Here is a 72,089-nt window from a genome sequence, read left to right as displayed (position 1 = left end):
CTCTTGGCCGAGGAGAAGGAAGTTCCACATATATCCGAGCCCACGGAGATGAAGTTGATGACTTGTGCGTCTGGTGGGGGTGGAGTTGCTTTTTGTGGTACATCTTCAAGATCCTGGATCCTTAACTTTTTTCTTCCTAGGAGCTCCTTGAAGTGGCCTTTGCTTAGAAGATACCCAATTTCTCTTCTCAAATCAATGCAGTCATTAGTCAAATGGCCAAAATCTTCATGGAATGCACACCACTTTGATTTATCTTTGAAGGATGTTGACTTCTCATTTTTCCGAGGCCACCTTGCTTTCTCTCCAAGACCCTTCATGGAAAAAATTAAGCCGTGAGTATCCACAGAGAAGCAATACTCGGAAATACTTGGGTAATCCTCATTATCATCATCTCATTCATCAACTGCCCGGACATTTTGATTGTTGAATTTGGAGTACGGCTTTGAGTTGTTGTTCTTGAATGAGGATCCTTGTTTCTTGTCAGGAGACTCCTGTTTCATTGGAACCCCTAACCGTTCTTGGATCTTCTTGTCATCCTCTAGCCTTATAAATCTGAGTTCCCTGTTTCTCACTTAATCTAACGTCCTGCATTGAGTCATCACAAGATCGTCATAAAATGGGGAGTCTCTTTGAAGTCCCATCTTGAATGCTTCAACAGCCGTAGCCATATCAAGATTAGGGATCTCTAGGGTCTCCCTGCGAAACCTTTTAACAAAATCCCTTAGGGATTCATCATAAAGTTGGACAACTCTATACAAATCACAATTTAATTTTTCAGATTTTCTACTACAAGAAAATTGGCTATTGAATAAATTAACTAAGTGTGAAAAAGAAGTAACAGAATAATGAGGAAGACTTAGCAGCCATTTAAGTGCAGATCCTGTTAACGTGGATCCGAAGCCCTTGCATAGATAGGCCTGCATGAGTCTTTCAGGAATTGGATTGATCTCCATCCTCTCCTTATACTGAGCCACATGCTCTTCTGGATCGGTGGTTCCATCGTATACTTTCATATTGGGGGTTTGAAAGCGTTTTGGGATCTCAGCATCACATATTGGTGGAGTGAATCTGGATAGCTTTTGGCTCCCGTATGTTATTTCAGGAATTGGTTGGACCACTCCTGGCACGCTGGATATCATATCCTTAAGCTTCTTAAGTTCCTTGGCCATAGCCTGGTTGATACATGTATCCTGCATGGAACCAAGGTTAGTATCTAAGGATATGTTATTATATGTGTTACCTCTCGGTTGAATGAACGTTGGCATCCCAGAAGTGTAGACAAGATAAGAGGCATCTGCTATGGTAGTAGGTCCACTAGAGGCAATGGTATGCATGGGGATGATGTCTCATTCATGGACCTCTGAAGACGTCTGATGGCGAATTCCTGAGGATTGTTGACTCTTCCAGAAGGATCCTTGAGGTTAGGAGTTGAAGGATCCTTGAATATACAACCCAAAGTATCATGGTTGAAGGAACGAGGATCCTTGAGTTTGTTGCCCTATGGATCCTGGTTGAAGGATGGATGATCCTTGCTGTAGGAAAGAGGATCCTTGAGGTTGCTGACCCATGGACCCCACTTGAAGGATAGGTGATCCTAGATGAAGGAACGAGGATCCTTTAGTTTGCTGACCCGTGGACCCCTCTTGAAGGATTGAAGATCCTGGATGAAAGAACGAGGATCCTTGAGTTTGTTCAGCCACAGATACTGGAGTAGTGAAATACAACATCCCTTGCATCAAAAGAGTCTAATCCTCTAGTGGCCTCTTATTCTTCTTGAGATCTTCTATCTCATGAAGGATCTCCTGGTTGGTCATGCTTTGCTTCTCCATATATGCTTTAACTTGCGAAAACATAGCATAAACATCATTGTTAGAGTTAACCACCGAAGTGACAGCAGTGGTTTTTGAGCTCTGGAACACTGGAATTTGTGTCTTGTTTCCAGCCGCGGTGGTCCTTGGAGCTCCTGCTAGCGGAGGAGGCATCGGTGGTAAGGTTCTTGGTGGGTGAGAAACCGATGAAGGAATGGTGGATGAAGCAGAAGATTGTTGAGAGGCAATTGATAGTAGTATATGTAATAAGGTTGAGAACTGATACGGAATAATCTGGCTTATAGCACCAATAGCCCCATGGTGGGCTTGTTTTGGTCAAAAATCGATTAAGGATCAAGTAACCAAATTTTGTAATGTGAGGTATAGTGCTAGATTGATAATAACGATTATGAAACAGTTGCAAACACAAACACAAAGATTTGTTGCAAGGAAAAGCCCTAGATCTTTGTCGGATCGTCGGCACAAAAACCCCGAGTTATGACAATTGTCTATCACCACTTTATTAATGAAAAAATTGGGTTACAATAATGGAGATTATGATCATTGATACAATATTTTCTAAGTGTGTGTGTTCTGCTAGAGAGAGTTCTCAAAGTTGCTAAAGTGTGTGAGAGTACTAGTGTTTTTCCTAGCTGATCAATAATCTCATTATAAACGAAAATAACAACTAACTAATCTTCCTATTATTACGCCACTCTTCCCACTAGCCATTCTCATCTCTTTGACTACGTGCATTATGAGTCCAGTAGCGATAAAATAGGGTGACTAAGTCGTCCAGCCGTTATACCTATTGATCACAACACCACTCAAGTACAATCGTTAGTAAATAAATAATACTGAGGATCCTTGATCCTTCGCAACCTGGAACATATCTCAAGGATAAGTGATCCACAAAGTTACATAAGGATAGAGTATCCTCAGCATAAATTCTATACCCTAACACTATTTATTATGTATGTAAAAGTCTTCTAGATGCTGAACCCAAGTACTCTCATTTAGAAAAATTAATTCTTGCTCGTATTATGGCTTCTACTAAGTTAAGGCATTACTTTGAAACTCATACTATAATTATAAAAACTAACTATCCTATCAAGAATGTTCTTAGAAAACCAAAGATGTCAGGTAGGATGGCTAAGTGGGTTGTAAAGCTAAGTGCATACGACATCCAATATGAGCCAAGGACTGCTATAAAGTCTCAAGCATTGGCTGACTTTGTGGCTAATTTCAGTAGTGATTTACAAAAGGAAGCTGACTTGGAGCTCCAAAAATTAGAGGAAACCAAGGATCCTTGGATCTTATTCATAGATGGGGCATCCAACCGTAGAGGAACAGGTCTAGGTATTCTACTGAAATCGCCACAGGGGGACATAATACCCCAGTCTATAGCATGTGAGTTTCAAGCCAGAAATAATGAAGCGGAATACGAAGCTTTAATTGTAGGTTTGCAACTAGCTAAACACATGAGGCTCATATGTTGTTAAAGGAGAAAAATTAATCAAATATCTAGACATTGTGAAAGAACTGTCAAAGTTCTTCGATTCTTTTAGTATTACACAGGTACCAAGGGAAGAGAATGCTGGGGCAGATGCCTTAGAAAATTTAGCCTTATCCTTGAAGATTCCAGAAGCTACGATGATCCCGATCATCCGTGTACTCTCACCAGCAACAGGAGAACAAAAGGTTGTGAAGATAACAACTAACAAAGAGACTGTGCTTTGGGATCCATTATCCTCAAATAATCAAGGATCCTACATCCTCCCGATCAAAAAGTTCATTCAAGATGGAGAGATTCCCGCCATAGAAAATCCTAAAACCTTAAAACATAAGGTATCACCATACATCTTATTACATGATATTATATATAGGAAATCTCTTGCAGGTCCATACTTGAGGTGTATTGAAGAACCTGAAATCCAAAAGGTGCTCAAAGACTTTCACGAAGGTGATTGTGGTAATCACATTGTAGGTAGAGTCATATTCTCAAGGATTCTTAGAACAAGATACTTCTGGCAAACCATGAAGAGAGATGCCATGGAGTACTCAAATAAGTGCGATGCTTGTTAAAGACGTGACAACATTCTGCACCAACCAGCGGAGCCTATGTATCTTATATCCTCATCATGGCCTTTCATGAAGTGGGGCATGGATATTGTGGGTAAGCTGCCTAAAGCACCAGGAGGAAAAGTGTTCATGTTTGCCATGACTGATTACTTCTCGAATTGGATAGAAGCATAAGGTTTTGTACAGGTCCGCAAAAAAAAGGTGATATCCTTCATTAAAAGAAACATTATTACTAGATTTGATATTCCTTCAAAAATTATTTGTGACAATGGTTCCCAGTTTATCAGGAAAAGAACCACTAACTTTTGTGACAGTTAGGGAATAAAGATGATCACGTCTACTCCAGTGCACCCTCAAGCTAATGGCCAGGCAGAATCAAGTAACAAGATCATTATCAAAAATTTGAAGAAAAAGTTGGGATACAATAAGGGTAAATGGGCTGAAGAGCTACTATACGTTCTTTGGGCTGACAGGACAACACCCAAGAATGCAACAGGTCAAACACCCTTTTCATTGGTGTTTGGCTCAGAAGTTGTAATCCCTACGAAAATGGTGGTTCCCACTGCCTTAACAAGTATCCGTGATCCTCAGGCCAACAATGAAATTCTTCTCCAAGATATTGTTGATATTGTTGATGAGCTCAGAGACCTAGCTAAGAAAAGGCCTGAGCTCAGAGATATTGTTGATGAGCTTAGAGACCTAGCTAAGATCAGAATGGCAGCATATCAGCAAAGGGTAGCTGGGGTATACAACAAAAATATCAGGATTCGAAGATTTCAAGAAGGAGATCTAGTTTTGAGGAAAGCTTTCCAAAATACAACTAATCCAGCATATGGAAAGCTAGAATCTAAGTGGGAAGGCCCCTACTTGATCGAGTCTGAAGCTGGAAAGGGGGCATATCACCTGCTGATTATGGAAGGCAACAGGTTACCAAGAGCATGGAATGCTACCCATCTCAAGAAGTACTTTTTCTAATCAGGATCAAGTATCCTCAGAGGATCAAGTATCCTTAAAGGGTCAAGGATCCTAAAATTGGTAATGTTTATCTAATCACTTATTCATTTCAAATTCTTATTATTGATTATAGGATAATATATTCTTAACATTTATCGTTTCCAATTTTTAAGTAACACTGCAAATTTCAATAAGAGGATCAATGACTAAGAGGCTGGCCACCTCTCCCTCACACTCAAGGTACATTGCTATTTCCTTGGCCTAGCCCACGATTAAGGTATGACCCCCGATGGTCATATCTTCCCAGGTTTAAAGGTTTTCACCTTTCTTACGAATTAGAGTTTCTACACTCTCGCCTGTAGCGCGCATTATCCAAAGTATAGTTCGGGGCAGTGGGAACAGTAAACGCTTAGTGGCTAACAATTTCATTTCTTTCGGATATATGGAGGATCCTATGATTTATGGTAGACGTACCATACCTAAGGTTTTGGCGTTTTCACGTCACTCACGTTTGGGCTAAATACTGGTTTGGGTGAGTCCCCCGTTAACATCCGTATCTTTGGGCCAGTCCCCAATTTGGGCTTGTCCCTAGTTTTTGGGCTTGTCCCCAGTTTTCGAGCTTGTCCCCAGTTCATGGGCTTGTCCCAAGATACACGGGCTTGTCCCCAGTTTATTTTTGGGCTTGTCCCCAGTGTGTTGGGTTTAATCCCAGTTAATATCATAAGTAAGAATATGCATCAGTATCCTAAGTAAGACTACAAGGATCATGGAGATATCAACACTTGTGGTAATTTAGGTCTAATTAGATCTTACGGTATGATCTTTATTTATCAATTTATATTTATTCGATATTTATCTTTAAGGATTCAGGATCCTTAATTTGTTTTTACAAGGATATTCTATCCTAAAAGCTTTTTCTTAAGAATCTTTCTTACAACTATTTATGGACTTAAACTAAAACAAATATGATTTCAGAATAATAAACAACACGTGAATAGCTAAAAGATTAAATTATTATTATTAATAAGTCACATGGACTTACTAAAATTCTTAACCCGGATTTCACCATTCAAAAGATAGACCATCCACCCGGGTTAAGCAGGCGCTGCTAATTGTTCACAAAGTGTAGGAAAAATAAAGATAGAGGGGCATCAAATGCTTCATCCCCACGAAAGGAGGACCCATCCACCTTTGTCACCCCTCAATATTGTCTTAGGATCCAGGATCCTATACCCTACTTAGTTATTGTTTATTACAGACCATTATCAAATATCCATAAAACATCAACAAAATAAAACAAAGAAACATGAGCTCAGGCCTTTTCTTTGCATCCTTCATTGCCCACACCTGCACCTTCCTCTTTTGCTGCCGCATCCACTCCTTCCTTGCTTGTTCCAGCTCCACTCCCTTCAGCCACCTCAGCCTCTTCTTCGTCATCTCCACCACCAAGCGCAACCAGAACTTGCCTCCACTTCTTCACATCCCAGGTTGACCTGTCAAAGGCAGGATCACCAGCTTCTACAGCCATCTTGATCCTAGCCTGCAACACTGACTTGGCCGCCTATATCTTGGCCTCTTCAGTAGCCTTCTTCACTTCTTCCTGATGTTGGGATTTCGTTGTGGATAGCAGATCCTCCAGGCGTTTCTTCACCTTAGTCAGCTTGGTTTGCACTTTTTCCTTCGCTGCAGCCATGGTTCGTATCCCGGTAAGACTCTCTTCCAGTGCGCTCACAGTCTTCTCGTGATAACCTTTGGAAGAATTCACGGCCTAGACAAGAAAATTAGACAAAGTTCGAAGGATACTTGATTCTTAAGTAAGGTTTATTAGGATTAAGGATACTTACTGCAGTAAGAACGTCGAAAGGACTCTTTGGTTCTGAAGGTCTCTTCCTCTTGGATGCTCCCGATTTGGCCCGGGTGGTGGCGGTTCTAGGTTCGGAGATGACAGTCGCCTTAAGAGCTTCCTTCTTAACAACTTGAGGAATTATGAGGTTGTCGATGTCCTCCAAGGAAAACTTGCTAACCGAGTTGCTGGATTTCTGGGCGCCTGCAGATCATAATAAACAGATAAGTCTCCTATTAATTTACTTTCCTATGTAACTTTAAATCTTACTTGACATGCTGCTGGTAGATTCTGAATGGTCTTCACAAAAAGCCTCTATGAACTTGGCTTGGAATGTATGAACTTTAGGATCCAGAGCAAGAAATTTCTTTGCTTTTTCTCTTGTTCCAGGTAGGTTAGCCAACGAAGCGAAGTTATCCACTGAAAGAAGAAACAACAGAGAATAATGATTAAGAGAATGATCAGTTATCCTAAACGATTTTTTGAAGGATCCATGATCCTACCCTTTTAACCCATTTCATTGGTAAATCAACCCCACCGGGAATGGAGCTTCAATTAACAAAAAAGAATTTGTTCTTCCAAAAGGAACCATTTTGAGTAACTTTGGAAATCGGAGTTGGTTTTCGGGGTTGGGATTTTAAAACGAATCGGTTTGACCCATGAGTGGTTAAGATGTAAAGATGTGATAGCTCCGGGACACTAAACTCAATGTTCTCTTCCTCTATTATCCTCCCAATGGTGCGCAAGACCCTCCAGATCATCGGCATGGCCTGAATATAACGCATTCCGGTCGCGTCGAAAAAGCTTTTGGTAAAAGAAAGGAAAGGATATGAGTAACCAAGGAGAAAAGGGCATACCGAAAAGCAAACCCAGGTTTTTGAGTATGCATCACATCGGACTGAAGAATCAAAAGGTCGGAAGATGGTCTCCAGTGGGGTCAGTTCGTAGATTTCGGGATCTGTGAACTTACAGATTTCTGAAGAAAGATTAGAAAGAAGGTTTTTGGGACTGCATTTCTGGTAGTTTGATTCATCGGAGGAAGAAGATGAAGTGGTGGACATATTTTTGAAAGAAAATATTATTTATGAAAGAGAAAGGATAGAATAAGAATACCTGATTGCCGACGATATGAGGATATAAAGGGTTAAACTATCACATATATAGGCGGAGTGGCGGTTCCCAAGATGTATAGTAACCGCGTAATTATAACTCCTAACCTTTCCTATCATGTTTAATTATTTTTTGCAAGTATTTGAAATTCAAAATGCCAATTATCATCCACTTGCAACCGTCATTTTGGTGGAAATTGTTAGGTCACGAATAATATGTACTAAGGATGTGTTATCCTGAGACGCGCCTGGATATTGAGTCAGGATCAAGGATCTTCGGTATTTGTTATTACTAACGGTTGTTTTCTATGTGTAGGTTTAAGTTTGATAGGTATAACGGCTATAGGACCTGGTCCACCTATTATCTCGCTACTGGAATCATTCAGCACGTGGTCAAAAGGGATAGGCACAACTAGTGGAAGTGTGGCGCAAATATAGGAGTAGTTGTTATTTCTATTTTATGTATATAATTGAGATGATGATCAACTAGTTAGACACATCACGTTTGTTTTGGACAAAAAACTGCTAAGGATCAAGTATCCAAATTTGTAAATGTGAGGTAAGGTGCTAACTCGATAATAACTAATGTATAAGTGAAATCTTGTTGAACTCAGCGATGTGATTACGAGGGAAAAGCCCTTAACCAAGATAGTCTTACTTCGGTCAAAACTTATCAAGGTAATCTTTGGTCGAATCTCTTCAATCAAGGATTAACTAAGTAATCGTTGGTTGAATCTTTTCGATCAAGGATCAACAAGGTAACCTTTGGTCGGTGAGTATGGATTATCGTGATCTCCGGCACAAAAAACCCCCGGACGGTGAAAACCATCACCGTCGTTTATATTAGATAAAAAGGGTGTTACAATCGCTATGGAGTAAATGATCGAGATTACAATATAAGCTAGTGAATAGAGAGAATGTTTGTTTCTGCTCTAGTGTGTGTGATAATACATGTGTTCTTCCTACTCGATCATAGCTCAATTAAATAAGAAAATATCACTAACAATATTCCCTAACTATCCGGAAGTATTCCACTAGCCGCTCCACGACCTTTGACCACGTGCCAATAGCCGTCCAGTAGCGAAACAGCTGTCATTTTGAATTTCAATTCCCTGCAAAAAAGAAGGTGATTAGACGTGTGTCAGGCGGTTTAATATCTACAAACCATAATTACACGCCGCCTATATATGCGATAATTATAATCTTCTTATAATCATAGATCCAGGCGTCTCTCAGGTATCCTTCTTTCTCTTTGTTTATTTTCTTTTAACATGTCGACCACTCCTGTACCCTCTTCGTCTTCTTCTTTCAATCATATCGACCCGGATGATCTTTATCCATAAGATATGCTCCAAGCCCCCTCATCCGAGATCTGTAAATTCACAGACCCGGAAATCGATGAAATCCGATCACACATCCCAGCCGATACTGTTTTCCGACCCTTTAATTCTACAGCCCTTAGCGATAGTATCTCGAAAAACTGGGTCTGCTTTCCGGCCTAACCGTTTCTGATAGGTTATAAGTATCCTTTTCCCAATTTCACCCAAAGGTTCTTCACCCTTACGGGAATCGGTTATATACAGACCATGCCGATGTTATGGAGAACCCTTCATACCATAGAGAGGGTAACCAAAGAGGAAGGAGTCGAGTTCGACCTAGCAGAACTAGCATACCTGTACAATCTTGTTACCCATGGTTCCAAACGATTCGTCTTCAAATCGAAACCTCACCAGGAAATTCCCATTTTCAAAGTCACCCTTAACGGTACCCTCTGGATAAACCAATTTTTCTTCGTAAGGCGAGATTCCATTCCAGGTGGAACTAACCTTCCCAAAAACTGGATACCAAAGGGTAGGATCTAGGATCCTTAGGTAATCTAGATATGATACTTTATTCTTATGCTAATAATTTTTATTGCCTGTGTAGTTGAAAATTTCGATTTGCTCGCTGATCTACCGGGAGTTGAAGACAGAGTGAAGAAGTTTTTATCACTGGATCCTGCAATCAGGACTTTTCAAGCAAAGTTTATTGAAGCTTTTCAAGGATCAAATTCAGAATCAATCATGTCAAGTAAGAATAATAATTTTCACTACTGAAAAGTGTTAAGAGTTGAAAACTTATCTGTCATTTGCTGTTTACAGGTGCTCCGAAATCAGGAAAGTCTGATTCCAAGTTCTCACTCAAGGATATCGATTGCATGTTTACCAAGAAAGAGACCCCGAAATCAACCCCGACGTCCGAGCCTCGTCCGATCACAACTCGAGCAAAGTCAGGATCTAAGAGAAAGAAAAGTTCAGATCCAGAGAACCCCTTTGATGCCGAAAAGCAGATTCTGGAAATGCTTTCTACTGTAAGGATCCTTTATTCTTGTCAATTTTTATTATTCAAGTATCTTCCCAAGCTTATCTTGCTTTCACTTATAGGCCATCAATTCTGCCCGAAGCCACTATGAGAAGACTGTCGCAGAGAATGAAGAGACTCTTGCCGCGATGAGATCAATGGCTGCTGCTAAGGATAAGGCCCTCTCGAAGATGACCAAAGAGAAGAGACAGATAGAGGAGCATGTTGCTGCCTTGGCCGTCCAGATGCAGGACGAAATCAATCGGGCTACTGAAGAGGCGAAAGTCTGGGCAACCAAGTCGGTCCTTGAGGCTAGGATCAAATTGGAGATTGAGACCAATGATCCATCCTTTGATAAGTTTTCATGGGAAATCAAAGAATGGAAGCAAGCCTTGATCGACTTGGGTGGAGGCGAGGATGAGGCTGAAGCTATGATGGCTGAAGCGGGTGAAGCAAGGACAAGCGGTGTGAAGGGTCTGGATGAAGCTGAGGTGGGAATGAGGCAACGGTGGAGGTGGAAGCAAACGTATAAACGGGCGATGAAGGATACAAAGGACATGGACCAAGCACGTTTTATTTTGCTTTTATGATGTTTTTATGAACAATTACTATGGTCTGTAATAAACAATAGTACTTAGGATAAAGGATCCATGATCCTTAAGACAATTGGCGGGGGTGACAAAGGTGGAGGGATCCTCTGTTTGTGGGGATGAAGCCTTTGTTGCCCCTGTTTTTAAATTTCCTGCACTTATGAATCGTTAGTAACTCCCACTTAACCCGGATGGATGGTCCATCTTTCGTATGGTGAAGTCCGGGTTAAGAATTTTGGATAAGTCCTTGTGGCTTATCTTAATTAATATATAAATCTTTTGACTATTTACTTGTTGTTTATTTTCAAATATTTGTTAGATATAACTTTAGCATTTTTACTAGTTTTGAAAAATAATATTAAGTAAAAGATTTGCAGGATAAAAGATCCTTAAGAAAATAACTCAGGATAAGATATCCTTAAATAATAAATATTATGATAAAACATCTTTTATAGTTGATAAAATTTATATAAGAGAATTCCCTTAAAGGGAAAATTTTAGAATAAAGTACCCTTAAAATAGATAAAAATTTTAGTAATCAAATAACTTTAAGAGAATAGTTTTTTAAACTGAAATATCCAAAATTATTGCAACAAATATCATACATAAGTTAACTAACAGAGATCATACCAGAAGGTCTTAAATAGACATAAGTTCCCAAAAGTATTGAACTCTTAATGATCCTTAAAGGAATAGCTTAAGGATCTGGGATCATTAATTTCTTGATCTTCATAAAGAACTTAGAAAATCTGCTGCAAATAATTCATAATATTAACTGGGATCAAACCCATTAAGCTGGGGACAAGCCCAAATAATCTGGGGATAAGCCCGTGCAACTTGGGACAAGCCCGTGTAATCTGGGGACAAGCCCGTGTAACAGGGGACAAGCCCGTGCAACTGGGGACAAGCTCGTGTAACTGGGGACAAGCCCGTGCAACTGGGGACAAGCCCAAATACGGATGTTAACTGGGGACTCACCCAAACCGGGATTTAGCCCAAACGTGAGATAACGTGAAAACGTTATAAACCGGTGGTATGGTATGTCTACCATAAATCGTAGGATCCTCTATATAGCCGAAGACAACGAAATTGTCAGCCACTACGCGTGTACTGGTCCCTCTGCCCCAGACTATATGTTGGTTAGCGTGGGCTACAGGCGATCGTGAGAAAGGTGAAAACCTTTAAACCGTAGGGGATATTGTTTTGGATAAAAATCAGCTAAGGATCAAGTATCCAAATCTGTAAAGTGAGGTATAGTGCTATGTTGATAATAACGAATATGTAATCTAAATCTTGATGTACACAATGATTTGATCACGAGGGAAAAAGCCCTTGAATACGATAGTCTTACTTCGGTCAAAACTTATCAAGGTAATCTTTGTTAAATAACTTCGGTCAAGGATTAATAAGATAATCTTTGGTCGAATTACTTTAGTCAATGATCAACAAGGTAACCTTTGGTCGATAAGTATATGATTATCGTGGTCTTCGGCACAAAAAACCCCCCGGATGGTGAAAACTATCACCGTCGATTATATTGATAATAAAAGGTGGTTACAAGTGTTGTGGAGTATATGATCGAGATTACAAAGTAAGCTAGTGTGTAGAGAGAATGTTTGCTTCTGCTCTAGTGTGTGTGTTCGTACATGTGTTTTACCTAGCTAATCATATCTTCATTATATACAAGAAAAGAATAACAAATATCCCTAATTTAAGCCGCCAATCAAGCCATTCCTTAATTGTGATTGTTTCCTTCATTATCCACACGGTATATTAATTAGATTGCGAGATTATAGCTTTGACTTGGTCATTAGCCGTTATACCTGCCAAAAGTATCAACATAACAAAGGAAAATCGTTAATAAGCAATAAGTACTGAGGATCACTGATCCTGACGTAGCTCTGGAACTCTTCAGAAGGATAATTGATCCAGACACGTCAATATCTTCTTGACTGCAAGTTAGTGGATAGACTGAGTCTTCTAACCGTTATACCTGCTAAATATAAGACTACACATGAGAACAACCGTTAATAAATAATAAGTACTGTGGATCCTTGATCCTGACGGGATCTGGAACACACGCTAAGGATAACTAATCCAAAACATATGCCAGGATAACATATCCACAGTGTCAAATTTCTGTGCACTAACAATTGCCCCCAAAATGACAATGGCGGCTGTGATAAGATCACAGTTGTCATTTTGCCTTTGAATTCAAACTTTCTGCAAAAACATATGAGATTTGACAAGCTGGATATAATTGTCACATATCAATGGAGTTTCCATGGAAACTTCACTTCCGGTTGTATATCCTTCTCCCATAAGTATTGATCCTTTTGCAATCCTTATAAAACTGAATTAAAGGATTTTGAATCCATAAGTATTGATCCTTTGGTGATCCTCAGAATCTAATTTATGATACCTGATGCAAATAATTTATGATATTATCTGGGATTAAACCCAATAAACCGAGGACAAGCCCATAAAATAAACTGGGGACAAGCCCGTGCAACTGGGGACAAGCCCGTGTAATCTGGGGACAAGCCCGTGAACTGGTGTTAAACTGGGGACTAGCCCAAAAACTGGGGACAAGCCCAAACTGGGGACTGGCCCAAGGATACGGATGTTAACTGGGGACTCGCCCAAACGTGAGATAACGTGAAAACGTTATAAACCTTAGCTAACATGAAAATGTTAGAAACCTTTGTCTTGAGATAACGTGAAAACGTTATAAACCGGTGGTATGGTACGGCTACCATAAATCGTAGGATCCTCCATATAGCCGAAGACAGCGAAATTGTCAGCCACTAAGCGTGTATTGGTCCCGCTGCCCCGGACTATACGTTGGATAGCGTGCGCTCCAGGCGAGAGTGTAGAAAGTCTAATTTATAAGAAAGGTGAAAACCTTTAAACCTTGGGGGATATGACCATCGGGGGTCATATCCAATCGTGGGCTAGGACAAGGAAAATAGTTAAGTACCTTAAATGTAAAGGAGAGGTGGTTAACCTCTTAGACATTGAACCTCTTGTTTGAAATCTGCATTGTTATTTAAAACTTGGAAAAAGACAAACGTTAAAAATATATTATCCTTAAATTAATAAGAATCTGAAATGAATAAGTGATCGGATAGATATTACCAATTTCAGGATCCCTGATCCTTCTGAGGATACTTGATCATGATTAGAAAAAGTATTTCTTGAGATGAATAGCATTCCATGCTCTAGGTAACCTGTTGCCTTCCATAGTCAACAGGTGATATGCCCCCTTTCCGGCTTCTGATTCGATCAAGTAGGGACCTTCCCACTTAGGCGCTAGCTTTCCATCTGCTGGATTAGTTGTGTTTTGGAAGGTTGTCCTCAAAACTAGATCTCCTTCTTGAAATCTTTAAATCCTGATATTTTTGTTGTATGCCCCAGCTACCCTTTGTTGATATGCTGCCATTCTGATTTTAGCTAGGTCTCTGAGCTCATCAACAATATCCAGGTTTTGGAGAAGGATTTCATTGTAGGCTTGAGGATCACGGATGCTTGTTCTGGCAGTAGGAACCACCATCTCCGTAGGGATTACAACTTCTGAGCCAAACACCAATGAGAAGGGTGTTTGACCTGTTGCATTCTTTGGTGTTGTTCTATCAGCCCAAAGAACATATGGTAGCTCTTCGGCCCACTTGCCTTTCTTGGATCCTAGTTTCTTCTTCAAGTTGTTGATAATAATCTTGTTACTTGATTTATGCTTGACCATTAGCTTGAGGATGAATTGGTGTGGAGGTAATCATCGTAATGCCCCAACTGTCACAAAAGTTAGTGGTTCTTTTCCCGATAAACTGGGAACCATTGTCACAAATAATTTCTAAAGGGATATCAAATCTAGTAATAATATTTCTTTTAATGAAGGATATCACCTCTTTTTCGCGGACTTGAACGAAAGCTTCTGCTTCTATCCACTTTGAAAAGTAATCAGTCATTGCAAGCATGAATACTTTTCCTCCTGGCGCTTTAGGTAGCTTACCCACGATATCCATGCCCCACTTCATGAAAGGCCATGATGAGGATATAGGATACATAGGCTCTGCTGGCTGATGCAGAATATTGCCATATCTTTGACATGAATCACACTTCTTTGAGTACTCTATGGCGTCTCTCTTTATGGTAGGCCAGAAGTATCCTATTCTCAGAATTCTTGAGAATAGGGCTCTACCTCCAGTGTGATTACCGAAATCTCCTTCGTGAAAGTCTTTGAGCACCTCTTGAATTTCAAGATCTTCGATACATCTCAAGTATGGGCCTGCAAGAGATTTCCTATACAGAATATTATTCAATAAAATGTATTGTGATACCTTAAGTTTGAAGGACTTAGGATTTTCTGTGGCTGGAATCTCTCCATTTTGAATGAACTTCTTGATCGGGAGGATCCAAGATCCTTGATTACTTGAGGATAATAGATCCAAAGACACAATATTTTAGTCAGTTGTTATCTCCCTAACTTCCTGTTCTCCTATTGCTGGTGAGAGTACATGGATGATTGGGATCTTCGTATCTTCTGGATTCTTCAATGATGAAGCTAAATTTGCTAAAACATCTGCCCCAGCATTCTCTTCTCTTGGTACCTGTATAATACTTAAAGAATCGAAGAACTTTGATAGTTCCTTCACAACATCTAAATACTTGATTAGTCTTTTACCTTTAACAGCATATGAGCCATTAAAGTGGTTAGTCATCAATAATGAATCTACATATACTTGAAGATACCTAATCCCCATGTGTTTAGCTAATTGCAAACCTGCGATTAGAGCTTCGTTTTCCGCTTCATTATTGGTGGCTTGGAATGCACATGCAATGGACTGGGGTATTATGTCCCCCTGTGGCGGTTTTAGTAGTATGCCCAAACCTGTTCCTCTTACATTGGACGCTCCATCTGTGAAGAGGATCCAAGGATCCTTGGTTTCTTCAAGTTGTTGGACCTCTAGATCAGCTTCATTTTGCATGTCACTACTGAAATCAGCCACAAAGTCTGCAAGCGCTTTTGATTTAATGGCTGTTCTAGGCTCATACTGAATATCATATGCACTCAGCTTCACAGCTCACTTGGCCATTCGACCTGATAATTCTGTCTTTCTAAGAACATTCTTAACAGGATAGTTAGTTCTCAAAACAATAGTATGTGTTTCAAAGTAATGTCTCAATTTAGTAGAGCCATAATAATTGCAAGAATTAATTTTTGTAAATGAGAATACCTGGCTTCTGCATTTAAAAGACTTTTACTTACATAATAAACGGGATGTTGTTCACCTTCATGATCCTTCACAAGGACAGCACTTACAGTGTTTCCTGAGACAGCTAGGTACAGGTATAAGGATTCTCCATCCACAGGCTTCATCAGAGTTGGAGCTGAGGATAAGTAATCTTTCAAGGCTTTGAGTGCAGCCTCATGCTTTTCCGTCCACTCGAACTTCTTATTCTTTCTCAGAATGTCATAGAAGTCTTTGCACTTCTCGGAGGACCTTGAGATGAACCTGTTGAGAGCGGCTATTCTTCCCGTGAGCCTTTGGACATCCTTGGCATTTGCAGGAGATTTCAAGTTAATGATGGCTTCAATCTGCTCGGGGCTTGCTTCAATTCCTCTTTTAGTCACCATATATCTCAGAAACTTTCTAGCCTTAACACCAAAGTGGCATTTTGACGGATTCAATTTCATGTTATATTGGTCGAGGATATTGAATGCTTCTTTGAGGTCTTTAAGGTGATCCTCAGCTTTCTTTGACTTTACCACCATGTCATCGATGTATACTTCCATAGTCTTGCCCAACTGATCCTTGAACATCATGTTGACTAGTCTTTGGTATGTTTCCCCTGCATTTCTTAGTCCAAACGGCATAGCAGTATAACAGTATATGCCGGTAGGAGTCATGAATGTTGTATCCTCTTGATCAGATGGTTCCATCTGAATTTGTTGAAATCCAGAGGAAGCATCCATAAAGGTAAGCATTTCATGTCCTGCCGTTGCATCCACCATGGAATCTATATGTGGTAACGGGAAAGGATCCTTGGGGCATTCCTTGTTTAAATCAGTAAAGTCGACACACACCCTCCACTTTCCATTCTTTTTAGAAACAACAACCACATTAGCTAACCATCGAGGATACTTAACCTCTCTGATCATACCGGCCTTAAGAAGTTTTTCAACTTCTTCTTGTATTATCTTGTTCCTTTTAGGAGAGAATTTTCTTCGCTTCTGATGGACGGGTTTAACAGATAAATCAAGGCCGAGTTTATGAGTGATTACCTCTTTTGAAATACAAGTCATGTCAGAATGCTTGAAGGCAAAGTTATATCTTCTTCGCCCTAAGAAGGATATGAGATCCTCCTCGATCTTGCTAGGGATACTGGATCCTAGGAACACCTTTATCTCTGGATTCTCGGGGTCCAAAGATACTTCTTTAAGGTCTTTCTCCCGAATTTCCAGCACGTCCCTAGGATGTTGCTGTAATTGCTATGCTATAGTTTGCTTAGTCGTTGGCTTCATCGATGAAGAATAATAGTTCTTGGCCTCTGCCTGATCACCAACTATCTTCACAACTCCCCACGGAGTAGGTAATTTGATGCATTGGTGGTATGTTGAGGCCACCTCCTTCATTCCATGCAGCCAGGGCCTGCCTAAGATAACATTGCAACAAGAAAGGTTATCAATAACACAAAATTTTTTATATGAATTTAACCCTTCAATATAGATTGGGAGGTTGATGTCCCCCAATGTCTTCTTAGTTTCACCACTGAAACCGACTAGCACTGATGTTCTAGAAATGATCTCCGAATCCGGTATATTCATCTTCTTGAGGACATCATGCTGGATAATGTTGACCGAGCTGCCACCGTCCACTAGGATCATGCGTACATAATGGTTAGAAATAAATAAAGTAATAATCAAACCATCGTGATGAGGATCCTGAATGTTTAGCTTGTCTTCCTCATCGAAGAAGATTCTATTGTCTGTTGTCAAGGTGGTCGATACTATTGGTCGATCTCCTTTATCCATCTTGATTTCTTTGGCAAGTCTTTTTGCTGCAGAGAAAGAAGTTCCACATATGTCCGATCCTCCGGAGATGAAATTGACCGTTTGCATATCCATCTTATCCTGGTGAGGATCCTGGATCCTTGAAATGAAAAAGATTCTCTGATCAGTCACTCGATTAGTGGGGATGAGTGGTCTTCTTTCATCGTCCAACTTAAATTCTTCTGCAAGCTCTACTTTTGCAGGACAAGAGGTTCGAAACATGTCGTAATCTCTGGCGACGAAGTTGATTACATGAGCATCTGATGGTGGTGGCATTGCTTTTTGTGGAAGGTCTTCAGGATCGTGGATCTTGGATTTTTTTTCCTTCCCATGAGTTCTTTAAAGTGACCCTTGCTCAGGAGGTATCCAATTTCCCTCCTTAAGCCGATACACTCGTCTGTCATGTGGCCAAAATCTTCGTGGAAGGCGCACCACTTAGACTTGTCTTTGAAGCCGGTCGTCTTCTCATTCTTTAGGGGCCACCTTGCTTTTTCTCCCAGATCCTTCATGGCACAGATCAATCCATGAGTGTCCACAAAGAAGAAATAGTCGGAAATGCAGGGATAGTCTTCATCGTCGTCTCCTTCTTCAACTGCTCGTACGTTCTGATTGTTTAACTTGGTATACGGCTTCGAATTGTTGTTCCTGTTCCAGGATCCTTTATTCTTTTCGGGAGTTTCTTGTTTCGTTTGTCCCCCAAGACGATCCTAGATCCTCTTGTCGTCTTCTAACCGTATAAATCTGAGAGCCCTATTCCTTACTTCATCTAGGGACCTGCAATGAGTCATCACAAGATCATCATAAAAGGGGGAGCCCCTCTTAAGTCCCATCTTGAAGGCTTCAACAGCCGTAGCCATATCAAGATTAGGGATTTCCAAGGCTTCCCTTCCAAACTTCGTAACATAATCCCTAAGGGATTCATCACTTGGTTGGATAGCTCGGTATAAGTCACTGGTTATGTAGGTTCCCTGGACGGATCACACGAGATATCCCGATATACACAGGTGCGGAATCCCTGTGTAGATCGTTACAGACGTAGAACACAAACACACGAACACACGAATACGATACGAAAAAAACTCACGTTATATTAATAACTCAACACGTGATACTTACAGACTCTCGACCTCACGTCACTTGACTCACTGAATTACACGTAACTTAACTAATTACATAATCCGTAACCTATATAAATACACGACAACTTCGCCTCAGGCGAAGTTGTCCATAACTTCGCTTGTTCAACAAGTTCGCCTAGGCGAACTTGTCAACAACTTCGCTTTAAACAAACAAATACATAAACAATATTACAGACTCGATTACAGACATTAGACATATGAACTACTGACATTTATGCACCAACAGACTCCCCCTTGGCAGTAGCTTCATATCTTGATCTTTCAGCTCTTGTCTCGTAATCCTGTATCTTCACGCGTGCACTCCTTCTCTAACACACACCGACACAACTCGTTGATACTTTCTTGCTTCATCCTTCCAAGCTGGAATATAAAAGATCTTTTTCTCGTTAAGTATCTTCAGATCATCTTGCGATAAGTTAACAAGATGCATCGGATCGTAAACTCTAAGGATCTCTTGTTCATCCTCATCTTCCATCACTGCCTCCGCTGTCTCACAATCAACGAACCACCACTTTAGGTCTTTGAGCACATCCTTGGGCATAAGCTTCATCGGTACTTCTTTAAGGCACCGGATTGGTTTATACTTCATAACCATCCAAGGCTTTCCATCAGCTCTCAAACCTCTATCCTTGTCTTCAACAAGTTTCCCTTTCTGTGGTTTCAACAGCTCAAACTTCTTTTCCTTTATGCTCTCTTTCCATACGATTTTCCCGATGACTCTAGCCATATTATCATCACTTCGATTGATCAACCCCAATCTAGCTAAGTCTTTAACCTCACATTCAGGCAGTGTGTTTAACGATCTCAACATTCTTCTAAGGTACTGAATTCCATCATATCGTTTAATCACGAAGAGCCGCAACTGCTCATCATAAATCCAGCATATAATCCCTTTCTTTGCTTCAGCATAGCCCTTAATATTGTAACTCTTTTTGAACATTGTAGGGACTGCCGGTTTCTTTGTTTTGACGAACCATTGAGCGTATCCTTCCTTCCACCTCGGCTGCTCTTCCCATTCAGTATCTTCAACTGCCGTCTGATCACCCATATCGGCCTTCTCAACCTCTGGAATGTCATGTTCGACGTTTTCCTCTACTATCTCTCCTTCCTCAATCTCATTTTCCTCAATCTCAATCTGCTCACCGATCTTCTCAATCACATCACTCGGCAGCACATCTTCATCAAATAACACATCATCGCTGAACATATCATCGTCAAGTTCCTTCAACGCATCAATCACGTCATCATCAACCAACACCACATCATCACCACCAGAACCACCAGCCGCGTCGGCAGACTCCCCCTCAGCTGTGGAAGTACCAAGAGCTTGAGAAGTTCTTGGCAGCTCACCACCTGCATCTTTCGATGCATTGGGATCATCGTCTCGGTCATTTCTTCTTTTCGTCCTGAGCTCGTCGCCCTTACAGCTCATCTCCCCCTGAGATGCCAAGAACTCCTTCAAGGCATCTATAATTTTCCCATGCTTAACCAGGAGGGATGACTGTAGTTGATTTGCTTCTACTAGGCGTTGAATAGTCTTCGATTGCTCTGCCACGATCCGCTCTAGTGAAGCTATTCTCTCTGAGTCTGACATAGGCGTAGGCGAGACATCAGAAGCAGGCGTAACCGCAGGTGGTACCATACCTGATAACCCTGCAGCAGTGACGACCATTGACTCTACAAATCGTGCAGCTACCACCGACTGAGTAAGCGTTTGAGGTGGTAGAGACACAATCTCCGGAGTCGACCTCTGGATGGTAGTGGTAGATGGAATGCTAGAAGATGATGTAGCCACCACGGGAACATCCGCAGCGCTTATACTTGTAACCTGTACAGAAGTAGGAACGATAGACATACCAGACAGTGCAGCCGGAGCGAAACGTACCATCCTTGAAGTCTCTCCAGCTCCCATGCCAGCACATGTCCTTTCCCGTCTTGATCGTCTTATCAGCTTATGTATATCTTCTTCCTCTTCTGACTCATCATCATCCTCCGTTCTCTTCCTCTTCCCAAAAGTTCTCTCTCGAGACACCATCAACCGTCTCCCCTCACCCATGATCTCATCCAAATCTGAGTCAAGCCATCGACGTAGCTGCTCTAGTAACACTCACACCCGAACCCTGTGCAGCAGAGACCTGCACCTCTTCAACTTGATCCATATCAAAATAACCTTGACCTCCAAAGACAGCATCAAGATCTATATCCTCTGCAGCCGACACAACAGGCACAGCAGATGCAGCTTGAGTTGCTCTTGCCTGTCGCGGTTGAGGATCTCTGAACTCGTCCCCACCAGCAGGAACATACTCTGGGTTGATTAAAAACCCAAACAGTGGAGTATGCCTTGGACGACGTTCAGGGTTGCTCCTCGCACTCGAAGTGCGGCATTGAGCAAAGATACGTTTGCTCACAGATTCCACGTATCTTATCGATCGTCTCTGAGGTAGATTCGGAGCCACATGGTTCAATATCATCTGGATGAAACGTGGGTACATAATGAACCGCTCCCGAGACATCGCCCTTCTCTGTCTGTCAATCTCGTAAAAGACCATCTGACTAAAACTGTAGATTTTATTGTAAGTCAGTGCAGTCATTGCGGACTGCATGGTCGCACCCATACCGTCAGTGCCCGCCTTCCTTCCTGACATGCAAACTATCATGACGTGCATAAGGAAGCGCCACTGATCAAGCAGAAAACCCTTCCGTCTCTGTGTATCGCCTAATGGACCAGAATAGCCCATTCGGAGAAACGCTCCATCACGAAACGGAGCCACAAACTCAGTTGGGTCGTCCCTCGTCTCTTCTCCAAACCGTAATGCCACCCGAATCTGTTCAGAATTGAACTGAACTTGTTGATTGTTCACAGTCGCTCGCATGACCGGGGGCTCAACACGACAGTCGTATTCTACCGTCTGCCAAAAGTCTTCGATATTCGGTAAGGATATCGGCAGAGTGTTTGTGATGGCATGAAAAATCCTCGAGCGTATGAGGAAAGTAATAATCTCGCGGTAATCCTCAACGCCGCTCGCTTCCGGGTCAAGGGTGATGTACATATTGTGACCCGGGAAAAATTGACGTTGGTTATCACCATCGTCTCCTCCTGCACCTCCAGCACCAGCTACCGCAGCCATATCTGCAACAAACTAACCAAGTTAGATAAACGTTAATGAATAACACAAGTTCGCTGGTTACCATGAGCGAAGTTGTGATAAACTCTGTATAGGCGAAGTTAAAGTTGAGGCGAAGTTGGGAACAACTTCGCTTCAGCTTTAAGTTCGTCTAATTAATATTAAGTAAAAATGATCTAGGCGAAGTGAATGTTAACTTCGCCTCATCACAACATCGCCTCAGGCGAATTTAAGTTTCAGGCGAAGTTACGGATAACTTCGCCTCAGGCGAACTTAAGCTTCAGGCGAAGTTACGGATAACTCCGCCTCAGGCGAACTTAAGCTTCAGGCGAAGTTACGGATAACTTCGCCTAAACCCTAACTTCGCCTGAATCTGAAACGGCGACAGAAGGATAATTCAAAATTCAAAATCGGAGATTTTATGATAATTTTGAAGATTAAGGACTCCGAATAACATGGTTTTAAGGTTATCTAGACGATCAGAATAGTTCTTAACACGTAAAAACACAAGTTATGAAACTCGGTTTCAAAATCCGATGGTCCGAGGGTTCGAAACCAGTCGAAACAAACATTTAGAAGCTTGAATGAACATTGATTATGTGATATAATGGCATTTCGAACCTTGAATCTTAATGAAATCTGGGAAAATAAATCGGAATCGAAATAAATGATAAGTTCGCCGGAAAGGTGTCGGATAAGTTCGCTGATTTGAAAAGTGATGAACAGTGTGACTGTTGAACATCCTTATATAGGGTCTGGGTTATACAGGCGAAGTTACGGATAACTTCGCCTAGGCGAAGTTATTCACAACTTCGCCTGTTTAACAACATCGCCTATATTTACCAAATCAAACCTTATAATTTGAACATTTTTCAATTAACTCTTTAAAACTTCCCTTTAAGAAATAAATGACATGATCAATTCTAAGTAACCAGTTAAAAAATCATAAAACTATCTAAGTACAAAAACTTTAAAGTTTAAAGTATAAGGGATCAAATTTCAGTCTAGTTAGGGACTACCACGTTTTAGAAAAGATCCGAACAGGAATCATACTAATTTCGTGACTGTCACATAGATCCGTGTTTAGCTGTATTATGACATATAGAGACAGGTTGTAAGCAGGTATAACTTAAAGTGGTTTTCATCGTTTCTGTGATACGAGTTAGGTTCGATTAAGTCTCAAAATTTAAGTGGGCAACAACTCAGAAATATTGATGCCTCCTATCTCTCCTCAAAGCGTATTTGGCTTTCCCCAAGTCACCCCGAATTGACTTCGACCCATAGTGTCTGATTAAGTTGTAAGTATTCTTGATCTGCTTCCCGTTCTTCTCTCTTACTCAATGATTGTGAAGTCTTGATGTTGTCATCTCTAATATGTTTCAATAACTCCAAATATTCTTTTTTTTTTTCGATAAACATAGACTTCAAGGTAGAAATTAACTGCAAGTCCCGAATCTGGATCACTGCAGTATCTTGAGACGCTATCTTCACGGGAATCAGAACACACATGGGCTCGTGTATGACTGGGTAATCGCTTTTCTGCCTATCATTCGGAAAGATATATATGAAGACATGCAAAACTCTTAAGGAGTTTCCACGTAAAATCAAGTAGATTTAGTTTGTATCACGTCTACTTTTACGCACCATAAAAAGTTACCATGACATACAATGACTGTCCTAAAGCCTTTTAAGCCTAATAACTTCACTAGTTAAGCACACAGAATTAGTATATCTATCATTTTCCAAGGTTGGATCAATTTTCTGTTAAACATAGCTAACGAACTTCTTACGAAGTAACAGACTTGAAAAATAATTTCATTTCCCATTTTCTTTCAAAATTTTAACATTAATCGCCCCGACCAAAACAAAGTCTTCAGGTAAACGGCTATCCCGAAGATCCAATGGATCAGCTGGACCGACCACATACTAGTATGTGTCCTTCTAACTAAGTATGAGCGACTAATTTTAAGCGAAAGAATGAAAAACTCATCATAAACCGCCCCGGTCACTATCAGTAATCTGGTTAATGGCTATCCTCAAAATCTACAAGTAGAAAATGAGGACCAAAACATATCCGAAGACAAGTCCTTCAAACTGATGTAACCGACATATTTTTAAGCGATTAGTGACGTTTTTTTTTTTTTTTTTTAAATATCACAAGAAAAGCATGGTTACTCGGGATTGATCATCCCATTCAGTTCAATAAGGTTTTAAATCTGGATTTGTCAAACGCTTTAGTATATAAATCAGCGAAATTATCAAGCGTATCCACCTTTTCAAGCATTATCAGTTTCTTCTCAGCACAAACCCGTATGAAATGATGACGTATGTCAATGTGTTTAGTTTTACTATGTTTCACGGGATTGTTAGTTACTGAGATAGCAGCTGTGTTATCAATGCAAATAGGAGTAAGTAGGAAATTCAGACCATAGTCGCGCAACTGTTGTTGAATCCAAAGAACCTGAGAGCAGCAGTTGGATGCTGCAATGTATTCTGCCTCACAGGTTGAAATTGCGACTGAAGTCTGCTTCTTGCATTGCCACGACACCAATCTGCCACCAAGAAACTGACATCCTCCTGTTGTTGACTTCCGACTCTGATTGCACCCTCCATAATCAGAATCTGTGTAAGCGACCAGCTCCAAGTCTCCTCCTCTCGGGTACCACAACCCCAGCTTCGGCTTGCCCTTGAGATACCGCAGTATCCTCTTTGCACCTTTCAAATGAGATTCTTTTGGATTTGCCTGAAAACGTGCACAAAGACAAACAGCAACCATTATATCAGGCCTAGATGCAGTTAAGTACATTAAAGAACCTATTATTTCCCGATATTGAGTTGGGTCCACATCTGCATCACCGTCTACTTCAGCACCCAATTTGTGATTGACGCAGATTGGAGTATCATATGGAGAACTGTCCTCCATCTTGAAGCGCTTGAGCACATCATGAACATACTTCGTCTGATGAATGAACATCCCGTCCTTCTTCTGATCAACCTGCAATCCTAAAAAGAAAGTTAGTTCACCCATAGCACTCATTTCAAACCTTTTCTTCATGACGGCTTCAAACTCCTGACACATGGAGACTTTTGACGCAGCAAATATAATGTCATCCACGTAGACTTGTACCAGCAGGAAGTCGCTTCCATCTCTTTTGAAGAACAACGTGCTATCAATTTTCCCTCTTTCAAAACCATTCTCGAGCAAGTAATCCGATAAAGTTGAATACCAGGCACGAGGTGCCTGATGTAATCCATACAACGCCTTGCTCAACCTGTACACGTGATCTGGAAAGTCTGGGTCAGGAAAACCCGGAGGTTGCTCAACATACACAACCTCATCAACTTTCCCATTCAAAAACGCACTCTTCACATCTAGCTAAAACACCTTCATCTTTTCATAAGCAGCAAACGCTAAAAACAATCTTATGGCTTCCAATCTGGCGACAGGAGCGAACACTTCGTTATAATCAATCCCCTCTTGTTGATTAAAACCTTTAACGACTAGCCTCGCCTTGTTTCTTATAATAATCCCTTTATCATCTCTCTTGCACTTAAACACCCATTTTGTGCCTATCGCATGCACATTCTTTGGTTTTTCAACCAAAGTCCAAACTTCCATCTTCTCGAATTGAGCCAACTCTTCTTGCATGGCTTCGACCCACGAGCTGTCCTTTAAAGCCATTTGATAATTCTTCGGTTCAATCTGGCTTATAAAGCAGGTATACAGGCATTCATTGATTATTCCTGTCTCCTTAATGCTTGTATAAACACAGGTGTGTTCATTCAAGCTACTTCTTGTTTGTACACCTGAGGACACATCACCAATCACATTATCCAAAGGGTGATCTTTATGAATTCTCGTGGTCGGAACAGAACCGACATGCAAATTATCTTCCAAATTAGAAGAGATCTCATCAATGGTTGTTTCATGCTGAGAGTGAAAAGGATTGATAAATTCTTCTTCAGCAGAGGCAGCAGGGGTACCGATAGTGTTTGATGAGGAAGGTTGACATTTATCAATCAGCTGTCTTTGCAATAGATTTTCTTCCTCATCAAGTATCATCTTCGTCGCAGCTCTTTCTTCTTCTTCAGAAATTTCCAAATCCGGTATGTTAAACGACTTAAAAAGCTTAACATAGTCGAAAAGCTCAGCAGGTCCATTGCTAGGTTTTGGCGGTAGGTAACTTGTGATGTCGGTGTTACACACCACCTCCACCTTGCAGGTCGAAGTATTGAAGACACGTCTGTTGGGAGTACCAACAACATAACCGACTAAGATTCCTTCATCGGCTACTTCGCCAAATTTAGAATTTGTCTTCAAGATCGAACAAGGGGACCGAATGGTTCAAGACCACTCAAGTTGGGCTTCCTTCCATGCATAAGCTCGTAACACGTTTTACCAAGTCTCTTAACAGTTAACACTCTATTCAGAACATAGCAGGCTGTAGCAACTGCTTCAGCCCAGAACATCACAGGAAGCTTCGAATCTGGCAGCATAGTTCTGGCTCCTTCAATTAAAGTTCGGTTCTTCCTTTCAGCCACTCCATTTTGTTGCGGAGTATACGGAGCGCTGTATTGGTGTTCAATTCCTTTCTGAAGACAGAAGATCTCCATCTCAAAATTCTTGAACTCCGTTCTATTGTCACTCCTGATGAACTTAACTGTTTTACCCATGACGTTCTCAACTTTGGTAATCAAGTTCTTCACCATTTGAGCCGTCTCATCTTTCGATTTCAGAAAATATACCCACGAATATCGCGAGTAGTCATCAGTGATCACCAAGCAGTAAGAAGTACCTCCTAGACTTTTTGTATTCACGGGACCGAAGAGATCCATGTGAAGCAGTTCTAGAGTACTGGCAATAGAGTTGACCTTCTTGGTGAGATGGGATTTCTTGTGTTGCTTTCCCTTCTTGCATGCTATACATTTGTCTTCAAAATTAAAACTTTTCAAGGGAACGCCCATCACAAGTCCATTCTTGACAATGTGGTTCATCTTCCGAAGATGAATGTGCCCCATCCTCCTGTGCCACAATTCGGATTCCGATTCGCTTGCTTTTGTCATTAAACATGATTCATCCGTGGCCATTTCAGTAGACCTCATATCCATCACATAAGTATTTGTATCGCGTGGAGCTTTCATCACTATCCACTCGTCTGGTATCTGAAAACCAGGCTTCAACACGATCGCCTCATTCTTCGTGAAATGAACAGTGTACTCCTTATCACAAATCTGCGACACACTCAGCAGATTGTGCTTCAACTCTTCTACAAAGTTCACATTCTCAAGAGTCATTTTTCCATTGGACACCGTTCCTCTTCCAGTAATTCTGCCTCCACTTTCACCTACAAAACTAACTCTCGCTCCTTGAACAGGTTTTAAGTCGTGCAACAAGTATTTGTTACCCGTCATGTGCCGGGAACAGCCGCTATCTACAATCCAAACACTGTGGGCAGCCCTGTTCAACTGTTCCTGCACAATAAAGCAAAGGATTAGAATCTAGGGACCCAAGACCAATTGGTCTTGGATCTATACATCCCGTACTTCTGCTTTCCAAAGTTAGCATCTGGATAATTCTTGTCAGTCCTATTAGGAAATCTCCTTGGAAATTGAGTGTGAGGCCTTCCAAACCTATGTATATTGAAAGTATTATATCTTGTGGTTTGGTTATTAGCATTGTTAAACTGAGTTTTGTTTCTGTGAAAACCTGAATTAGTTACATTTCGAAACTTTGAAGGGTTTTCATTTTTAGCAGTATTAAAATTACCATTAGGCTTATGCTCAGTTTTAATAGGCCTCACACCTCTGAATTTCGGCGTCAAAGGGCAATCTGCAACAAGATGTCCTAACTTATTACACCTAAAACAACACCTATGCTCCATTTTCTTTTCAAATGTTGTTTTGGATGTCGAGGCTGTGTTACCTGCCGTTCGTCTCACATAAGGTGGGACGTACGGGTTGAGTGGAGTACTCTTTTTATAAGTTTTATCTTTTTCTCCACCAGTGGGTAACACTACCTTCTCTTTTGTCTTTCCCGATTCGGACAACTTATCCGAATCTGATGAGACTGGACTCGTAACAGAAATTTTCTCACTTGTATCAGGCGAACTCGTTTCGCCACTACTAACACTTGGTTCTTTACTCGTAACCTTGATTGGAACTGTCTGAGGAACATCAAAATCAACAGATTTCTGAACACTAGGGTTAAAAGTGTAATTGTGGTTATAAGGTGGTGGAACCTCGTGATAACCAATTCCTCCCCTCTTCGCAGAGGAATCTTGACCACTAACAAGGTGATCAAGAATAACTGAGGAATTTCTGAACTGCTCAAGTTTTCGGTTCAGTTCCACCACTTTTACCTGGTGGTCAGCAATCTGCTTTTCTCGTTCAGCAATCAGTTTAGTCTTTTCTTCTAAAACCTCATAACTTAGATCAATTACTTCAATTTTTTCAGCAAGTTTTGTTTTTAAGCTTTTAACATCTTTTTCACACGCTTTTATTTTAACTTTGTAATTGTTTTCTCTTGCTTTCATAAAGTGATGATCTTCTTTAAGAGTTTTAAATTCAGCATCTAAACGAACATACTGATCAGTTATGGTAGCAAGTTGCTCAGACAAATTCTAACATTTAGTACAAATAGGTTTAGAACTTACCTCGGAGAGTTGATCCTTGTTATCTGCCATGAAAGCTTTTTCCTTACCATTAGCTTTCTCTTCTCCGGTAATCTTCTCACATTCTTCATTCTCAACCTTAGCCATATTTGCCTGTTCACTAGTTTCATTCGAATGCAGGTTCCAGTTGTATTCACCTGCTTCTCTGGACATCATGGCATTGACTTCTTTACTACTCCTAGTGTGCTGTGCAGACCGGCCATGACCACGTTCAACTCGCTCGTTTCTGCACTCTTTGGCAAAGTGCCCGTTTTGTTGACAGTTATAGCACCTCACCTTAGACTTGTCGAACCCTGGCCTGCCACCAACAAACTTTCTCCCTGTCTTTCTCATAAACTTCTTCACTCTCCTCACTATCATGGCCATCTGCCATTGTAAATCCATTTCCTCCAGATCATTAGCATCGATCTGGTCATAGTCTTCATCCAGGATCGCTGGATCAACAACCTTTCCTTGAATATAGTTTTCATATGAAGCAATAAACGAAGCATAGAGGCCAAACTGCTCTTCAGCAGATTTGACGCTCATTGGCATCTTAGAGTAATTATTGCTTGAGGAACTTGAAGATCCACTACTCTTGCTTGCTGTCTGTTGAGTACCACTTGATCCACCCGCAACAAAGCAAACATCCCCATTTGAGTTTACTGACACATGCCCCTCCTGTGAAGACTTGGCACCCGACTCGCCCTTCGAGTAGTAGGCGGCAGAATCAGTCTTTGAACTTGAATTGGAGTTTACTTTAGCACCGTACATGCCAGGATCTTGAACCTGATCCATAGATGTTTCTTTTCTTACCATATTAAGCTCAAAAGTTCTGAGCTTGTTGACAGTGGTTTCAAGATCATAAGTAGGAAAGTCCTTGTCTTCCCTCATCAGTACAGTATACATCTCCCATTTTGGTGGGAGGGCATCGAGAAGCTTTTCCACAATCTCTTCTTCTCGGTAGGAAATGGAGTAGTTACTCAATTCAGTCATTAGATGATAATATCGAGTGATAATATCATCAAGAGATTCGTTCTTTAAGTACTTAAAGACTGAAAATTGAGTTTTGAGCAACTTTATCTTTGAAGACCGAATACCTACATTCCCCTCAAATCTGTTCTCAAGAGCTTCCCAAAGCTCTCTAGCTGATGTATACTTTCTGAACGTATGGAGGATCTCCTGTGGAAGAGCCATTGTGATTGCAGCATGAGCCTTGCTTTCGGCTTCATACATCTTTTTCTCCTCCTCTTCCATTTTACTGTATTTCTTGATTTGGTCTCGACCCTCATACTCCATGACTGGTGGAATATATCCATCTTGGATGCATACCCACATTTTCGCATCCTGGTACTTAACGTATTGTATGAACCGATCCTTCCACGCGACAAAGTCGGTTCCCTTCAGCAACCTTGGGGCCTTTGTAGCTTACCCCGCTTCAACTTCCATCTTTACAAGCTCCGAAATGTTGATCGACGACATCCTTCTTGAAGACTAAGAAACCCGAAAAATTCTGAGTAGGCGAAGTTAAAAAAATTTCCTCTGAACAGTACTGTAGGCGAAGTTAAGGATAACTTCGCTTAAGTAATAACTTCGCTGGATCTTTCTTAAATTCGCGTGACTGGGCGAAGTTGAGAATAACTTCGCTTAGGTTAAGCGAACTTAGAAAGTAGGCGAACTTGAAGAGAACTTCGCTGAGCTAGGCGAAGTTGAGGAGGTAGGCGAAGTTGTAAATAACTTCGCTTCTCCTTATATCTTCGCTGAAACCCTATGTATCCTGACGGCAACTTCGCCTGATGAACAGCAACTTCGCCTGACGAACTCAAACTTTCTGCAGATCTGAAAATCGGATTTTAACGACGATTTTGACAGTTTAAAGGCTTGAACACACTGGTAGGAGGCTAGAATGAGCAAATACACCAAAAACTCGTCCCGTGAATAGTCGAAACGGGACAAATTCTACACCCGCGTGAATATCTCGAACCACACAATCGAGCAAAAGCTCTGATACCAATTGTAGGTTCCCTGGACGGATCACACGAGATATCCCGATATACACAGGTGCGGAATCCCTGTGTAGATCGTTACGGACGTAGAACACAAACACACGAACACACGAATACGATACGAACAAAACTCACGTTATATTAATAACTCAACAAGTGATACTTACAGACTCTCGACCTCACGTCACTTGACTCACTGAATTACACGTAACTTAACTAATTACATAATCCGTAACCTATATAAATACACGACAACTTCGCCTCAGGCGAAGTTGTCCATAACTTCGCTTGTTCAACAAGTTCGCCTAGGCGAACTTGTCAACAACTTCGCTTGGTTAACAAGTTCGCCTAAGCGAACTTGTCAACAACTTCGCTTTAAACAAACAAATACATAAACAATATTACAGACTCGATTACAGACATTAGACATATGAACTACTAACATTTATGCACCAACAGGTTAACTTTTCAAATTTCCTGCTACTGGAAAATTGGCTGTTGAACAAGTTAACTAAGTGAGAAAAAGAAGTAATTGAAAAGGGAGGAAGACTTAGCAGCCATTTTAATGCTGATCCTGTCAGTGTGGATCCAAAGCCTTTGCATAGTCAAGCTTCTTTGAGTTTCTCTGGAATAGGATTGATCTCCATCCTTTCTCTATATTGTGCCACATGTTCTTCAGGATCAGTGGTCCCGTCGTAAGTCTTCATATCGGAGTCTGGAACCGCTTCGGGATTTCAGCATCACAGATAGGTGGAGCAAATCTGGATAACTTGTGGCTCCCTTCTGGTATTTCAGGAATTGGACGGACCACTCCTGGCACACTGGATATCATATCCTTAAGCTTCTGAAGTTCCCTAGCCATAGCCTGATTGATACTTGTATCCTGCATAGAGCCAAGGTTAGTGTCTGAGGATATATGATTATAGGCGTTACCTCTTGGTTGGTTGAACGTTGGCATCCCAGAAGTGTAGTTAAGATAAGAGGTATCTGCTACAGTAGCAGGTCCATTAGAGGCAATGGTCTGCATGGGGATTATATCTCCTTCATGGACCTCAGATGATCGTTGATGTTGAATTCTTGAGGATCCTTGATACTGCCAGAAGGATCCTTGAGGTTGGGAGCCGAAGGATCCTTGAGGATACAACCCAGAGGATCCTGGTTGAAGGATGGATGATCCTTATTGAAGGAACGAGGATCCTTGAGTTTGCTGACCCATGGACCCTTGTTGAAGGATAAATGATCCTGGCTGAACGAACGAGGATCCTTGAGTTTGTTGACCCATGGACCCCTGTTAAAGGATAGATGATCCTTGCTGAAGGATCGAGGATCCTTGAGTATGTTGAGCCACGGATCCTGGAGTAGTGAAATCCAGCACCCTAGGCATCAAGGGAGTCTGATCCTCCGCTGGCCTCTTTCTTTTATTGAGATCTTCAATTTCACGTAGGATCATCTGGTTGGTTTTGTTCTGCTGCTCCATGTATGCCTTAACCTGTGAAAACATTGCAGAAACATCATTGTTAGATTTGACCACCGTAGTGGCAGCAGTGTTTTTTTAACTCTGGAAGACTGGAATTGGTGTCTTGTTTCCAACCGCGATGGTCCTTGGTGCTCCCGTAATTTGAGGAGGCATCGGCGGCAAAGTTCTTGATGAGAAAGAAACCGAGGATGGCATGGTTGATGAAGCAGAGGTTGATTGAGAGGCCATTGATGGGGATATGGGTATGAAAAGTTGAAAATTGAAAATTGAAAATTGATGGTGACATAGCACCAATTGCCCCACGGTGGGCGCCAAATTGTTTTGGATAAAAATTAGCTAAGGATCAAGTATCCAAATCTGTAAAGTAAGGTATAGTTCTATGTTGATAATAACGAATATGTAATCGAAATCTTGATGTAAACAATGATTTGATCACGAGGGAAAAAGCCCTTGAATACGATAGTCTTACTTCGGTCAAAACTTATCAAGGTAATCTTTGGTAAATTAACTTCGGTCAAGGATTAATAAGATAATCTTTGGTCGAATTACTTTAGTCAATGATCAACAAGGTAACCTTTGGTCGATAAGTATATGATTATCATGGTCTCCGGCACAAAAAACCCCCGGACGGTGAAAACTATCACCGTCGATTATATTGATAGGTGGTTACAAGTGTTGTAGAGTATATGATCGAGATTACAAAGTAAGCTAGTGTGTAGAGAGAATGTTTGCTTCTGCTCTAGTGTGTGTGTGTGTTCGTACATGTGTTTTACCTAGCTGATCATATCTTCATTATATACAAGAAAATAATAACAAATATCCCTAATTTAAGCCGCCAATCAAGCCATTCTTTAATTGTGATTGTTTCCTTCATTATCCACGCGATATATTAATTAGATTGCGAGATTATAGCTTTGACTTGGTCATTAGCCGTTATACCTGCCAAAAATATCAACATAACAAAGGAAAATCATTAATAAGCAATAAGTACTGAGGATCACTGATCCTGACGTAGCTCTGGAACTCTTCAGAAGGATAATTGATCCAGACACGTCAATATCTTCTTGACTGCAAGTTAGTGGATAGACTGAGTCTTCTAACCGTTATACCTGCTAAATATAAGACTACACATGAGAAAAACCGTTAATAAATAATAAGTAATGTGGATCCTTGATCCTAACGGGATCTGGAACACACGCTAAGGATAACTGATCCTAAACATATGCCAGGATAACATATCCATAGTGTCAAATTTCTGTGCACTAACAGATATGACCATCGGGGGTCATATTCAAACGTGGGCTAGGCCAAGAGAAATAAGATAATACCTCAAATGCAAAGGAGAGGTGGCCAACCTCTTGAACATCAAATGAATCATTATAATCTTGCATTGTTATTCAAAACTTGGAAAAGATAAAGTGTTAAGAATATATTATCCTTAAATTAACAGTAATAATTCAAAAAAGAATAACTGATCAGAAAGATGTTACCGATTTAAGGATCCTAGATCCTTTTTTGGATAATATGTCCTCTCAGGATAGTGGATCCTGATCAGAAAAAATATTTCTTGAGGTGGATGGCATTCCATGCTCTTGGTAACATGTTGCCTTCCATTGTGAGCAAATGATATGCCCCCTTTCCTGCTTCTGACTCAATCTGATAAGGTTCTTCCCATTTGGGCGCTAGCTTCCCATCAGCCGGATTTGTTATGTTTTGGAAGGCTTTCCTCAATACTAGATCTCCTTCTTGAAATCTTCTGATCCTTATATTTTTGTTGTATGCTCCAGCTATCCTCTGTTGATAGGCTGCCATCCTGATCTTGGCCAAGTCTCTGAGTTCTTCTACAGTATCCAAGTCTTCAAGAAGAATTTCTTCGTTGGCTTCAGGATCACGGATGCTTGTTCTTACCGTAGGAACCACCATTTCTGTGGGAATTACTGCTTCTGATCCAAACACCAATGAGAAGGGTGTTTGACCTGTTGCATTTTTAGGCGTAGTCCTGTCTGCCGTTCTTCAGCCCATTTTCCTTTCTTGGATCCTAGCTTCTTCTTTAGATTGTTGATGATGATCTTGTTGCTAGACTATGCTTAACCATTGGCTTGAGGATGAAACGGAGTGGAAGTAATCATTTTGATGCCCCAACTATCACAAAAGTTAGTGGTTCTATTCCCAATAAACTGGGAACCATTGTCACAAACAATTTCAGCGGGAATACCAAATCTAGTTATAATATTTCGTTTAATAAAAGATATTACTTCCCTTTCTCGGACTTGTACAAATGCTTCTGCCTCAATCCATTTGGAGAAGTAGTCAGTCATAGCAAGCATAAAGACCTTCCACCTGGTGCTTTTGGTAGCTTGCCTACAATATCCATACCCCATTTCATGAAAGGCCATGAGGAGGATATAGGATATAGAGGCTCCGCTGGCTGATGAAGGATGTCCGCGTGTCTTTGACAAGCATCACATTTCCTTGAATACTCCACTGCATCCTTCTTCATTGTTGGCCAGAAGAATCCAGTTCTAAGTATTCTGGAAAATAATGTTCTTCCACCTGTGTGATTGCCGCAATCTCCTTCATGAAAATCCTTGGGTACTTCTTGGATCTCAGGATCCTCAATGCATCTCAAATATGGACCTGCAAGAGATTTGCTATATACCATATCATTTAACAAAATATATTGGGATACCTTGAGTTTGAAGGACTTGGGATTTTCTGTGGCTGGAATTTCTCCAGTCTGAATATAGTTCTTGATAGGATGGATCCATGATCCTTTGTTATTTGAGGATAAAGGATCCCAGATCACGATTTCTTTATCATTCGTTATCTCTCCAACTTCCTGTTCTCCTATTGCTGGAGAGAGAATGTGGATTATTGGGATTTTCAAATCCTCAGGAATCTTCAGAGATGAGGCTAAGTTTGCCAAGGCGTCTGCCCCAGCGTTTTCTTCCCACGGTACCTGTGTAATACTAAATATTTCGAAGGATTTCGATAACTCCTTCACAACATCTAAATATTTCATTAGTTTCTCACCTTTAACAGCATACGAGCCATTAAAGTGGTTAGTTATCAATAAAGAATCTACATAAACTTGAAGATACATGATCCTCATTCATTTGGCTAATTGCAAACCTGCGATTAAAGCCTCGTACTCTGCTTCATTGTTTGTTGCTTGGAATTCGCAAGCTATGGACTGGGGTAATATGCCCCCTTGTGTCGATTTCAGTAGGATCTCCAATCCTGTTCCTCTTACATTGGAAGCACCATCGGTGAATAGTATCCAAGGATCCTTGGTCTTTTCTAGTTGTTGGACCTCCAAGTCAGCTTCTTTTTGTAGATCACTAGTGAAATCAGCGACAAAGTCCGCTAATGCTTGAGACTTGATTGCTGTTCTTTGCTCGTATTGGATATCATACGCACTCAGCTTTACAGCCCATTTGGCCATCCTACCTGACAATTCCGGTTTTCTAAGCACATTCTTCACGGGATAGTTAGTTCTCAAAATAATAGGGTGAGTTTCAAAATAATGTCGTAACTTAGTTGAAGCCATAATAAGTTCAAGAATTAACTTCTCTAAATGAGAGTACCTGGCTTTTGCATCTAACAGACTCTTACTTACATAGTAGACGGGGTGTTGCTCACCTTCATGATCCTTTACAAGGACAGCACTTACAGTATTACCTGAGACGGCTAGGTAAAGATATAGGGATTCTCCATCCATGGGCTTCATCAAGGCCGATGCTGAGGATCAGTAATCCTTCAAGGCCTTAAGGGCAGCCTCATGCCTTTCCGTCCATTCGAACTTCTTATTTTTTCTAAGGATATCATAGAAGTCTTTGCACTTCTCGGAGGATCTTGAAATGAATCTATTCAAAGCCGCTATTCTTCCAGTGAGTCTCTAGACATCTTTGGCATTTGTAGGAGATTTCATATTGATAATGGCTTCGATCTGTTCCGGGCTTGCTTCAATTCCTCTCTTTGTGACCATATATCCCAGAAACTTTCCAGTCTTAACACAGAAGTGGCATTTGGATGGATTCAGTTTCATGTTATATTGATCAAGGATATTGAATGCTTCCTCGAGATCTTTGAGGTGATCCTCATATTTCTTCGACTTTACCACCATATCATCTATGTATACCTCCATTGTCTTGCCCAATTATTCTTTGAACATCGTGTTGACTAGTCTTTGGTATGTTGCCCCTGCATTTCTTAGTCCAAAAGGCATAACAACATAACAATATATGCCGGTAGGTGTCATGAATGTTGTATCCTCTTGGTCAGATGGTTCCATCTGAATTTGTTGAAATCCAGAAGAAGCATCCATAAAGGTAAGCATCTCATGCCCTGCCGTGGCATCCACCATGGAGTCTATATGTGGTAATGGGAAAGGATCCTTGGGGCATGCCTTATTTAAATCCGTAAAGTCGACACACACCCTCCACTTTCCATTCTTTTTTGAAACAACAACCACATTAGCCAACCATCGAGGATATTTAACCTCTCTGATTATACCGGCCTTAAGAAGTTTTTCAACTTCTTATTGTATGATCACATTCCTCTCAGGAGCGAATTTTCTTCGCTTCTGATGGACGGGTTTAATTGACAAGTCAAGGCCTAATTTATGAGTGATTACCTCCTTTGAAATACCTATCATATCCGAGTGCTTGAAGGAAAAGGTAGATTTTCTTCGTTGTAAGAAGGATATTATATCCTCCTCGATCTTGTTGGGGATACTGGATCCTAAGAACACCTTTATCTCTGGATCCTCAGGGTCCAATGATACTTCTTTGAGGTCTTTCTCCCGAGCTTCCAACACGTCCCTAGGATGTTGCTGTAGTTGCTATGCTATAGTTTGCTTGGTTGTTGGTTTCATTGATTAAGAATAATAATTCTTGGCCTCCGCTTGGTCACTAACTATCTTTACCACTCCCCAAGGAATAGGTTGCTTGATGCATTGGTGATAAGTTGAAGCTAGATGGTCCTTGCTAGAAATCCGAGTATCCTTGGATCTGATGACCTATGGATCCTTGTTGAAGGATAGATGATCTTTGCTGAAAGGCTGAGGATCCTTGAGTCTGAGGACCCATGGATCCTAGTTGAAGGATGGATGATCCTTGCTGAAAGGCTGAGGATCCTTGAGTTTGTTGACCCATGGATCCTTGTTGAAGGATGGATGATCCTTGCTGAAGCTGAGCCAAGGATCCTGGACTGGTGAAATCCAGCATCCTAGGCATCAGGGGGGGTGATATCCTCTGTTGGCCTCTTGGACTTTTTGATGTCTTCGATCTCACGCAGGATCCTTTGGTTGGTCTTGTTCTGTTGTTCCATATATGCTTTCACCTGCAAAAACATAGAGGAAACATCATTGTTAGAGTTTACCGCCGAAGTAGCAGCGGTTGTTCTTGAGCTCTGGAAGACTGGTATTTGTGTCTTGCTCCCAGAAGTAGCAGACTTTGGTGCTCCCGTAATTGGCGGAGGCATCGGTGGCAAGGTCCTTGAGGAGAGAGAAACCTAAGACGGCATGGTTGATGATGCAGAGGTGGATTGAGAGGCCATTGCAAGTGTATAGGGTAAGAAAAAATGAAAATTGATGAGAATAATATGGATTATAGCACCAATTGCCACACGGTGGGCGCCAAATTGTTTTGGACAAAAATCTGCTAAGGATCAAGTATCCAAATTTGTAAATGTGAGGTAAGGTGCTAACTCGATAATAACTAATGTATAAGTGAAATCTTGTTGAACTCAGCGATGTGATTACGAGGGAAAAAGCCCTTAACCAGGATAGTCTTACTTCGGTCAAACTTATCAAGGTAATCTTTGGTCGAATCTCTTCAATCAAGGATTAACTAAGTAATCGTTGGTCGAATCTTTTCGGTCAAGGATCAACAAGGTAAACTTTGGTCGGTGAGTATGTGATTATCGTGATCTCCGGCACAAAAAACCCCCGGACGGTGAAAACCATCACCGTCGTTTATATTAGATAAAAAGGGTGTTACAATCGCTGTGGAGTAAATGATCGAGATTACAAAGTAAGCTAATGAATAGAGAGAATGTTTGTTTCTGCTCTAGTGTGTGTGATAATACATGTGTTCTTCCTACTCGATCATAGCTCAATTAAATAAGAAAATATCACTAACAATATTCCCTAACTATCTGGAAGTCTTCCACTAGCCGCTCCACGACCTTTGACCACGTGCCAATAGTCGTCCAGTAGCGAGATAAGCGGGAGAACGAGTCTTGTAGCCGTTGTTGATATTTAAACATCCATCTTCACATGAGTTCGTCCATTAACAGCTACGTTGAATTAGGATCCTGGATCCATGCTCCAGCTATAGAGTACTCTGTGAAGATAATGGATGCAAGTACGTCTTAAAGTTGCCACACCTGTCTAACACATCACCATACTAAACACAATCATTAGTAAATAGATAATACCGAGGATCGTCGATCCTTTATATCCTGATACATATTTCAAGGATAAACTATCCATAAGATAGTCAAGGATAAAGGATCCTCATTATAAAATTCATGCCCTAACAACGTTCGTTAAGCAATACTTAGAATTCTCTCTACAATACACACACACATAGAAATCATTGTATTACTGATCACTATCTCCAACCCTTGTAATACCTTTTTTAGATTAATAACTGGTGATAGACGATTTGTTATCACCCGATGTTTTTGTGCCGGGGATCCGACAAAGATCAAGGGTTTTTCCTCGCAACAAATCATTGTGTTCATATATATTTCGTTTACATATTCACCATTATCATTTAAGCACTAAACCTCACCTTACAAATTTGGTTACATTATCCTTAATAGATTTTTGACCAAAACAATCTCATGAATGAATACTTAATATACCATTGCTTACATAAAATGATGCTTTAGTGGAGATCATGAAGTTATGCATATTCCTTTATTTAATTATCATGGAATAACATGACTTAATAATACTGTGTTATTCCCACATTTAATTACCAAAGCAAGCCAACATCACATGTTATTAACTTAATTATTAAACGAAGTTAATAGGAGTTTTAATCAAGATGATACACTTTTATCCTTGATCATCTATATAAAAATATAAAAACCTAAAAATATTGTTTTTTTTAATTTATGCTTTTAAATTTCTTTAATATTTACTTGTACAAACCAAAACTACTATGATATTTACTTCCAGTTAAAAAAAATACAACGATTTAGTAGCAAAAATCAAACACGTGTGTCCGTGAATCGATACTTGGTTATTACCTATACTATACTACATTTGCGATAGGTACACTTGCATATATGTGTATGCTTTAGTTAAAGATAAAAGTTATATTTATAAATTTAAAACTCGACATGTGTGAAACAAACCTTTTAAAAAACTAATAACTTTCATACCACCACACATCACATCAAGTGTTTACTTTGAAAAAATCTTCAAGACATCCAAGATTTTACAAAAATGTGAGTTAAATTTAGCATTTATAGGTAGACGTACACAAAAATAACAAATTATATAACCTAAACAAGTATGGTAAGTTAAAAAATTTGAAATTAAGCCGGAAAACATCTCTGAAAAGTGAAATTGATGCCGCTAAATAAACCAATATTAACATAACACTTGTAATAAGCTATTTGAAATTTAGTCAGCTCATAATAGCGACGGGTGAATTTTATACGGTTCAGCAAAGCACCGGTTGAATTTTAACCCGATAAAGTGGCTAAATTTAACAAACTCTTTACACACATGTTAATTTAATTGGTTCTCGTTCTACGTTTCAAGTTCGCTAATGGAAGGAAAGGAAGTATAAAAAAAATTAAATCATCTATGACAGAATTTTATTATACGAAGGAAGGTGATGGAAAGAACTAGAGGGAAATGGAAGGAAAGGAAAGGAAAATAAATAAAAGATTTTCATTACCATTTTATCCTCTCACGAAAACTATTATAAAACCCAATGAGGGTATAACTAGTGTTTTAAAAACCAGTTCGTACCGGCCGGTTTAACCGGTTATACCGGATTTTAGTAAGGCGGTTTGCTAGAACATCGTACCGCCGGTTTTTTTTTAAATACCGGTTTAAACCGGCAAACCGGTGTTAAACCAATATATTTTTGATACTTTCTGCGGCCTATATTTTTTAAAAATGACTTTTAACATAGCAGAATAAAAATGAAACGAGTAAACACGGTAAACGATGATTTCTTAATTAACCAATTTTGAATAATTTAAATCTAATGTTTGTTTATTTACATCTTTGTAATTGATTGATTTCGTATACAAAACACAAATTTTCTATCTGAGGCAACCATTGTTCATGTGTAATATTTGGTTCAAGTGTGATGTTTATTAATGTACTTTTGGCTTAATTTTTGAGTTGAAATTGTATTTATATGAAATTATAAGGTAAGTTATTTGACCCGGTTGAACCTCCCGATGCATTCCGGTTCAACCGGTTGTACTATTTTTGAACTAAATCCGGTAGAATCAAATTACCAGTTTTTAAAACATTGCCGTATAACTACAAAATTATACCTTTCTTTTCTTTTAAACTGAGAACACATAAAATACTTACTTTTTTTTCCTTTCCTTCAAACTTGGAAACTCAAAAATAATTATATTTTTCATTTCCTTCACTTTATTTTTCCGTCATAAATTCTCCCTCTCGTCTTTTCTTTCCAACAGTAAACTCTAGAACACCACGTTATAATAGCGTTTTATTATTTGATTATATATTAATTGGATTATTGTTGAATGTTTCTTTTTAATGTATTGTACATGTGCTTTGCTAAAAATGTCGCATTTCTATTTTAATGGTTTCCTTTTTAACTTACCAACCACCATCATAAACAGTATATAATAGTGGCCATCATCAACATAAACAATCAAAGCATTCTTTTTTCTCTCTTTTCCAATGGCTTCTTGTTCTTCCTTCTCCATTTTTTTATGGGTTTTTTCGTGCTTTTAATATCGTTATACAGTACTTCTATGTATGCTAATGGATGTTATACATCCATTATCAGCTTCGGCGACTCCATTGCTGACACTGGTAACCTTGAACATCTCGCCTCCGTATTGAACCAACAACTATTCTAGTTTCACCACCTTACGGCCAAAACTTCACCAATCAATTCACTGGCCGTTTTTCCAATGGCCGCCTCATTATTGATTTCCTTGGTAACTTCTCTATCTCCTTGTGTGATCGCGACTTTGTTTACTTAACTACAATCGACCAGCTGATTTCATACAATTTAGACGTTGTAGTCTCGCTCGCACCTCCTTTCTATACGAAAACATATTCTGTTTATTTATATTTTGATTTTGTATAAGGTTATGATCTTTAGGGGTGCAAACAAGTCATGCTGCTTGAGATCAGATCGATACAAAAGTTGAAACGAGCCAAGCTTTATAGAGACCAATATATACAAATAATTAAAAATCTAAATTAATTAATTTACAAATAAAAAACAAGCCAAGCTCGGCTCACCTCATATGAAAATGATCATATTGTGTTTTTTTAAATATAGGATTTCTTACAGTTTACACCGTTTGATAATCACTTTATATAAAAACCCATTTTTTGTCAAAACCCAATCCAGGATCCATATACAATATACATGCTATCAAGAACAACCATAGCGTGTTTTCAAAACATACCTTCAAGTCCAGAAATTAGAAGGGGATGAATGGTTGAATGGCTAGATTCCAATGGAGAAATCCTCAAGCTTGTATACCCGAACAAGCTCCAACAAACACCAAGGTTGCTAGGGTCCTTACACTCTTGCGATCTTTTGTTCTTCCCTTTTGGTTTTCGGCCGAGAGAAAGAGTAGAGAGAAAATGTGTGTGAGAGAGAAAGTGTAAATTACATTCACCAAGAATTATAATCTCCCAATAAGATCAATTGCATGTATTGAAAATAACAAAAGGAGAGAGAGAGAGAGAGAGATGGGGCCGGCCACCTTGGGTGGGTCCCCCCCCCTCCAAAAAAAAAAACTCAAACCCAATTTTGTTTATTTTTACTTATACACATTTTGATATTTATCCAAATAAATAACATCTCTCATAATATAAATTATCCATGTAATTTATTTAACACACAAATGCAAATATTTAGAAAACCCATTTCCAAATATTATAAGTGTTGATATTTATTACTTAGATCATATCTAACAATAAATATCGTGGCGTTTGTCTAGCTTGTTATATAACCCGACTTGGATCATTACGTACTAGCCACATCAACTCAAATATGTGTCTTGGGCAGATCGATTCCAACAATCTCCCACTTGCACAAGATACATAGAAGATTGATGCAAATAGCAAATACTGCCTAACAACGGTTTACTATCCCTAATACGCATGATGAAGTGCCATTCAATAACATCATCCCCTTCAAGTCCCTCACTTGAAAATGATTTAGGTGAAACTATCATTTATCCGTTTGCCACAAATGTCATGTTAAATCCAGAGACATAAAGTGATCATTCTCTGTTGATTTAACTTATCAGGCCTTAGACATTTAACTCTCAACGAATAAGAGGGACAAATCCCCTATTGACTACATACGTCTCTCAATATCACCTTGTATTATACTTGAGCTTAGCCTTATGTACTGACATATTTCAGAATAGCGAAGAACTAAGTCAAAGTATAATAGTTGGTGAATATCAAGACCCAATATGTATCTCAGGTCGTAAGATACTATGATGTTCGCATTTACTCAAATTTACTTATGATCACAAATTACAAAGATTCCATGCAGTAAAATTGAGGTCAGTCCAATATTTATCCCATAAATATCTATGAATCTTGGCAGCAAACCTTGCTATATTCATACCTCATGAATATCTACCATTTCAAGTTCATAATAGTCTTACCTTCATATTTGTTCCCACAACTATGATCGACTACGGACATTTAGAATAATCAAATTATTCATGGATTTAAATAGGCTAAAATGGAACATAACTCAAGAACATGACCATAACCAAAACCATATGATTGAGTTAAAATAAAATTGTTCCGATATCCAAATACAAAATTTTGATCAAATCCAATCACTAGAATATCGAAGTCCTAAGGCACAAGTATGACCTTCATGCTTTGGCTTTTCTAGAAGCTTCGTGAGTGGATTCGCAATGTTTTGATTAGTGTGAACTTTGTGAACTTTGCCTAGTCTTTTGATGTGCACGGGGTTTCTTGATTTGAGCAATCGCACCCTCGTTGTCACAAAAGATTTCTAGAGGGTCCTTTATGGTACGGACTACCCCTAGGTCGGCAATGAACTTTCTAATACACGCAGCTTCTTGAGCTGCCAAGGAAACGGCGATGTATTCTGATTCAGTGGTGGACAAGGCTACCACGTCTTGTTTTGCGCTCTTCCAAGAGACAGCACCACCATTTAGAACGAAGACATATCCCGATTGTGATCGAGAATCATCTCGATCAGTTTGGAAACTCGCATCCATGTAACCCTTTACAAAGAGTTCCTCCTCACCAGAGCCATATATTAGAAACATATCCTTAGTCCTCCTAAGGTATTTCAATATGCTCTTAACCGCCATCCAATGGCTAGTTCCCGGATTTTGTTGGTATCTACTTGTCATGCTCAAAGCGCATGACACATCCAGTCTAGTGCATATCATGGCATACATGATGGATCCCATAGCAGACGCATATGGGATTCCATTCATTTTGTTTTGCTCATCCTTTGAGCTTGGACATTGAGATGCACTCAATATTGTTTCTCTTTGAATAGGTACCAAACCTTTCTTAGAGTTTTCCATATTGAACATCTTCAACATTTTGTCAATGTATGCATTTTGATTCAAACCTATCAACCGCCTTGATCTATCCCTATAGATCCTTATTCCCAGAATATAGGAGGCTTCACCAAGATCCTTGATGGAAAAACAATTTCCAAGCCAGGCTTTTACACCTTCCAAGGTTGGAATGTCATTTCCAAATAGTAGTATGTCATCGACATATAATACCTGAAAGGTAATGATGCTCCCACTAGCTTTCTTATACACACAAGCTTCATCAACGTTTTTGATGAATCCAAACTTCTTAACTTCATCATCAAAACGGTGATTCCAACTTCTAGATGCTTCTTTCAATCCATAAATTGACTTCTTTAACTTGCATACTTTGTTAGGTTGTTGTGGATCGACAAAACCTTCAGGCTGAACCATATAGACATCTTCCTCAAGATGCCATTTAGAAAAGCATTTTTGACATCCATTTGCCATACGGGCTGCGGAGATCAATGCGAAACCCCAAAATGATAGAGGTAATGTGCTTCTAGCCATCATGGATCGAACCATATCCAATAAAGTTCGATTCCTCCTTTCAGACACACCATTATGTTGCGATGTTCCAGGTGAAGTAAGTTGTGAGACAATCCCACAACTCCTAAGATCATCTAGAAACGCATCATTGAGGTATTCACCTCCTCTATCGGAACGTAATACTTTGATTGTTTTGTTGAGTTGATTTTGTACTTCATTTTGGAAGACTTTGAACATTTCAAAGGCTTCTCTTTGTGTCTTAACAAGAACACATACCCACAGCGACTATAATCGTCGGTAAAGGTAATGAAGTATCTTTCACCATTCCTTGTCATTGTCTTAAAAGTACCACATGCATCCGAATGTATGATACCTAATAAGTCTTTTGCCCTTTCATGAGTTCCACTAAAGGGCTCCTTGGTCATTTTCCCCAATAAACAAGATTCACACTTATCAAATGAATCATCATTTGATTCCAAAAGACCATTCTTTTGAAGTGTATGAATGCGATCCTTATTTATATGACCAAGGCGAAAATGCCAAAGAAAAGTCTCAACCAAATCCAATTTGAGTCTTTTGGTGTTAGCTTGGTACAACGAGTTATCAATGGATGTATTATCATGAACTAATTTTTATAAATGCCATTAGAGGGCATCGCTTTGAAATAAAAGACATCATATATATATTGTATGTCTTCAGATTCGGATAGTTTTGAACACCCCTAGTGGTACCAGGGAGATGAAAGAACATAGTGTGTGTACATAATACAATATATTAAATGCAACGGTAATGTTGAAATTGGTGAGACATGTACACGCGTCAGACTTAATAGACTTGTTTGATGAATATGTGTTTCTGTGAGTAAAACGAAACTTGCTAATATACATATATATATATATATATATATAATACTAGGTTAGTGACCCATGTACCACACGGGTTGAAAAAATTAATTATATTAGTTTAAATGTAAGCATAGAAAAATAATAATTAAGGATGATAAGGTATGTATCAAGAAATATGAAAACAAACTTTACATGCTAGACGTGTATAATAATCGATAATATGGGATATAAATTAACTTTGTTATAGCACAATGTGTGATGTAAATTGAAAATTTAGTCATTACAAATCAATGTCATCAATGATTAAAAAAAAAGAAAAAACTCAGTTCCATGAGTGTAATGTTGAACAAAAATGCTCTATAGCAACATTTGCAAGTTCATCCGCACAACATTGCAGGAGGAGATCCCTTAAATTACCTTGTAATTGTAATATGTGAAAGATATTATGAATATGAAGTTAAATGAATACCACAGAAAGAAAAAAAATTGTCTTCTATGTCCACCACCCATCATAGCAAAATTATTAAAATTTCCCAAAAAGCACAAACCTCAAACATGATGATCACTAACGTCCATTATAGAAAGTCTGCAAAAAAATGTACAACTTAATCACCCCCTAATCATCAAAATACAGGCTAAAATCCCTTAAGTAAATAAGTACTTATATCATTAAAGTTACACACAATTCAACCTTGGGTTATAACATTATTAAGGAAAGACTTATGCATATTTGATAAAAATTGCCAGAGGAACAGTACTTACCGTCAACTTCGGCGAAATGAAACGAAGTAGAATAAATTGCCATATGAAATGAAAGTCAAATCATCACCAATCTAAACTGACAACTAAAGAGAAATCACTGACCTCATAACTGAGTCGAAATCAAGATTTTAAATTTCACAAAATCTAAAGTACTTATTCTTCCTTGAGTTTGATTGATATTTTAAAGGTCCCAAAAATAGCTCGTTGAAATACAAAGTTGTGAAAGTTGATTGCAGTTTAGTAAAATTAATTATTCATATTTTATATACTGTGGAAGTAAATTAACGATTTTAATAACAAACATTGAATTAAAAATAAGTATGGTATCATGTTGGGACAATAGTGGACATACGCAAATAAACACGAAAATGAACATGTTTGTTTGTTAAAAAATCTAAACGAATGTAAACAAACACAAACAAAGGAGCATAAACAAACGTAAACATACATAAACGAACACGAAAATGGGAGTGTTTATATTTTGTTCATTAAACTTTAACCGAACACGAACAGCTAATCAAACAGATTGTTTATTTTTAAGAAAGAATTACTTTTAAAATGACCCGTTTTGACATGTATCCAATCCTACCAAACCCCTGTTACAACCCGATTCATACTGAACACTATCAGAATTAGTACCCGGTTGACCCGACCCGCTTAACTTTTATTTTTCAGTTTGATTTTAATTAATGTGACTTTTAATTATCCATGCTTCATAGGATTGGAAAACTAAATAGGAAACATAAGAACCAAAAATTACAATAATCCATCTAATTTCTTAAATGAAATAATTTAGGAGACTGTTTGACCTGACCCGGCCCGTTTCATAGACCAACCGAACCATCATTTCTTTTTAAAGTAAATTAAACTTGAACAATCAAGAACTCTTTATTTAAACAAAAAAGTAAAGATTAATGGAGCTGTTGGGATAAAATTTGATGCCTCTTTTACAGCATATGACATGGTCAATACCCTAAAAAAACTTGAAATTTTTTACAATCATAAAATGTTACCTCCATATTGATATTCAACTAATTATAACACATAAAATTAAAGATGCAGATTGTTCAATCAACATCACAGACCATACATCGTCAATTATCATTTCCATTTAATTTTAACAGTATGAACAAAAGCCTAGAAAAAGCTTCTCTATCATCTCATATAGTACTCAAATCAACTACTTCTAGTAACAAAGAACAAACAAAACCATTAACAATGATTCAGTAGCGTGATTCGTTAACAATCGTGTGACCATAGAGAAAAATACTAACCTTTGAGAGATCATAACAGCGGAATCGAATCGCTACCACGCTTAAAGATTGAAGGCATCAGCTGGATTTAAACCGATCAGGCATTGAATGATTCGATGAACTGATAAAGATCAGGGTTAGAGAGCGTTTATTCATTGCGTGTCATTTAGTAGAATAGAAGGTGTTATCGAACGAACATGTAGAACAGGAGCCAACCCTAATTGTGAAAAGCTTGGCTGGAGAATAGGCATGCCGGTTAATATTAATCATCCGTCTAACTGTCTAAACTCTAATTAAGTTTGAGCGGGAAAATAAAATTCTGGATAATTAATAAGGTGACACCTAAAACATATTGGTTTCCTTTATTATAGAGGTTAGATATAATAAAGTAAAAGGTAAAATACATATTGTGTCCCTTATGTTTGTGGTGTCATGAAGGTGTTTTTAACTTCAATAAGTACATTGCTTGTCTCTTAAGTTTATATGTTGTCACATTTTTCATTCTTATAACTAAAAGACTTTAACTTTGTCTATTAAATTCAATCATATTCAATGCACATAACAGTATTTTTGTCCTTTTATGTTATTGAAACTATTCTTTTGATTAATCCAAATCAGTAGAAAGCCAAAAAAAAAATAAAAAACAGTAGCTAAATCAATAATAATGCCATCATTTTTTTTACTAATGCCCTCGGATTACTTTAACACAAATCTAACTATGATTGTCAAATACTCTCGGTTTTGAGTCCCTAAGGTTTAAACAATTTAACTAATTGAGTACCAAACCCATTTTTATAACAATTTAAGGCCTAAGATTTTTAATTATTAACCATTTGCATCCGTAAAACATCAACCAAAAGTTCTGTCAAATCCCACTCAACTGAGGAATTTTAGTCATCTTTTCTTAGGCACAAACCTTTAATGCACAGAACACAAACTCTTCAAAAAAGAAATCAATATATAAAAAAGCATTTTACCAAACCAATCTCTCTACCCTCTACCAGCCATGTTTCTGATCACGTTGGTACTTGGTATATATCAAGAATTTCACGAAACTAGGTGATACATTTAGCATTTATAGCATAGAGGTCTCCAAAACTAACCAATTAAATAATGCCAAATAAGTACACTCGGTTAAAAAGGCCGAAAGTTAGCAAACACAAAAATCTTTGAAAAGTACAACGAGTTCCATAAAATAAACCAATAATAATACCACGTGTAATACACCAGTTAAACTTTTCTGGCTAAAAAACGTCTGGATTTTATTTGGTTCGGAAAAGCGCCGATTAAATTTTAACCGAGACTAGTGGCTAAATTCACCCGTCACACGCATTATTGTAATTGATTTGTTTTGTAAACCTCCTCGTTCTACTTTTCAAACATTCATGTGCCACCTAAATGCCAGTCGGAGTAGGTGGTTCGTTATGGGGCGCCTTTGGGCGGCGAAGGCGTGAAACACCGTCGAGGGGCGGCGAGGGGGGAGGGCGGGCTTGGAATGCCGGGCGACATTGGGTAAAAGCTGTGGGCCCTCCCCATTTCAAACGGCTATATGACTGTTTTTTTTTAAATAAAATAATTATTTTGCCATTTTCTCTATAAATTCGAACAATTTTCATTCTTCACTCAAGCAACTCTCGAATTTTCACAACATTATTTCACTCTAAAACTCTCAAATTTCCACCACCATGAATCCAAACTCAAACCCAAACCCAAACCCAAACCCGAACACAAGCTCAAGCTCAAACCCGATCCCAAACCCGAACCCATGGGATCCGGCTCAAATGTTGTGGGCTACTTTGCTCTCAAATAATAATGACTCCAATAACCATTTCTTTACCAACCAACATCGACCCGCAATGCCTCAACCCATGCAACCGTTTACCATCGATATGTCCTTTCGACCGCCAATGCCGTTTATGCCTTCGCAAGTACCCGAAACCCAAACACCCGAAACCCGAGTATCTGAAACGCAAGTTCGTCGTAAACGAAGTCTTAAAAAGAAAGCTGGCGGTCAAAAAAACTACCGCAAAAATCGAAAGACAAAAGTGGGAAGCGGATGAGGAATTGGTGTTGGTTATGATTTTTATTTATATGTTTTTTATTTGTATGTTTTTTTATTTGTTTTTTTATTTGTATGTTTACAATATTATTATTTAATTTTTATTAAATGGTGTTTGTTACAAAAATAAATTAATAAAAGGAAGGGCGTCCATGCCTTCACTATATAGAGGCATCATAGGTTGGGGCTTCAATGCCCTTCACCATAAATAATAGCGTTATAGTGTTCTTTTTATTGTTAACAGCGTTTTTTGTTATTTGTTAGTTTTTTTCATGTTTATATTTAAAGTGCACGTGTTTTTCTAAAAATGTCACATTTTTATTTTAATGATTTCAGCAACCACCATTGCAATGGCAACATAAATAACAGACCATTTATTTGATTTAATACTTTGTGGTTTGTATTATATCTGTTTATTTATTTAATATTCAAATTCTGCATATGTTATGTTAGAAATGTCACAAGTCTACTAATTTTAATGATTTTCCCGTTTGAGTAACCAATCACCATCCCATACAAGTAGAGCCTCATCAACCTAAACAATCATCCATTTTTTTATTTCTATTACAATGGCTACTGCTTCTTCCATTTTTTTAATTTTCACGGGTTTTTTCGTGCTTTTAATATCATTACATAATACTTCTTTACATGCTAATGGATGCTATACATCCATCATCGGCTTCGGCGACTCCCTTTCCGACACCGGTAACCTTAAACACCTCGCCTCCATATCCAAACAACAGTTTTTGTTGTTTGCACCCCCTTACGGCCAAAACTTCATCAATTAATCCACTGGTCGTTCTTCTAATGGCCGCCTCATCATCGATTTCTTCGGTAACTTTCTATCTCTATGTGTGATCGTGACTTGTTGATTTCATGCAATTTAGACATTGATTGTATCGCTTAGGCTCATTAGTTTTTCTCAAAAATATATAGAATAGTAAAAAATGTATATTTATAACTTAATAAATAAATAACGAGCCTAGCTGAAATTTTAGAAAAGGAGTTCGAAACGAGGCAAGCTCGAGGCTAGTCAAGCTCGGACTTGGCTCTGCTTGTTTTCAAATGAATATCACTAGGTACTAAGACACGTACATTGTGACGTTAAACCATAAAAATAATAATAAAAAATTAAAATAAAAACATACATCAAAGCATAGAACTGCGCACGTGCAGTTGCGGGGCATTAACTCACATGTTACGACACGTTAAAACGTGAGATAAAAAAATTAGACCAAAAGGTAATAAAAAACACTATCAAAGAAAAGAATAATGACGATGTAACATAAAAAGTGAACTAAAAAGAAATTAATGACTTGTTCATCTATGTTTAAATTACTTGTACATTATCAAACGCAACGCTGTTTTGAACAACGTACTTTCATTGAAACATAGAAAAATAAGTTTGTCACAACATTATACTCGATTAGACTTCTATAAAACATGTTATTTTAAGTTATAAAAATTGTTGGAAACTAAGAATAATTTATAATAATAGAAAAATAAAAAAATAAATTTGGATGGTATAAATGTTAGAAAAAGCTAATTATATAATTAATTTGTGTTTTGTAAACAATTAATTTTAAACTAGGGTATAGCCCGTGTTACACACGGGTGAAAAAACATGTCAATAAACATAATAAATTTAAACAACAAATTCAAGCAATACAAAACTTCTTCAAACTTTCGGACTAAAACGTTAACCATTTACATGTTCTAGATATTAAAAGTTAAAAGTTACAATAAGTTAATGTACATCGAACAACCAAAAAAATCAACAAAAGACCTAAACATGTTCTTTCATATTAAACCATCATCAACTTCTTCAAACATTTTACCAAAAGAAACTCATTTTGCTTCACCACCTGAAAATATAATAAAACAATAGCATCCAAATTAAATATATTTAATAATGAGTAACATTTGAACATTAATAAAGTTGTTTTTATTAAATTGTTGTTTTTATTAAAACAAAATAACATACAACAACAAACAAAGTAAAATGACAACATAAATCATCTTTCTAACTTAAACCATTAAACCGAAAAGATATATCAATAAAAACCTTTTTGGCTGTAAATGTATAGATAACAAATTTGATGCTCTTTTAAAACAACCCGTTTTGAAATATTTCAAAATAGTTAAAAAAAATTAAAAAAATGGAATTAGTCAACTTCGAAAAATTATGTATTTTTTTTAATTTTTTATCAATCTTGCAACAAACTTTTTAATCAGTGACATTTATATTTTGTTAAACTTGCAAACATAAAAACGTTTTACAATAAATGAATTTTCAAATAAATTTGGAAAGATTAAAAAAATTTATGTTGACTTTAAATATATTTAAAGGTGAAAAAATATGATACAAAAATATATATACCATATATACACGTATTTTAATAAAAAAATATATTAAAAACGTGGAAATTAATTGTTATATTTAAATGAGAATATTATTAAAGACATTACTAACGAACGTATATGAATATCCCGTAAAAACAGAAAATGTAATAGACGCGTATTTAAGAAATTGACATTTTATGTTGAGTATATATTAGGAAAATGAATTAAATTAGAATATATTAAATGACTATTTAAGTTATAAATCTGTTTACCAAATTTTCTGGAACTATCAAAACTAATAGTCGGTCAACAATATTAAAGGAAGTTATTAACTTTAAAAATTTTAGAAAACACCGACCCACATTATAGTCAATTCCAAAAATAAATAATAAATTATACTAAACTTATTTATTTGAAATTCGAATTATTAATTTGAATACACGTAAAAATAATAATTATAAATAATGACTTTCAACTTTATTATATGATTTGATTAAATTAAAATATAATAAATTGTTATTAAACTTATAAATCTGTTTACCAAAATTTATAAACGAAATTTGTTATAGTTAAAGATCCTAAATACAAAAAATATTACAAAAACCATGGCATAATGTAACCTTGAAATTATTACTTTTTTTAGGTGATCCATAATTAATATTATTTTATTACAGTCTTTGAAATTTGCATTCAATTTTGTTACAAACTCATTATCATTAATTGTGAGATTTATGTCTAATTATAAATTTGTCAAACGTATAAGATAGGAAGATTGTGAAGATTGGAAACTAATAAACATAATAATATTGACAATTGAAACAAAAATTTTCCATAACCAATTGTAATATATCTTTTTTGAGAATTCAAATTCAAATAATATTTCGAATTTTTATAGTGCATTAATTTTTAAACAGTTTCCATAACCAAATGATAACACTCATTAACATTAATTGTGACATTTATATCTCATTATACATTGGTCAAACAAAAAAGATGGAAAGTATGTGAAAATTAGGAAATACTCAAAACTTAATCTTACTAATGGAGATTGACAATAATATTGACATTTGAGAAAATATATTTTGGAAGTGCAAAAAATATACATAAATAATAACAAAAATATACATCAATATTAAACAAAAATACATAAATACATGAATAATAACGAAAAAATATATATCAATATTAAACAAAAAATAAGAAATCTTATCAACAAATCTTCAATCCATGAAATTAACTATATCAAGTTGGAGAGATAACCTGAAATTAGAAAATTAAATATTAATATTAATATCACAAAATAAATAAATTGCCAATTATAGAAGATTTGAATTATGTAAACAAATATTCTAATTGATAACCAGAATATTTGAATCGCGTTACCGGAAAAACGAAATAGGAAAAATCTCTATTGTATCTTCGATTTTGATATAGAACCTAAAAAGATTAATAGAAAATTATATAATAGTTAATATAAATACAAACAAAAATGGAAAACAAAAATCTTACCGGAAAACCGTTATAACTTCAAAATATCAATTCAATCTTGAATTTTGATATACAAGCTAAAGAGATTATTACAAAATCATATAACAATTAAAATAAATATAAAACCATATTGGAAAACCTTAGCGGAAAAAGACGTTACCTTGCAGGAAAATCATATAACATTGTTGGCCATTAGAGTATAATATATAAACTTACCGGAAAACGTTGAATTTGTGACAAAAATCTTACCGGAAAACCTTACTGGAAAACCGTCATAACTTCAAAATATTAATTCAATCTTGAATTATGATATACAACCTAAAGAGATCATTACAAAATCATATAACAAATAAAATAAATATAAAACCATATCGGAATACCTTACCGGAAAAATATATTACCTTGCCGGAAAATCATATAAACATTGTTGGCCATTAGAGTATAATATATAACCTAACCGGAAAATGTTTAGTCCCGATCTATATTACCGGAATATAGAAGATGGTGGATGGTGGAGTTAGTAATATATAATGCTAAATATATATGTTTCCCTTGTATATTTTATTTAATATTTTAATTGTTTTTTCTCGTTTTTAGTCGAGATTTGTATACTACTAACGTTTTTATATTTCGTAGGTTCCGGGATTTGATCGTGATTAAAAAGGGCGAAAAACGAGCTAAAACGAGCCGAAACGGAGATCCGGAACGCATCAGGAAGGAACCGGACAGAGAACCGGTCAGACCGGGCCGGTCGGACCGGCCCCCATGGAAGAGCACGCCGCGCTGCGCCTAGGGGAAAGGCCAAAAGCCCTAGGCGCGGCGCCTAGGCACATCTGGGCTAGAGTTATTTCGTTTTTGCTTCTTGTCGGGCCTAGTTTTCGCTATTTAAACGCATTTAACTTAAACCTAACAGAACCTTAAGCCACCCGCCGATTTTGGGAGTTCTTGGAGGAGATTTTCAAGTTTCGTAGTGATTTTGAAGGCAAGAGGACAGCTGGTGAAGACTTATACGTTCACGTTTGGAGATTACGGGTTTTATTGCCTTTAATCCTTCGTTCTTTAGATTTTCACCATGTTTTCGTTATTATTTGTTTTGTTTGATTTAGACTATATGATGCTAGGCTAAACTTCATAGACTGCCTAGGTCGTGATGAACCTTAGTTCGGTTTGATTTTATTTGAATTTCCGTTATAGATTTTATGTTCTAAGTAAACTGTTAAGTTTGATTTGATTGATGTGTATGATTGCCTGGTTTTGTTTACTTGAATTTATTGTTTCACATTGCCTTTGTTGATTGTTTCATACGATAGGGTTTTGTTAGGTCATTTACTGTGTGTTCTTGGCTAGTTTGTGATTAATATGCATTAAAATCATAGAAACAATAAAATCAAGTAAACAGATAAAAGTGAGCTGCTAGTCTAAAAAGTTGTAAAGTGATAGGCTATTAATAGATCTTTGCTTGTCGGGATTGCTAGATTTAGTTCTTCGTAAGGAGTCCGTCTAGATTTGATTGTCAGCTTAGTCTATTAAATTAATTGAGTTTGCTTTGCTATCTTTTGAATTCCGCGCTGTAAGGTAGGTTTTCGCCATAAAAGATACTTAGACATAAGTGATTAAGTAACCGTAAGGAAGTTTAATATAAAACTGGTGAGTCTTAAAACATGTTAGAAATCCATAGGCGTCTTCTTGAAGTTCAAGGGTCCTGTTCGGGTTTTCTGTCAATGGTCTATTTTATATTCCCAGTTCCATAACTTGCGTTTTTCCATTTAAATTAATAACCGTAACTTTGGGGATTCTGGCCTGGGTAGTTATTTTCATCATCTGAATTAATCTAAGTTTTCTAAATTGTTTATTAGTTAAATTAAATTAGGTTAAGTTTAATTAATTAATTAGTTTAAAGTAATGATTATGTTTTATTATAATTTTATTAATTAGTGTTTGTTTTAATTAATTTTAATAATTAGTTTAAATTCCCCCTCAAATATTATTAATAAATAGTCGTGTCTTGTAGTTGAGTCTAATTTGCTAGTTTCGTAATTTAAAGAGTCTCGTGGGTTCGATATCCGGACTTACTTAGCTGTACTAGAGTCGATCGGTTCACTTGCCGGTTAGTAGTTTAAGTTATGTTTAAGGCTCTAGAGTATTACTTAGTGTCTATATTAGTATAATTTTAGTTAATAATTATTTGACTACTTTTAGCACATAAGTGGAGTTAGTAAGCCGAGAGAGAGAGAGAGATTAAAATGATTTGGGTGGAATATCTTAAGATTTAAATAAGTTTTTTGGGTGTTTGGTCAACATGACACATGGCAGAATATTAGAGCACATGAGAATGGAAACATGTTGACTGGATTGCACATGTGGACAGCCTAGAAGAAGGCCATGTATACACGTATTTTAATAAAAAAAATATATTAAAAACATGGAAATTAATTGTTATATTTAAATGAGAATATTATTAAAGACATTACTAACGAACGTATATGAATATCCCGTAAAAACAGAAAATGTAATAGGCGCGTATTTAAGAAATTAACATTTTATGTTGAGTATATATTAGGAAAATGAATTAAATTAGAATATATTAAATGGCTATTTAAGTTATAAATCTGTTTACCAAATTTTCTGGAACTATCAAAACTAATAGTCGGTCAACAATATTAAAGGAAGTTATTAATTTTAAAAATTTTAGAAAACACCGACCCACGTTATAGTCAATTCCAAAAATAAATAAATAAATTATACTCAACTTATTTATTTGAAATTCGAATTATTAATTTGAATACACGTAAAAATAATAATTATAAATAATGACTTTCAACTTTATTATATGATTTGATTAAATTAGAATATAATAAATTGTTGTTTAAGTTATAAATCTTTTTACCAAAATTGTTAAACGAAATTTGTTATAGTCAAAGATCCTAAATACAAAAAATATTACAAAAACCATGGCATAATGTAACCTTGAAATTATTACTTTTTTTAGGTGATCCATAATTAATATTATTTTATTACAGTCTTTGAATTTGCATTCAATTTTGTTACAAACTCATTATCATTAATTGTGAGATTTATGCCTAATTATAAATTGGTCAAACGTTAATATAGGAAGATTGTGAATATTGGAAACTAATAAACATAATAATATTGACAATTGAAACAAAAATTTTCCATAACCAATTGTAATATATCTTTTTTTAGAATTCAAATTCAAATAATATTTCAAATTTTTATAGTGCATTAATTGTTAAACAGTTTCTATAACCAAATGATAACACTCATTAGCATTAATTGTGACATTTATGTCTCATTATACGTTGGTCAAACAAAAAAGATGGAAAGTATGTGAAAATTAGGAAATACTCAAAACTTATCTTACTAATTGAGATTGACAATAATATTGACATTTGAGAAAATATTTTTTGGAAGTGCAAAAAATATACATAAATAATAACAAAAATATACATCAATATTAAACAAAAATACATAAATACATGAATAATAACAAATATATATATATCAATATTAAACAAAAAATAAGAAATCTTATCAACAAATCTTCAATGAAATTAACTATATCAAGTTGGAGAGATAACCTGAAATTAGAAAATTAAATATTAATATTAATATCACAAAATAAATAAATTGCCAATTATAGAAGATTTGAATTATGTAAACAAATATTCTAATTGATAACCAGAATATTTGAATCGTTTTACCGGAAAAACGAAATAGGAAAAATCTCTATTGTATCTTCGATTTTGATATAGAACCTAAAGAGATTAATAAAAAATCATATAATAATTAATATAAATACAAACAAAAATGAAAAACAAAAATCTTACCGGAAAACCGTTATAACTTTAAAATATCAATTCAATCTTAGATTTTGATATACAAGCTAAAGAGATTATTACAAATTCATATAACAATTAAAATAAATATAAAACCATATTGGAAAACCTTAGCGGAAAAAGACGTTACCTTGCCGGAAAATCATATAACATTGTTGGCCATTAGAGTATAATATATAAACTTACCGGAAAACGTTGAATTTGTGACAAAAATTTTACCGGAAACTTTACCGGAAAACCTTACTGGAAAACCGTCATAACTTCAAAATATTAATTCAATCTTGAATTTTGATATACAACCTAAAAAGATCATTACAAAATCATATAACAAATAAAATAAATATAAAACCATATCGGAATACCTTACCGGAAAAAGATATTACCTTGCCGGAAAATCATATAAACATTGTTGGCCATTAGAGTATAATATATAACCTAATCGGAAAATGATTAATCCTGATCTATATTACCGGAATATTGAAGATGGTGGATGGTGGAGTTAGTAAGCCGAGAGAGAGAGAGAGAGAGAGAGAGAGAGAGAGAGAGATTAAAATGATTTGGGTGGAATATCTTAAGATTTAAATAAGTTTTTTGGGTGTTTGGTCAACATGACACATGACAGAATATTAGAGCACATAAGAATGGAAACATGCTGACTGGATTGCACATGTGGACAGCCTAAAAGAAGGTCATATGTCCATATTGTATTGCTTTAATAGTATTTTAAGATACCCACGCGTTGCATTGGCCCCTATTAAAGGGGAGGCGAAAAGTAAAATTTACAAAAGTGTACCCATAGAAGGGAAGACATGGTTTAAACCAGAGATAAATGTTGTTTGATAACCATAGTATAGTAAACTTATAAATGAGATTATTAAAATTTTCTCCTGTTATCTGTTTTATGTGACTTTTCTTTAAACCAACCCGTTATAATTCGAACCACTTCCGGCCCGAAATGTGTTATGACCCAAACCCATTTCAACCAGAACTCGTTTTTGTGACACCAAACCATGCATATTTATCCTTTTCTTGAACGACGACTTTCTTTTGTGTTAGGTCACTACACTCCTCAAATATGAAGTTCTGTTGCCCCACTATGGCCAGACTATATTGTCTTAACCGGACTTACGCTGGCTTCAGAGTTTGGGTTGAGCGTTCCCCCGAAAAACCAAACCATGCATATGATCTATATATAATATGTAATTTTTTTTAAAAATTATAATATTTAAAAACAATAATTTAAGTTGTTATACTCAGGGAAGCTAAATAGTTTATTATGATAGTGTGTGTTAAAAAAACCAACTTATTTTATAATTTTCTCATAAAAATATCTCTCAACAACTTCTTACACATAAAAACCCAACCTACTTTACGTTTTTATTTTTAACTCAAAGAAATCCCTAACAATTTTTTTGAATATTAAAATCCCTTCATATATTAAATTTGAACTAAGTTATGACAAAATAATTGCAATAATAGTAACAATATTAACAACTTGGAACTGGTAGACGAATCCATCGGTTATTTTCAGTTTATCCGGGTTATTCACATACTTTCAGTCGATTTGGGTTAAACAAAAAACCAAACCAAACCCAAAGTAATTTAAATACTCCCAAATCGAACCACAAACTGCATTCCAATTCGCTTTGGTTTTTGGTTTCAACCAAATAAACCGAATTCATTTTATTGGGTTTATTCCGTTAAATATAAAGTATGGTTTGTTCGGGTTAATTGGTTTATTAGGATAATATATAAAATAAATCGAAAACTGAATATGTAATTCATTTGTTTAACCCAAAACTAAACCGATGGTCACCTTATTAATTCCAAGTTGTTTTAGTTTTTTATTTTGATCTATGCTCGCCGGAACGGTTCAAACGTCATCCAAGCCCAATCTAGTTTACATGACCAGAGGTTTTTGAAAGAAGATGATGAAGGGAAATTAGAAAGAGAGTGGAGAGAGAAATAATGTTAAAGAAAATTAAAAAAAGTTTTCCTTAAAATAAAACGAAACATAAGGGATTTCCTAAATTTTAGACATGAAAGACGGGATTACTTAAAATTTGGACGGAACCGACGGGATTCAAATAATTTTGAATCTCGTCGGATCGATTTCCAATGTGACGCCCCCAGACGAGATTTAAAGGGTTACGTCCAAATTTTAAAAATAAATTGGGTTATTTTGAGTTTCTCTTTCTAGAAAATGTCATTTTGAAAATTTCCCAAAAGATAAATCTCACATTAATTAATCCTTGGGTAAAACATGTGTACTACACTTGTTCACAACTGAAATACTATATAGAGAATAGAATGCATGTGTTTAATTATAAATTATATTTTCTTACAGTTTACACAGTTTAATCATCACAATTTGTACAATCATCAGTGAATCTCGGCACCTTTGTTCATCACAATATACATTTATATATGCAGCTGAGCATCTAGGGTTGCCATTGGTACCACCATTTCTCCAAGACAATTTGAATAACAACACGGTGACATTCAACCAAGGAGTGAATTATGCAGTTACAGGTGCAACAGCATTGCATCCATCAGTTCTTGAACCAATAGGGTTTGTAAATCCAATAACAAATGCATCTTTAGGAGTTCAATTATCATGGTTTAAACAATCACTACCTTCCATTTGCGGCAACGATTCAAGTAACCAATACCATACAAGTTTCAAGTTCTTAATTCAAACCCTTATAACTAGTAGGTTTTCATATATACTAAACGATCATAATTCTATGACAGATTGTAGAGATTTCATTAAAAGATCTTTGATCCTCGTGGGAGAAATTGGGGGAGACGATTACAACTTTCCATTACTTAAGGGTGGTAAACAAATCGAAGAAGTTACACTACTTGTTCCTGTTGTTATTGATACCATCATCTCTACAGTCGTTGTAAGTAACAATGTTATATCTTTGTATGATAATCAAATTATCTTATGTGTGTTATAGTTCTAACTTATAGTTGTAGGATTTGATTGATATGGGAGCTAAATCACTAGTCGTTCCTGGAAACTTTCCAATTGGATGCTTCGCAGCATATTTAACAGTCTTCAATTCTGAGAATGAAGAGTACGATCCTGTAACCGGGTGCCTTGTTCGTATAAGCCAGAGTTTGCTGAATACCACAACAAACTTTTGCAAACACAACTAAATCAAGTTCAATATCTTCATCCAAATGTTAACATCATATATGCCGATTATTACAACGCCGCCATGGAAATCTACCTTTTCCCATCTAAATTTGGTAAGTAACATGAGTTGACGAATAACAATAATAACTAGTTTCATATTTCATACCTACATTATCAATCCCGCATTTGGTTAAATATTTAGGGTTCACGAATGGAGCTTTGAAGGCGTGTTGTGGAGGCAAAAGGAGATATAATGTCAATTTAGCAGCGGTGTGTGGAGATGTGTCTGCAACTATGTGTGATGAACCAGACACATATGTTTGTTGGGATGGAATACATTTAACTGAAGCAGCATACAAAATAATTTCCAAGAATTTATTTTCAATGCCTCAATTTAGTTCGTTGTGTTCTATATCAACTTAAGGAGTTGTTGGTTATTTTAGTGTTATTGGATTAACTTGTCGATTGAGGAAATAACGTTAAGAAATTAAACGAGTTAGGTGACGCGGGAGTGCGGGCTTGTTTAACAATAATGTTATTTGGGCTTTGTTATTTGGTTTTATACTTGGGCTTAAGTATAATGATAAGTGGGCTTATGATTAATCATTTGGGCTCATGTGAGATATGGGAATTGATTTATATATGCCGATGATTTCATTCTCTGGAGAATAACATATCATCTCATCAAATATACAAAGAACAGAGAAGCCGGTTACTTCTCTCTGGTTCTTCATCATCGCATAGAATCATCAAAATCCAATTCCAACTACAGAAAGTCTCTGTCTTATCCGATAAATCATTACGTGTAACCCGCAAATAGGTTTATCTGAAAGTGATTCACGATTCAGAGATTAATCCAGGTAATTGTTCAAGAAACCAAGATTACAGGTTTGCATCATTGATTGAATTCATCCTCCAGGTACGCAATATATACAAAAAAAGATAAACCTATTTTAGGGTTTAAATGGGTGTTCGATTTTAGATTCAAGAAATTTAGAATGAATAATTTCGTGTTATGTGGCTTGTGAATTAACTTTAATTCGCAAGTCTAATGATCAGATTGGGGACTGGTTGTCTTGGTTTCATAAATTTTGATTTCTAGAATCTATCTTCACAAATATTTTATTTTGATGATAACCACCAATTTGGGAAAACCGTAATGATGTGTTAATCATTTTATGGTGGTTGCATGAGAATTTCAAGAAATCAAAATGCATTTAGATCTACGATCAAGAATGTTGAGTCAAAAAATTGACCTAAGGGGGAGATTGTTGAGTCAAAGATTTGACCTAAATGAAGTACATGGAAGATTGGAATCTTCTCAACCTCCTCTGATTTCGCTAAGTAATGGATCCGAGCACACCTTAGACATCCGAGCAAGCTTTTACTTAGCCGAGTACGATATTTTGCCTACCGGGCAAGGTTTACTTCAAGTAGTCTTCTTTAGTGGATATCCGAGCAGGGTTTGCAAATTAGTGCATTGCCGGGTAAGGTACACTAGTTTATGTAAATCCGGGCAAGGTTCACTTTATCAAGCAAGTCTGTTCTTCAGAACCAAGTATTTTACTCTTCCGAGTAAGGTTTGGTTGACCAAGTCCAAGAAGCCAAGTGATTGGAAGACCGGGCAAGGTATTCATTAATAAGTATGATCCAAGTATGTTTGATAATCTAAAGGAATATCTCTAAGTAATATCGAGCAAGATTCAGCTCGAGCAAGGAACAGTACTCCCGAGTACACTTTGCTAATAAGTTATTTTATAGCAAAGAGCTGAAATGGATCATTAAAGAACAAGGTTGCTCGTAAGGAGTTGTCGGGCAAAGTCTGGCAAAGTCAAGAAGACTGAAGTCTACTCGGTGAATATTTTACTTGGTAAAATACTCTTCAATTAAAGTCTACCCGGAAACTGATCCCGAGCACACTTCTATGTTACCAAGTTATGAAGGATGGCCGAGCATACTCGGAAAGACAAGATTGGTGCAAAGCCTACCCGGAAGACTTGTTTTACACATAGTTTATTTTGAATATGTAATTTGAATATGTATGATTGTATTTAGGGTTTCTAGAAGGAATGACAGCTGTCCTAGGTTGGCAGGCCTATAAATAGAATGTTTAGGGCACGCCGCCAAAAGAGAGAGGACACGAACTTTGAGCCTTTACACTTTTCGGATAAGAAAGAATATTTCTTGAAAGTGACGGCTGTCCTAGGATTCCAAAAAAACCCTAAATCGATTATCCACTTTGTATGATGAAAATTATATAGATGGAAATCTTTTGAGTGAATCCTGTGTGTGCTTTCTACCTTTGATTATTCTTTGCAACCGTATGTTTGTTATTTATTCCGCCTTTAACAAATGGATATCTTTCTAAATATAGCAACCCGTCATTAACTCTCTTGTCAACACATTAATCTTTGTGACTTATGACATGATTGATTAAGATCCAGCTGAAATCGAGGGGCCCGACAAGTGGTATCAGAGCTTGTTACTGCTATTTTGGAAAGATTGTTGCTGATTGAAGATTTGAAGAAGAATGACGTAAGCAGACCACTGTTCGATTGATTTGTAACGTTAGCAGCCCTGTTTTTTATTTTTCTTCCAGATCTACAATCTACCGGTGTTTTCTCTTCCTTATTTCAATTAAAGTTTTAATTTTTATATCTAAATCTTGTTCTAATCACATCAGACACATCAGATCTGAGCATTCTGTTTTCAGATCTGATTATTTTGACACTCTGTGTTTACAAAGAAACTGATTTTTGATTTCTCAAAATGTCTGGGTATGAGGAACAAGAGGTGTCTACTAACAAGATACCAAGGCTGTATGGACAGGAAAACTTTATCAAATGGAAAGTACTCTTTGAAGCAGCCGTATGCTACAATGATATTGATATGTGGAACTCCATCAAGAATGGTCCACAAACTGCTGTTGAAGAAGGTGTAAATGCAGCTGCAACTGCTGCTGTAAGAGAAAGAATGAGAAAGGTGGATGACAAAGCCTTAGCTATGATTAAGCTAGGTTTGTCTTGGGAGATTTTGACCAAGGTGGCACATCACACAACTGCCAAGCAAATGTATGATGTCATCCTTGAGATGTATGAAGGGAATACCGAACTAAAGAACATAAAGAAGCAAAGATTGAAGCAACAGTTAGAAAGGTTCAAGTATAAGGAAGGAGAGAGGTTGAAATCAATACTAGAACGTTTTCTAAGTATTGTGAAAGAGTTGAGGACAACTGATTATGTAATGACTGACTTTGATTTGAATACAAAGTTACTCAACTCAATGCCAAAAGAATGGTATACTGCTTGCAAGTTCATCCTTCAGAAGCATAATTTCAATGAATTGAAATTGGATGATGTAGTATGCTTTCTTCAGGCTGCATAACTTGAAATGATAGAGAATGAGATGATTAAGGAAGATAGACCCTGCTTCAATGTTTCAAATGCGTTGATTGCACCCATGGGAAATCTGTCTACCAAGAATCAACAGCAAATTCCCATTATTGAAGAACCAGCTGAACATAATGTTGTTACTCCAAAATCTTTCATTTGAGGTAGCACAAGTAATCAAGGAAATCAGCAGAGGTTCAATGTGCAACTGATTGATGACACTGATTCAGCCTCTATGCCAAGTGGAAATGTTCCTCATACTGGCACAGGACATGGTCAAAGCAATGAAACACAGGCTTTGCTGTCTATGTTTACTGAGTCATATAATGCATTTGTTGCAAAGAACCTAATTCACACAAGTGTGGTACAAGATGATTTAGAGCAAATTGATGCAGATGACTTGGAAGACATGGACTTGAAGTGGCAATCTGCCATGTTGGGTTTGAGAAGTAAAAGGCTGTATAACAGAACTGGTAGGTCTCTGGTTTCTGGTCCTAATGACAGGATTGGATTTGATAAGTCAAAAGCAATCTGCTACAATTGTCAGCAACATGGTCATTTTGCAAGAGAATGCAATCAACCAAGAAACTTTCAAATGAATCAATTCCAGAATCAACAACCAGGAGGTCAGCAGCAATATCAATAAAATCAACCAAGAAGTCAGCAGCATTACCAACAAAATCAGCCAAGATTCAACAACAACAACAATCAAATGAACAACTTCAACAACAACAACTTCAATCCCAACAACAATTACAACCCCAACTTCAACAACTTTCAGCCTCAAATGACTAATCAACAACAAAATATGCAACAGACTCAAGGTTTTCAAATGAATAACAATCAAAACCTTCAAGCAGCTCAAAATGTTCCAAACAACAATGTTCCAGCAAATCAAAATCAGATCAGAAATCAAGGAAATATGGCAGTGACTACACAGCATGAAGGAAATTTTGATTGGAGCAATCATGAAGAGGACATGGCAGATGATATCAGGAAAGCAAATGTGGCATTCATGGCCATAATTGAGAAAGAAAAAGGATCATCATCTCAGGTACACTCTGCTCCTACTGTTGATTTAAATGAACTTATCATTGAATTGAGAACAAAAGTAGGCAAGCTGGAAAGTGAGTGTTTTAGAAAACAAAGTATCATCAATGAGTATGAGGCAAGTGAGATGATCAGTGAAGAAAAGATTAAAAGCCTTGAAGATGATTGCATGATCAATTACAGAACTCAAACCAGATACATCACTAAGATTGATAGATTAAAGAAGATGTTGGTTGAAGAAAAGGTGCAAAACACAAGACTTAAGGTTGAAACTGAATTTATGAAGAATTTGGTCTCAACAGGCAACATATGTGGTATACTGAACCAGGTGAAGGACCAAGACAAATACAAAGCAGTTCCACCTCCATTCAACAACAACTTCATGCCAAAAGTTGACAAAGAGAAAAGAGATGCATACTTGCAACAATTCAGAGATGTCTTTCAAGACAATGAAGAATTTGTTGATTTGTACAAAAAGGTATAAGTGAATGAAGAAGGAGAGTTTGTGATTAAGAAAGTTGTAAAAGAGGATAAGTCAATTGGAGTTCAAGTCTCTGAGGATGACTTTGATTCAGTTAAATTGGATCAAGATGACTTGAGTGATTTGAGTGATCAAATTACTGAAAAGGAAATCAAAGTTGCTGAAAAAGGAAGAAAATATAAGAAACCGGAATTTGTTGATAAACTTCCAAAGTATCCACTAGTCCCACCAAGATTGAAGAAACAGAATGATAAAATGAAAAGAGAACATGTTTCTTTTGACATTTGTGAAAGGAGGAAGATAAACTACAATGCAGTCAGACCACCAAGCAAGGCTGTATTGGGTAGGATAAAGCAGAACAACAAAAAGAAGATTGTGACTGAAAAAGTTGATACAGAAAATTTTATCCCAGTTTATCCAATATTTTCTAGTCATGAGGTGTTTGATGTTGGAGAAGTAGAAACTATGGAAGAGTATGAGAAAAGACAGTCAAGGGTTAGAGAAAGCAGTGATGAAGAACCTGTGACTATTAAAAAAATTGTCTTTGTCAAAAGCAAACTTGAAAGACAAGACATTAAGATTGAGGAGTTTGTGCCATTCTCAATTAACTATGATAGCTTAAAGAATCAGAAGACTCTAGGAGTCAAGTCACCTAAGCCAAGTGAAATATTCAAGAAACCAAAAGAACATGAAATATTCAAAGGCAAGGTTTGGTGCAAAAGGTGTGATGAATATGGTCATCACACAGATTCATGTAATGAAAGATTCAAATTCAAACCATTTCATGTACCAGATGGAACAAAGTATGGCCAAGACTTTGTTCTATACAAACAGAAGTATGATATATATCTGGGAAAAGGAAAGGTGTGTGGAAATGAAACCATGAACAGAGAAGAAAATAAATCTGAAAAGGAGACAAGGATTGAGAAGAAAACTGAAGTAACAACAAAGAAGCAAGTGACTGAATTAGCAAAAAGAAGTAAATCTCCTAAGAAGCATGAGAAATTGACCAAAAAGAACTATCAGTCTTTGAGAATCAAACAAGATACTCAATCAGTAAAATCTAATGGTTCTCAAGGATCATCAAGCAGTGAGAAGACAAGAAGAAAAGATGCACATTCTAGAAATAAACCAACATAACTCACTGGTGATGAGAAGTTTCTATTAAAACATGGATAAGAACCACATGGTTTCCTTTGGAAACCTAAGACTGAGAGTAAGGTTGAGCAAGTTGCTGATGTGAGTGTCTACTCTGAGAAGAAGGACTATGTGATAAAGAAGTATGCCACTGACTCAGCTGAATACCAGTGTCCAACCTCACTTGTTAAAACTCCAAGAGAGTGTGGTTATGAAACTGATAATTCAGACAACTTAGAATTGACTCATGAAGATCCTAAACCAACAACACTCACTTCCCAAGCTGTGTCTGAAATTGAATCTGATGAGCTGCAAGTTAATAAGGCTTGCACTTCATCACTCAACTAATCAAACTTTTTTGTATGTGCAGGAACAGTCCACTCCTCTAAATGATATATGGTATATGGATAGTGGTTGTTCTAGGCACATGACTTGTGACAAGAGATCTCTTGTCAATTATGAAGAGAAGTATGAAGGTCCAGTAGCTTTTGGGAGTGATGAAAATGGTGGAAAGATTGTTGGAAAAGGAATCTTAACAAATGGGAAAGTCTCATTTGATAATTTATTTCATGTTGAATGTCTTCAGTACAATCTGCTGAGTATATCACAAATGTGTGATAAGGGTTACAAAGTCAGTTTTGATGATTCACACTGTTTCATTTTAAAACCTGAGTTTGTAATTCCACCTGAAATGATTATGATGATGGCACCAAGAAATGGTAACTTGTATGAATTGAATATGAAAGAAGCTATCTCAATTGGAGGTGCATGTTTTGTTTCCAAAACCACTGAAAATGAGTCAAAATTGTGGCATAGGAAACTGTGTCATGTGAACTTGAAGAACATGAATAGACTTGTCAAAGGTGAGCATGTCATAGGTTTACCTACAAGAGAATTCAAGTTGGAAGATCATTGTGATTCATGTCAAAAGGGAAAACAACACAAATCTACTCATAAGTCAAAACTCATCAATTCAATTGATCAAGTACTTGAATTACTTCACATGGATCTCTTTGGTCCTGTGAGTGTACCAAGTATTGGGAAGAAAAGATATTGTCTGGTGATCATTGATGACTATTCAAGATACACTTGGTTTTATTTCCTAAGTACCAAGGATGAGACTGCAGAGTTGATTAAAGGTTATGTAACAATGATTGAGAACAAGTTGAATAAGACAGTCAAGATGATGAGAAGTGACAATGGCACTGAGTTCAAGAATGGAGTCATGCAAGAATTCTGTGAAGCAAAAGGAATACAACAATTCTCAGCTCCTAGAACTCCTGAACAAAATGATGTTGCAGAAAGAAGAAATAGAACTTTGATTGAAGCTGCAAGAACCATATTGGCAGATGCTAATCTGCCTGTCACTTTTTGGGCTGAAGCTATAAATACAGCATGCTATGTTCAGAACAGGGTACTTGTCAACAAAAGGCATAACAAAACTCCATATGAAATATTTCACAACAGAAAGCCTTACATTAAGTTTTTCAAGCCCTTTGGATGCAAATGTTTTCTACTGAACACAAGAGACTATTTGAACAAGTTTCAAACAAAGTCCCTGGATTGTTTCTTTGTTGGATATTCTACACACTCAAAAGCCTACAGAGTTTATGTGAAAGATCACTTGAGTGTTATAGAATCATCTGACATCATCTTTAATGAGAATCAATTCAACACAGTTGATGGTGCAGCATGGTTGTTTGATCATGAGAAGTTAATAAGGTCTTTCAAGACTTATCCTGAAGACTTTGATGAATCTTTCTACAAGACCAGTGAAATTGAAGAGAAAAAGAAGAAGTCATTGGACTTGGAAGAATTATGGAAGAAGGTTGCTGAAAAGGAAAAGGAATATACTTTTGTGAAGAACTCCTCATGTGATATTGGTGAACCTAATCAAGAAAACAATCACAATGTTGAACATGATCATACTGAGAACAATCAAGACAATCAAGATGCACAAAATGATCAAGTTCAGAATGAGGGTGACACAAGCAACCAAGCAAGTGAAGAAGAAGCTGCATCTACAGCAAGATTTCAAGATCTATTTCAAAGATTGAACTTACAAAACAATGGTGCATCTACTTCAGGACAACATACTGATGAAGCACCAGAATTTCATGATGCAGAAGCTGATTTAATCATTGAAGAACCAGAGTTCAATGAAACAAATCTTGACACAAATTTGTCTACAGATATGATTGTACAAACTCCTTATGTGGAAAAGAATCATCCTTCTGAAAACATCATTGGTGATTTGCATGAAAGAGTTACAAGAAGTCATTCCGAAATTGCAAACATTTGTCTTTACTCTTGTTTTCTGTCCCAAATAGAACCAAAGAACATAGCACAAGCATTAAAAGATAATAGTTGGGTGGAAGCAATGCAAGAGGAATTGGCACAATTTAGAGACCTGCATGTGTGGGATCTTGTTGATAAGCCATTTGACAGATATGCAATTGGAACCAAATGGGTTTTTAGAAACAAAAGGGATGAAAGGGGTTTGGTGATTAAGAATAAAGCTAGACTTGTAGCACTGGGATGTCTTCAAGAAGAAGGAATAGACTTTGAGGAAGTCTTTGCACCGGTTGCAAGACTTGAAGCTATCAGGATTTTTCTTGCATATGCTGCCTCAAAGAACATTAGAGTGTTCCAGCTTGATGTTAAGTCTGCATTTCTAAATGGAAAGATTGATGAAGAGGTGTATGTTGCTCAACCTCCAGGTTTTGAGGATCCAATGTATCAAAACAGAGTGTATAAGTTAAACAAAGCCCTTTATGGATTGCATCAGGCTCCTAGAGCATGGTGTGATGAGCTGTCAAATCATCTTCTTGAAAATGGTTTCAAAAGAGGAGCCATTGACAAGACACTCTTCTACAAAAGAAAGGGATCAGACTTGCTTCTGTTACAAGTGTATGTGGATGACATCATCTTTGGTTCTACAAATGAACAAATGTGTATGGAGTTTGAAGGGGTAATGAAGTCCAAATACAGCATGAGTTCTATGGGAGAAATGAACTTCTTTCTAGGATTGCAAGTTCAACAGAAGGCTGAGGGGATTTTCATTCATCAAAACAAATATGTGCAGGACATCTTGAACAAGTTCAACTGTCAAGAGTACAAGACTGCTTCAACTCCAATGGACACCAAAGAAAAGATGATTGCAGATGAAAAGGGGAAGCCTATAGATGAACATGAATATAGAGCCAAAATTGGATCTCTGATGTATCTGACTGCAACAAGACCAGATATCATGTTTGCTGTATGTGTGTGTGCAAGATTCCAATCAAGTCCAAAAATCTCCCATATGAATGTTGTTAAAAGAATATTCAGATATTTGAAGGGAAGACCAGACTTAGGGATTTGGTATCCAAAGAACCAAGATTTTGATCTGATTGCATATACAGACAGTGATTATGATGGCTGCAACATGAGCAGAAAGTCAACCTCAGGAGGATGTCAATTTTTTTGTGAAAGGCTAGTGTCATGGCAATGTAAAAAGCATACTACAGTCTCAATCTCTACTGCAGAAGCTGAATATTTTGCTGCATCCGCCTGTTGTGCACAAGTTCTATGGATTCAAAATCAGATGCTGGACTATGGTTTGAATTTCTTGAAGACCCCTATTCTTATTGACAATACTGCTGCATATTTTACTGTTAAAAATCCAGTTCAACATTCCAAAACTAAGCACATTGAAATCAGACATCATTTCATCAGAGACTGCAGTGAAAAAGGTTTGATTGAAATGCAAAGGGTTAATACAAGTGACAATTTGGCTGACCTATTCACAAACCACTTGATAGAACCAGGTTCAACTTTCTTCTGAAAGCCCTGGGAATGATCAACTCTGATGAAATATGATTAAGGATGTGTGCCTGGTTGTGTGTCTCTCTGTGATAACTGATTATTTTTTTAGAGATTACACTTATTGAATGTTTAGTGAATATGCTTAATTATGTTACTTAAGTATGATATTTGAATATGCTACTGAATATGTTAACTGTTATGTGCCTTAACTGTGTATGTATGCAAACATTGACACGTTTGATCTGATTGATAGGTTTGCATGATTATCTGTTGATGTGCATGTGTGATATTAGAATAAGTGTCTGTGTTGTGATTTACTTGTTAGAGTAAGCTTATTTGACATCACTGCTTGAATACTTGAATATGTGTATTATCTGATCATGTGATGTTATTAAGATAGACTAGACCTTGAATGTTAGTATTGTCTGCTTGTCTTGATGATGTTATGTTTGATTAAGATTTGATTGTGTTACAACTGTTTGTGTCAAAATAAGTTTTATGTCAAAATTAAATGATAAAATAAATTTTCTAATGAATTTTTGCATAAATACTTTATTTTGGTCAAAAACATGAGCAAGTTGATTAATGGTGTTGAGATATGATAAGATTATTCAGTTCAAGCTTTAAAAGAAGCTTAAAAGAAGGATTTTTTTTAAAGAGAAGTCTCAAGAAGTTGTTTTTGCTGAAAATTACGTCATTTGCTTAGTTGGAAGGACATGCACTTGTGTTTTTTGGTCCTTAAATCTCTACAGATTCAAAGAATAGCCATTGACCTGAAAAACTGAATGCATTTGGGGCAATTATAACTTGTTTCTTATTCCTTCACTTAAAACTATGTCAATAGCTCTAACTTTGAAAGGACATATATTCACATGTATGTTTGGTCATGTTGACCACTTTTGGTCAAACAGGATAACCATTAACCTGACAATGAAGAGATATTGGGGTGATTGAATATTAAACTGTGATTAATGGGAAATGATAGTACATTGACTACTTAACTGATCATATGGAATTAATAGGCTAAAAAGACCTTAGTATAGTCATTAACATGTATGGTTGCTTTCCCATGATGATGTAAAATCTAAGGTGATATAAACATAATGAATATGCTAATCTTTAAGTGGAGATACATAGTTGTCTTTGCATGTCTCAAGATAAATCTCTCCGAATGATAGGCAGAAAAGTGATTACCCAGTCATACACGAGCCTGTTGTTATTTGGTCAACCAAAAATGAAACATCTTTAAATATGACAAGGAACATACTTTAAGAAAATTTGAGAAAATATCAAAAACAAGGGGAATAATGAATAAATCAACCAAAAGTTGATAAGTGTTTTAAATATTTTATCAAACAAGAGGGTTACAACAAGAACTACAAAGATGTTGGCAAAATCTGTCTCATCTTGAATGAAAGGCATGTTGCTAACTGTAAGTCCAACGTTCAACCTCTATATATGTTTGAATCTAAAAATACAAAAATACAATAAGTTCTGTCATACAAAAACTATTTTTGACCAAATATAGGAGGTTGGAGTCAAATTGGGGTGATCTGGGGAAAGCCAAATAAGCTTTGAGAAGAGATATGAGGCATCATAGCACAGTGTTGACCATTAATGCATTATGCTTAAATTTAACCTTAATCATATCACCAAAGAAATGAAATTCATGCTAAGTTTATACATGCTGTTAACCTATCTATGTTGTCATAATAATGCTGAGAGTGAAGTATTGAGATAGCTATTTAGTCAATATGATCCCATTCTTGAGATCTCTTCAGAAAATGGAAGAAACTATTTTGAAGAGAAATATAACTGAAATTTGATCTCTAAATGCATCATTTGCTCTTAAACTATGATCTGAAAAGAAAAATATATTTTGACTAAGTGGTTTAAGTCAAAAAGTGTTGCATTTTTGCCTAAAATAGGTTGAATATGTAAGTTCGGGTAAGGTTTGATGCCTTATAACCTTCCCGGGCACAAACTGTTTGAATATGTATTTTCGGGT

At 37.1% G+C, this 72,089-nt stretch overlaps 1 pseudogene across 1 annotated transcript; it reads left to right on the top strand.

Moving 5' to 3' along the window:
- Positions 1-49,882: 49,882 nt before the first annotated feature.
- LOC143589861 (GDSL esterase/lipase At1g28580-like) lies at positions 49,883-60,641 on the top strand (annotated as a pseudogene). Its single transcript, XR_013145363.1, has 5 exons — positions 49,883-50,218; positions 59,506-59,733; positions 59,827-59,978; positions 60,055-60,330; positions 60,420-60,641. The product of XR_013145363.1 is annotated as a GDSL esterase/lipase At1g28580-like (transcript).
- Positions 60,642-72,089: the final 11,448 nt, after the last annotated feature.

This window comes from Bidens hawaiensis, unplaced genomic scaffold, assembly GCF_021521415.1.
Source record: "Bidens hawaiensis isolate Kalapana, Puna unplaced genomic scaffold, B.hawaiensis_p1.1 tig00037982_1, whole genome shotgun sequence".
In the NCBI taxonomy this organism is placed as follows: Eukaryota; Viridiplantae; Streptophyta; class Magnoliopsida; order Asterales; family Asteraceae; genus Bidens; species Bidens hawaiensis.
This window is presented reverse-complemented; position numbering and strand designations above follow the sequence as displayed.